The sequence below is a fragment of the Labeo rohita genome, chromosome 3 (genome assembly GCF_022985175.1).
Source record: "Labeo rohita strain BAU-BD-2019 chromosome 3, IGBB_LRoh.1.0, whole genome shotgun sequence".
Lineage (NCBI taxonomy): Eukaryota > Metazoa > Chordata > Actinopteri > Cypriniformes > Cyprinidae > Labeo > Labeo rohita.
In genome coordinates, this window is record NC_066871.1 from 8,375,615 (window position 1) to 8,447,703 (window position 72,089).

Sequence of the window (72,089 nt, forward strand, 5' to 3'; positions counted from 1 at the left end):
ATTGCCCGCCAATTGCTATTCTTCCTATGTCAAAGTGACGCAGTCAGAGCTTTTTTCAATACGACGGTCTGATCAAGAGCTGCCAGCTGTGCTCTCCGAGACGCTCGTGCAGAGTTTTGTCTCTCTAAACAAACTTTAGTCAAATCCCAGAGGAACGACTGAACTATTTACAGCAGTCTTTAAAGATACAAACAGAAAAGAGCCACGATTCCCTTGACAGCCAATTGTGAATAAAGAAGCTTTCTGCGGCTCGGACTAACATCAAACGCAAATGAGCTAGATTTCTCAGGTGGCAGATGGTGCTTTCAAAACACTGTTAAAATTCCAGATTAACACCAGCTCCAAAAATAAATGATCTATGACAAACTTTGTGTAAGCTTATGCATGATCAAGGTCCGCCATTGTGATAGAGATAACAGCGGAGTTAAAAAATAAAATAAAAATAAAAATAAACAATAGCTGTGGATGCAAATGACTAAGCTGTTTGGAGTTTTGGAGAATGGCATACAGTGGGGTCCAAAGGTCTGAGACTTCTCTTTACATTTTTTCCTGTAATACAACATTTGTCATTAGAAATTGCATTGTCAATATGATCCATACGCAACCCAGGCTCATGAAAATACGTGCCTCTATATACATTTCTGCAACACCGTAATTAAGTACCTTACTGCATGTATTGCAGCACTTTCAAACTGAAATGTCCGGAGAGTGGCGCTAAAACAGGCATTTAATAAGTGACTGTGGCATGTGTTAATTATGATGCTACAGGCACGTATTGCTGCGTTTTTATTATGCTGCTTGAGGTAAGTATTGCGACCGTGCAAAATGTAAAGATCCAGGGAGTGTCGCTAAATGTTAATGCTCTACTACACAGACCCAACCCTAAACCTACCCAATAGTGTTAGCAAATGCAAAAGTAATATAAAAACAAATATGTTGATGCTGTGTTATTTTAATTTCCTTGTGCAGATTTGAGCTGTTTTGTCGAACCGTAGTTTCACGGGGTTCGTACCGGAGCTCTTTGCCTTTCAAATGCAATTGCCACATTGCGCGAAATACCGAGCAAACTTACTGAACTAGAAAACTCATGCGCATGAAGCTGTATATGTGACAACAACGTTCAAAAGTATCAGTTTTCAAATTATGCAGGATGTTTAAATTGTTTAGAAGTCATAACATAATAAAAAAATAACTGCAATTAATTGTGTGAAAATTTATTAATCTCTGTACCTGTAATTCATACCTTGTGTGAAAAGGAATAAAAGCTGTCTGAGTTTTACTGCCTCTAGTGTTCATTTAAACTGGAAACTGCAGTAATTTGTACTGTAGGTCGTTTTTTTTTTTTTTTTCAGTTTTGCAGAAATGTATATAGAGGCACGTATTTCCAATGAGCCTACAGCATCTTCTGCTTCATCTTTACAAAAGCTCACAAATATGTAATAGCTTAAAGGAATAATTGAACCCTCAAGCCATCCAAGACGTAGATGAGTTTTTTCAGTCAAAACAGATTCCTAGAAATTTTGTATCACTTTCTCACCAGTGGATCCTCTGCAGTGAATGGGTGCCGTCAGAATGAGAGTCCAAACAGCTGATAAAAACATCACAGTAATCGACTAGTATTTAACAAATCCATCATTAAGATGTTTTTAACTTCAGACCATTCCTTCTGGCCACAATATTGCTTTCTCCAGTGAAAAAGTTGACTTGTCTGAACAAGCAGAGGAATATGCACAGATCAAGCATGGTTTACAAGCGAAAACAGTTCTAAACAAATATGTCAGTAGATTCTGTTGTGAGAGGACAACATGGTATGGACTTTTTCACTAAAGTAAGTGTTGTAGACTGGTATTTTGTCCAAAAGCGATGGTTTGTGGATTGTTTTGATGTTTAAACTCTCATTTTGATGGCACCCATTCATTGCAGAGGACGCACTGGTGAGCAAGTGATGTAATGCTAAATTTATCCAGATCTGTTGAATCCAATGAAGAAACCAATTCATCTACATCTTGGATAGTGTGAGGATGATTAAATTACTAATCAAGAAATAGTGCAGAACATTAAATGTTTATCTCGAGGTTTAAATTTAGATTCCAAATTCCAGATATTCAAAGCATTCTAAGAATTTCAAGATAAAAAAAGGCTATTATTTAGTCATGAAAATAAAAAAAGGAGCTGAAAGAAATGAAAATCTATTTTAGTTTCTGAGAGACATATATACTCTCCACAAAGAAAGAAACCTCCTAGGATGCACAACATAAAAAATGGGATAATTCACTATGTACTGACCTTTAAACAATGGGGTGCATCTCTTGCAAAACCGTCATTCAGCTTCAGCTGTCCTTTATACAACTTTAAGCATCATGCTGTTGAAGGAGAAAAAAAAAAAGAAAGACAGCACTTTTCCCTGGCTTTCTGTATGTTTTGAAAATCACTCTACTAAGTCAATAGGACCTGGAAAATGAAATTAGGCCATTATGCACCTGGTTACCATGGCAATAACAAGACCAAGTGATCCCTTAGTGTCTCTCAAGTACTTTACGGATGGCCTCATTGACTGCATTCTGATAACCCTCATTCCTGCAACACTTCTGCTGTTCATGAGGTTTTATGAATTTGCTCAGAACATGAATATTTCAAACGCCTTATTTTATTTTATTTTGTTGCATTGCTGCTTCTTTTTCCTGTCACGGGTTACAATTTCTGCCACCTTAGGCAGGTCTATTTGTCCTCTCAAAGACAAACAATGCAGATTGCTCGTTCATCTGCATCAGTATATAATTAGCTTATTCTAAGCGGAGGTCTTGTTTGCCATGCCAAATGCCCATAAGGACTGGTATAATTTTGTAAATACAGAACATGCAAAACAAGGGATTAGTCCAGAATATAACACAATAAAACTGATTTATATTATCTCTCTCAAGATACATAAGCCTATCTGGGGTTTGAATTTTAATTGTGTAAGCAACTGTGTAACTGGAAACTAAATTGACTTTTGATTAAATCTGATTTAGTTAGGTAGCAGAGCTTCTGTAAAGGTATACCAAACTACACATATACATGTGCACACGATTTCCAGAATTACTCGCTAAATGCCTACAGACAACATTGTATAACAAATAGACAAACAGAAGGGTGCAGAAAAAAAAACACCCTTAATAAACTTATTTCACTTATTTTTTACCAGTTTGGGATAAACATGAGGCTAAGGTGGGAGAAGTTAATTAGCAAGTGTCTGCATATCATTTCATATTAAATATGCTATCATCTCTAAATACATAATTTTAAACACCTAGTGTAATGTGGCAAAAGTGTCAACTTTGACACCTGTATGTATAACCTACCGTATGCTACTAGGCTGTGCTGATGCAATTATATATTTATCACAATTTCGTTGTCCAAGTATGTAAAAGGTTTCAGTTTTTACATCCACGTTATTAAACCATGCAACCACCATCAAAACTCAAAACTCAAAGCATCCACATGATGATGAGATGATTAGGTGAAAGTAAATTCACTAGACACATGCTTTCAGCTTATGAATAAGGCATTTTATATACCAGCTTCCAAAATCTTGGAAATCTTGGACATCAGTATTTGACGTCAACCTGACTTTGACTTAACATTGGATTTTGTTTACACAACCTAAAAACAACAAAATATCAACAGCAGCTGATGTAAGCTGATTAAATTAGTTGATATTAGTTATTGAATTGACATTGAATTTTGTTGTCTCTGTGCCAGAAGCATCAGCAAAAACACTGACCGCATACAGAGTGTTTTCATGATGTCTCTGATAGCACACGTACATCTTGGAGACGTCTATTTGACATCTGCATTTACATTCGCAAGACGTAATTTGCTCATCTGCAATACGTCTATAGGACTTTTCCTATCAGATGTCAAATAGACATCTATTAGATGTCTTTCAAGATGTTTATGATTTAGAATGTATGTAAAACTGACATCTTACAGATGTCTGCCAGATGTTTGTACACAGTAGATGCTTTCCAGATCAAGAGACCTTTAACAGACATCTTGCAGACGTACGTGTGCTATCTGGGGTGTCATCAATCGGCTATATTGGCAGCACGTAAACAATGCCACTGAACAGAACAAAACTCGCAAATTTTGCTGATTATTGCTGCTCAATATGATTTAGCAACTTCTACACGTTTTCTCCATTGTTTGGACAACATAAACTTATTCAGTATACATTAACCGTGCAATCCATGCTATTTACATCCGAATATCTCCAATATGGCGGAGTCTCAATAAAAGTAATCTATTAATTTTTATACAAATACAAGCTTATGTAAGTTTCAGACATTTCAGCATAGATAAAAAGTTAGATTAAGTTTGCTTTGTAACAAAATGACCCTAATAACAGCTTTGCTTTAACGTTTAAGAGTGTTTTAGTTAATGTATTAATTTATTGATTTTAATAGCCAATCCCCTTTAAAGACAATATGTTTCGCATGCTGCTGAATTAGTCGCGTTATATGAGTTGCACATTCATTTTACATGCAACATGTTCTTTATGTGAGAATTGCAGGATTTGATATTGATGGACACGCATTCCGCTCTCTCCCTCCTTCTCCTAATCCTTTTGTTACTTCCATGTGCCCATACTTGGGTCTCTCCCCTCCTCCTCTCTCATCATTACGCATTCAGTCTCACTCAGCGCTCTGTTCAAGCGCAGCTCATTGCGCTCCAGACGCTCAACGCACCCGAGTGCGCAACACCGCTGGTGTTTAGGATAGTAGACAAAACACAGTATAGTGTTTATTGCAATGCCACACTTGGAACGATAGAAATCTACATCTATATTCAAACATTTGCATACTTCAAAGCCTGTATAAACCAACCGTGGCGCTCAAGTATCCTTAAACATGAGCATCATCTCGGATGGCGGTGATGTTCTTGATGGAGATATGCGTGCTGACACTTCATGACAAAAGATACCCAACTCTGTTTTTCAGCGTCCGATTAGCCGCGGCAAAGAAGAGGAGAGAAGAGCGCAGGATGAAAAGCACTGGCTTACTACTGGGTTACTTTTTGATGAAAGTTCTTGTGTGCGACGCGGAGGGAGAACCTGGGAAAAACCTGGATGGTTTGGTCACGGCGTCCGGGTCCAACGACTCCAGAGACGGGGAAAACGGGCTCTCTGAGACCCCTCACACGGAGGACAGGTGTCGGGGCTATTATGATGTGATGGGTCAGTGGGATCCTCCGTTCGTGTGCCGGACGGGCAGCTACCTGTACTGTTGCGGGACCTGTGGCTTCAGGTTCTGCTGCGAGTTTAAGAACTCCAGATTGGATCAGACCACCTGCAAAAACTACGACACTCCGCCGTGGTCCATGACGGGCAGACCACCGCCGAAGATGATGGACCAACACGATCCGACTAAGGATAAAACGAATTTGATTGTGTATATCATATGCGGAGTAGTTGCTATCATGGCGTTGGTTGGGATATTCACCAAACTTGGTTTGGAGAAGGCGCATCGACCTCACAGAGAGAACATGTCCAGGTAAGTGACTTGTGTTTACAAGTTCAGTTATCTAGTATCTAGTAATCTTTATATGTATATGTATTTGTGTCTATTTTTATTTATCCTTTCAGGAAGTTGTTGTAAATTGTTGTAGAGCTGAGCAGTTTATTCCATGTGGAATAAAATGATACAAATAGGATTTCCTTAATATGTCAATATTTAGACAACAATGCGATTCAACACAGAGCAAATGGAGATGTTTACTTTGGTTGCTTGCTTGTTTTAGTTTCAGAAAAGATCTTACAGTGTTACAAACAGTTCTGCAATTTGCAAGATATCAAAAATCTGCAATCAAATGTTTCATTATGCACTCAAATATTTGTCATGACAGCTTTTCTGAAACATCAGAGATATGCTGTTTGCACTGATTTTATAGCTCGACAATTTCACGACGTCAACAATGACCTCATTTTTATCTGTTTTTATTCTGTACGAAGTATGCATATGCTATCAATGAGCAACCTCTAAACATGACAGCTTTCCTCTGGGATGTCATTCAGTGTTGCTCGAGGCTTTCAAGGATTACACTGACACAACTCTATCCATCACCATGACCTTGTGCTAGTGGCTTGATTTTCCTGTCTATCTGTTTATCACTCAGGCAGTCTACGACACTGACAAGTACAGAAGCACAAAAAAAAAAAAAAAGCTTCTTTAGTTTTACAGACAGGTATTTATTTAAAACTCAAGGTTTAGTAGGCCTATTTAAGTGGTGGAATGTACAAAGTAACTTTCTTTCAAATCAAGAAAAAGGATTTTCATTCTTTCAATAAAAACGTGTTTTAAAAACATGTTTTCCCCTGAAGACTCGAGATAAAGTGCGGATAATCAGAGAGAGCTGAAAGCAGACGTACTACAAAAGATACTGACTAGCATTCAGGTCTAAATCATCTGTTGATCAGCAGCGTTTTAAACATTCATCAACATCTCCGTAAGTCTCTAATTATCTCCATGGTGAGGCACCGATTTTGTCTATAAAAGCTTCTGCTCTAAACAAATGCACTCTCACGTATGCTCACTCATCTAAACATCAGCAGAGAGGTGTCCATGACATTAGTAGGATAATGGACACTGATCTGTGTCTAATGACGCTAATATATCAAGGACATTCTGTTTGTGCACCGACCTTTCACTGTATTTGGACTAACCCATACACACAATCAAAACTCATATGTACTGTCCCACCCACCACCCACAACCAGCTATTTACACTGTTTTAATCGAGTGCCTTTTGAATATTGTACCATGCTGACTTGTACCATTTTAATCATTTTCATGATAGCTCAGTGTATCTCTGCAAAAAAGGTGTTACCTAACATTTCAAAAGCTTTAGTGTAAATAAATCTATCTGTTTTATGTTTATGTACTCCCCAAATGGAAGTTGTGTAGCTTTTAGACAATGTCTCATAGGTATATATATGATAGTATACTCTTAAAGGGACAGTTTACCCAAAAATTAAAATTCTGTCATTAATTACTCACCCTCATGTTGTTCCAAACCCGTAAGACCTTTGTTCATCATTGGAACACAAATTAAGTTTTTTTTTTCAATGAATTCTGAATGAACCATAATTTTATGAAGCTACGAGAATACTTTTTGTGCGCAAAGAAAACAAAAATAATGACTTTATTCAACTATTCTTCTCCTCCACGTCACCATCTGGCACTATTATTGAGAGTACTACTACGCATGTTTTTTTGGAACATTTCGGTTGCATTTCATGTCTATGGAGGGTCAGAAAACTGTCAGATTTCATCAAAAATATCTTAATTTGTGTTCTGAAGATAAATGAAGGTCTTACGGGTTTGGAATGACATGAGGGTGTATAATTATAACATAATTTTCATTTTTGGGTGAACTAACCCTTTAAGTACTGACAAACACTGTTTTCTGTTTTCAGCAGATATACACAGTTTAACCCTCATGTTTCAATCTTTTTGACCTAAAGAGGATTTTCTTTTTCCTGAAAATGCTAGTTAATGTTATCAACTAAAACTCAATGACTTTGCTAAAACAGGGTTTAACAACTTCACAAAAAAATTATAATTTCTGTACTTTTTTTTAGGATTTTTTTCCCCACCTTGTGGTGAATTATCAACCTACAAAACATTTCTTAGCATTTTTTTTAATGATGCTATATTATTGCTAAATCTTGGTTTCAATCTGTTTATCAACTTGTTTTTTTTTAATTAGCACAGGTTTTGCATTTCTTTTTGGAACTGATTAACGACTTCATTGATCTGAGCTTATGCTTCTCAGATTTTGAGAGAACATTGCCAAAATGAATAATTGCACAAATGAAGCATAATTTGTGGATAAATTTGGCAGACTTCACTAAAAAACTTAAAAGCATAAGCTCAGCTCAATGTGGCCTAACAGTTCCAATCAAAAGGACTAATTCCAAGATTTGATAATATTTAGAATAATGATTACATTTACACAATTTTTTTTTTTTAGAAATCCTTTTTTTTTTTTTTTTTTTTTTTTAATAGGAACACCAAATTATGTAAAGTATATTTAAAGTTTATTTTAAAAGAAAACAGCAAAAAATATTCATGACTTATCTTCATCTTGCATTAAGGGGTGTTTTTTTTTTCATTTATTATTAATATTATTATTATTATTATAAGAGATATTTTACAGGCTTTTTAATGCATTTTATAGATAGGACAGTTAAAGGTCCACTGAAGTGCCTTGAAACACGCAGTGTTATTCTACGTGGTGATGTAATTTAATCTAAAACAGGAAGACAGGGCGGGACATATTGAGTAGCCCCGCCCTCTTTTAAAATAGCCAATAGTGTTTCATATCTATCTGCTCGTGCCAGAGCTGTTAAAGGAGAAGTCCACTTCCAAAACATAGATTCACATATAATGTACTCACCCCCTTGTCATCCAAGATGTTCATTGCTCTCTTTCGTCAGTCGTAAAGAAATTATTTTTTGAGGAAAACATTTCTGCATTTTTCTCCATATAATGAACTGATATGGTGCCCCGATTCTGAACTTCCAGAATGCGACTTCAAATGATCCCAAATGCAGTTGTAAACGATCCCAGCCGAGGAAGAAGAGTCTTATCTAGAGAAACGGTTGTTTATTTACATTAAAAAAATACAATTTAAATACTTTTTAATCTCAAACGCTCATCTTACCTTTCTCCCCCTGAACTCTGTGTATTCTGGTTCAAGACAGCTAGGGTATGTCGAAAAACTTGATCGTATTTTCTCCCTCAACTTCAAAGATCATTTCAAAATCATCCTACATCGCTGCAGAAGTACCGACCCAGTCTTTGCAAAGTGAACATGCAAAGATCAAACACTCTTAACAAAAAAAAAAAAAAGAAAAAAAAACACATGAAATGAACTGTCATGAACTGGAACAAAAACGGTCCAGCCAGAGTAACACAAGATGAGCTTATGGCATTAAAAAGTATAGAAATTGTGTTATTTCTTTATGACCGAAGAAAGGAAGTCATGAACATCTTGGATGGCAAGGGGGTGAGTACATTATTTGTAAATTGTTTTTTTGGAAGTGGACTTCTCCTTTAAGCTTGGTAAAGCCATAAAGCCACATTTGACAGCTTATGACAGCCATAGTCTAATAGATCACCCCCTAGATTCAATATTAAACTCTTACTAAAACAAATAGTGATCATAATCATGCTGAGGCTGTGTATGTTTAAAAGTGTTTAATATATGCCGACTCATGCATATGATCGGCTCCGTGTTATCTCGTCTCTTGACCAAGCCCGGAGTCGACTGTGCCTGCTGTCGTTGTTCACGTGACACAACGCAAAACCAAACCTTGTTTGCCCCAATAGAAAGCACTGTCTGAATTGTTCCCTATCGCCTACATTGTGTACTACATGCCATTCACCATACAGAAAATACTAACACTGTGAACAAGTGACCGATCCCAGCCACAGCTTCAGCGTCTATTTATAGTGAAGGGGGCGGGATGCTTTGGATTTTAGAGAGCATTTAATTGGACAGAAAGTTTGATGAGAAACCAAAGCACAGTGTGATGCCATTAAAATTACTGATTCATATTGGAGGAAGTGAGAGACTGTAAGCTTTGAATGCTTATATCTTGTAAACGCGAATCATTGTTCTGGAGCACTCTAGCTTATAGATAACTTTAAGGCTAACATAGTCATACTAAAAGCCAAAAAACTTATTTTGATTTCATGGGGACTTTAAGAGATGACAGGAAAGCACTGGGAAGAGAGAGCAGGATCGGCAAAGGACCTCAAGAAGGGAATTGAACTCGTGTCACCGTGAGTGCAGTTGCACTGTATGTCGATGCACTAACCATGAGGCTACTGGTGCTGACCATGTCTAACTTTTTATCAAATTAAATGCTCTGTAGAATGAGAATGTCCCTCCCACTTATACAACCCATCATCAAGGAGCAAATTAGGTTCATGGTGGCGACGTAAACTAAAGCTTACTTCACAAAAAAAAAAAAAAAAAAAAAAAAAAAACATAAAAATGAAAATAAATAAATATATGTTTTCTTGTTTCAATAGGAAATGCATCAACACAGGAAAGAAAACTACTCAGCAAGATATTTTATACGAATTTCATTTTGTTCTAATAAAACGCATTGTTGCAATGCCTCTTTCAAAATTTATCTATAATCTGCTGAACAAACTTTAAGGCCATTTTGATGAGGAAATGTCTGTCACGAACAGTATAAATATGTATTGAATTGCTCTACATTAATTAACAGTTTTTTGTCAGATGAGTAAATAAAGCCTTTCTCCATAGAGCGCTGGCCCAGGTGATGCGCCAGACAGCTCCGGGAGAGCATGTGGAGAGAGAGGAGAGCTTGGCGGTGCATGGACAGCACTACGAGAACATGCAGGCCAGAGCAACAGGAAACAACCTGCGTAAGTAAATCTGTTCCTTACCATCAGAGCTCACGCACAACAGGTCGAATCCATGTCACTCAGAGCTCAGTTTAGCTCGTTCTGGAAAACACTCTCCGCTGTGACAATCCAATAGTAGCAGATGCATCTTCTTCACCCCAGAGAAGCAGCTGTGAGGTCCTATGGCTATTCATCAGTAAATATATTCGCCTGCTTGATTCGACTCCTACTGAGAACAGGGGAAGTAGTTAGAGAAGCCCATTTTTGGCGTGTCCGGTGGGCTGCAGTAGCACTTGCGTCTATAGTGATCATTTAACATGCTGAGATAGTAATTACCACAGGCTAAGTGGCTGACTAACACACACAGCAAGCACACACACACTCTCACACACAACTCTATCCCATCTCACTCTCTCTCTTTTCACCTCACTCATGCTGTTATTTCATGCAAATAATACAAATGTGCAGGAAAATATGAGAACTAGCGAATTATCACTAAAAATATCCTGTTTACTTTGGCAAGTGTTCTAAAATGGATTGTTCTGATACTGGATGCTGATTGGTCAATACATTATATTATAAAACATATAGTTGTCGTAAAATTGTGACTGAAGAATATAATAAAATAGATAATTCTGGTCAGGGATGCTAGTTACTATAGTATATCATAAAACAGACATTTTCAGTCCTAAATGGTCAATGATTGGTCAATACAGAATATTATATATAACTGATAGTTCTGGTCCTGGATGTTGATTGGTCAGTTCAGTAGATTATAAAATGTATAATTCTTATCCTGGATGCTGATTGGTCAATCCAATATATTATAGAAGTTCTATATTCTATAGTTCTAGTCTTGGATGCTTATTGGTCAATACAGTATATTATAAAATGGCTAGTTCTGGTCCTGGATGCTGATTGTTCAGTGCAACTGTAAAACATATAAAGTTAATCACTGAGGAATATAATAAAATAGACAGTTCTGATCCTGGATGCTGATTGGTCAATACAATATATTGTAAAATGGGTAGTTCTGGTTTTGGATAGTGTTTGGACATTACAAAATATTATAAAACAGAAAGTTTTGGTCCTCTATGCAGATTGGTGAATACAATATATTATAAAAATGGGTAGTTCTGGTTTTGGATGCAGATTGAACATTACAAAATACTATAAAACAGATAGTTTTGGTCCTGGATGCTAATTAGTCAATACAATATATTATAACATGCCTATTTCTGGTCCTGGCTTCCAAATGGTCCATACAAAGAAAAATTCATGATATAGTAACAGCTATAACACGAAACTGCTGTTCACTGTGTTGCTTCTTTAGCAGAATGATATTTTTGTTGCAGAATTAAATACTGTTTTAATGAAAAATATGCTCTTGATATTGTTAATATGTGGAAACCATTGTATTAAAGTGATTATGCACTCAAGGCCATAGTATCGTATTGCTTAAATATAACTTCCTTTAATTTAGCTGAGGCAAAAATGATTAAGCTTTGTTTCACAAGTCAATGTGAATATGCCATTTGCCAAAAGATATCTGCCATAAAAACACAATCACAGAAAGGCTTCCTCCATAAATAATGATTAAAATGAAATATTACAAGCCAGGAAGTCTAATTCAATAAAGTTCAGCCCACAGACAGCACTGATTTACTAACATTGTCTTGTGGCATGTCACAGTGTTGCCATGGTGCTGACGGTTTCCCGATCTGTTTCCCAGTTGTTTAGATCAATATGCCTCGCATCGAGTCTAACAGTTACACTTTATTTGACGGCCTCCTAATGAAAGTCAGAAAAGCAGTTGTAGCAGATGTCGTATGCTCTTTTTATAGCCTGCGTGTTTCATGCAAACCAAAGTGCCTGGTAACGCATGTTTATGTAACTAAATTGCTGCACAAAGTCTGGTGGCTTTTATTGTAATTCAGTGGTCTGACAGCTGTTGCTTTAAAAGAATAGTTCACCCAAAAATGAAAACTGGCTGAAAGCGTGCTCACCCTCAGGGCATCTATGATGTAGATTAGTTTATTTTGGACTCTCAATCTGACGGCACCCATTCACTATAGAGTATCCATTGCTGAGCAATTTCCCCAATTTTCCCCCTATTTCTTTAACTGTGGAAAAAGTCAAAAAGCAATTTCTGAATTTGGTGAAAGTGGAAGTGAAAAGCTTTTTGTTGATGGAAGATGGAAGAAAGGGATTTCATGGAAGGAAAACAAATCGAGCACTTAAAGATAGCTGTCTGCTTTGAGCCAGAGAGTGAAATCTGTAGTGCACACCCGTGTTTTTCTGCAACAACACTTGAGAGGCAATGGGAAATGTATGTTAACAGGCTGGCTGAGTGATTGCGCTTGCTGCTGAAAGTGCAACAGAGCAGAGCGGAGCGACATGCAGGTGTTGCTCCTCTAAAGAGCTGTCTGTACCAACGCAGGGGAGAAATAACATTATGAGAGAAGGGCCGTCTGCAGGGAACTCAAGACATCTCGCTGTACAAAACAGGGAAAACTGTCCAAACCCCTGGTATGCTCACATTCAAGGCTCTGTGGCCACAAAGCCATTAAAGTGTTTACTCGTGAAGTGCTGACTGGTACCATACTGGGACCAGGGGTTGGCTTGGCCTTGTTGTGTTAAACAAGGTTACACGCATGAAGCAAAGCAGAGCAAAGTCGAGAGCCATGCCATTCATGAAAGGTGAGAACAGTGAAGTAGAAAATTAGTGACGGAGCTGTTGCGGCAAACCATGCGTTGTGCTGTGGTGCTGATGTGGGTGACAAGTTTAGCTCTGGTCCTTACTATACACTAACATTGAAAAGTTTGGGGTCAGAATTATTTGTTTTTTTTTTGTTTCTTATACTCACCAAGACAGCATTTATCTGATCAAGCATACCATAAAAACCTTTCAGCATCATTACTCCCGTCTTTAGTGTCACATGATGCTTCAGAAAACATTTTGATGTGCAGATTTGCTGCTCAAGAAACATTTCTTATTATTATCAGTGTTGAAACAGTTGAAAGCTGCTGCTTAACGTGGAAACAGTGATTTTTGACTTTTCATGATTTTGATATATATGTTGATATGTCACTTTTGGTAAATTAAATTCATCCTTGCTGAATATATACTGATACTGACCCCAAACTTTTGATCGGTAGGTCTTTTTCCTCTCATTTTCCCTAAAAACTCATTATTGGAGTAGGTTAGTTTAGTGTAATGCACTCAGGTTTTTATATTTTAGTAATTCTCCAACATTCGTTGACGTCAGGCTAATAAACTGTATTCTTCAGATTTATGATGTTAGTGTCCATTAAATGCCTTTTATACTACAGGGGCCGTTGAATGCTTGAATCTGATTGGCTGACGAACGCTCTAAGATGTGCAGATATTTTCAGGAAAACACACTGCGAACGTAGTTCCAGGCAGCGCTTGACCACATTACATGTCCATATCACTTCGCCACATGATTTCAGGTCCTAAAATAGGTCCTTAATGCCTAAAACAGCAAAATAACCAAAACCCACAATGCTGGCCAAACAAATAAATACAGTAAACAACAGGATAAAAGCGACAGATTATTTCCATGTTTTTGCCACAAAATTACGTTTATTATGTACAGAAAGCACATACCCTATTTCTCCCACTCTCTCTCCCTTACAGATGCACACACATACAGTTTGCACACACATTAGCATACACGCGAATGTTGTTAGCGCTGCTCTGATGATTAACAGCTTAAAAACTACAAGACATTTCTCACAAGTGAGGTAACAACTGCGCTGTTCTTGAAGAAAATGAACTTATTAGTAGAGACACTGCTGCCGATCACTTTTGAGAGACGCACAGACTCAGAGAGGTAACGTTAATTCAAAAGCTTAATTTCTCTCTCTCTCTCTCTCTCTCTCTCCATCTTCTGTCTGCCTGCCTGTCTATCTAAACTTCATTATTAACTGCATTAGTTTGCTGCTCAACGGCTCATGCGTTGTTACTAGGTCTAAAATGACGTTTTGGAATTAGCAACAGAGATGTTAAATGAGCTGTGTAAGAAATTAATCCTACTCACAACAGCATTTTAAGGACAAAAACGATGACGGACGAATGCCTCGAAATATATTATCTGATTGATGTCTTGAGATGTGGTAACTGTAATATAAGCGGAATAATTGACTTCAGTCCATTGAATTCTTCGAAAAAAATGCACACCCGAGGCCGCATCACCAACTCGGGTGTGCATTATAATTTTCGAAGAATTCAAGAGACAAAAGTCAGTTATTCCTTACATGCTGTATTGTTCTTAAAGGATTAGAATAAAAAATTCCTGATAATTTACTCACTCCTATGTCATCCAAGATGTTCATGTCTTTCTTTCTTCAGTAGAGAAGAAATTAAGGTTTTTAAGGAAAACATTCCAGGATATTTCTCCATGTAGTGGACTTCAATAGGAGCCAACGGGTTGAATGTCTAAATTGCAGTTTTAATGCAGCTTCAAAGGGCTCTACACGATCCCAGCCGAGGAATAAGGGACTTATCTAGCATCTGTCATTTTCTAAAAATTATATACATTTTATCCACAAATACTCATCTTGCACTAGCTCTGCGATGCATATACGCATCTTCACGCATTGCGTAACCACGTGTGGTTAGTTTTTCGTCTGTGCGCTTCGGTAGGGTAGGTTGGAAAAACATCTCATTTTCTTAAAAATAGTTCAAAAACGTATATACTTTTTAACCACAAATTCTCGGCTTGTACTAGCTCTGTGATGCATGTATATGACTTCACACATTACGTAATCATATTGGAAAGTCGCACGCAGTTAGTTCTTCGTCTGTGTACTTAAGTTGAAAAAAGCTAAGTTGTTTTACCTCTTTTTTGATTTTCTTTACATCAGCATCTTACCTCAGACCGCCTTAAATCAGCTGACCTCCATTTTTTCGATGCTGGAGCAGGGATGTAAGTTAGACAAGAATATCTCCGATTGAGCGAATGAGGTGTTGTGTTGCTGGATGTAATAATGAACATAGTGGTCGTCATTTACTCCCGATATCTGAGCCGCTGAAGATGCAGTGGATTACATTTGTTTGTGAAGGGAATGCACCTCCCGATCTACATATATCTGTCTATGTTCGCGTAAATCATTCGTGATCCAGCTTCACTTACAGCAGAAGTGAGTATAAGGGTTTTTTTATGAATCTTTGCGATCGCCTTTCCTAATAATGTGCTAGTTAGCAGGTTTAGTGGCTAAACACGGCTAAAGTAAACAGGCTCGTCACTCCACAGAGAGAAGAGAGGGGCGGGGCGAGCAGAGCTCATTAACATTTAAAGGAACCTCGACCAGAACAGGATGATTTTTGCAGAGCTAATTTTGGCAAGGTAAAAAGATGTTATTTACACTACCATTGAGAAATTTTAACCAAAGCATTTATAAAAAAGTTACAGAGATTTCATTAAGACTCTAAAGAATCATATCAACTTGTGGAAAATGGGCATCCAATGACCCCTTTAATGCGTGAAGTTGAGCTAGTGCAAGATGAGCATTTGTGGTTTTAAAATTTTTTTTTTTTTTTTTAGAAAATGACTGATTGTTTTGCTACATAAGACCCTTATTTCTCATCTGGGATCATGTAGAGCAATTTGCAGTTCAACCAGTTGATTCCCGTTGAAGCCCACCATATGGAGAAAAATCGTGAAATGTTTTCCTTAAAAACCATAATTTCTTTTTGACTGAAGAAAGAAAAACATGAACATCTTGGATGACATGGGATGAGTAAATTATCAGGAAATTTTTATTCTGGAAGTGAACTAATCTTTTAATCATGAAAACATCTTCATTGATTTCACTTTTGATTTGAATATCACAACAGTGCTACATTTTTGCAATCAATGAAGAAAGATTTTTTTTTTTACTCACAACGGTGTAGTTAAACCTTTAAACCATGGAATCTAGCCAAATCTTGGCTCCCTGGACGATACTGTTAGTGATGAGGCAACTATTAATTTAATTGAAAGGCAGGACCTATCTTTCTATGAATGGTCCATCTCCTCCTCCTCAGACTGTCTCACAGCCAAAAACTTCCTGTCACTCTCGACTGTATCTAATAACGAGACAAAAACCCAAAAATACCTCTACAACGCACGGACTTGAAATTACATCCATATTCTCAAAACTGAGTCATAGTGGCTGGACAAACAGAGAATTAGCATGAGCAAATCAGCGGCTGGAATGCAATTCACAGTCCCGGTCCAGCAATCCGGGTTAACCAAGCACAAGAAACTTGGTTTGGCTTGAGTGCTTCATGCCCAACCACTATGGTTTTTCATTACCATACAGATATAACTTGCACAATAAGTCTGGGATGCCCACAGTTCTGCTGTAAAGCTCTGGTCCAAACATTTACCAGCACAAGCTGAGAGGCTGTTTTTATTTAAACAGGTGACAGAAATGATATATAATTAATTCACCCCCAGAGCCAGTGTTTGTACAGCACAGTTTTACTCATGAGAATCTGCTTAAACTCAGAATCTGCTGGGCAAAGAAACTAACGGTGACTCATTACTATGGCAGTTAACCTAATCAACTCTCAGTCTTCTGTTTACACATCAAAACAGCTTAGAGCAGTTTTCAGAGAGCTTAAAGGATTGTTTGAGGTGAAAGCGACATGAAGATGAATCGAAATGCAATACCTAATGGAGTAAGACTACAGCTAAGTCATTGCTGATGAATCCAGATTATAATAATGCTGCGCATTCTCTGTGCATACAGTAGAGAAACACAACAGAAGAAATTTTACTAGGAGTGAATATTCCTGTCAAAAGTCCTTGAGTTCAGCTGTGGTTACACAGACAGCTTTACCTGGTTTGCTGCACTGCTTGTTTCCATGGAGATGGTGTACGATTTTGCTGACCATTGTTTTTCTTCCCTGTGAAAAATACAGCTGAACTGGAAAAAAAGGCAAAATAAACCATCATAATAGGATCAGATGGGTGTTGTGCCAGTGATTGCACATTTAGCATGATGGGAAATAATGACCTGCTCATAAATGCATCCACATATCAGTCTCAGTATGTCAGGTACTTGTCATGTAGTTTCAGCATATTACAAACTTTTCCTAAATATTTGCCAAAATTGTGTCACTGGGAGGACAGTAAGGAAAGTGATTTTTGAATACTAAAAGTCTGAGACCAGGGATGGACAATATATCTATACCATATTGCTCATCTGGCATTTTTATTTACTTAACTTTTTAAAAGTTGTGTTTATTTTAATTATTATTATTATTATTATTTATTTATTGACTGATATTGGATACGTAATTGTGCTAATTTTCCCAGTTTTTACATTTAAGTCACCTTAAGTGTTTTTCATTTTTATTTGTTTTTTTGGGGGTTTGGTTAAAAAAAACAGGTTTTGGGATTTTGATAAATTTATTTATTCATTCATTCATTTTTTTATTATTTATTTATTATTTTAACTGATATTGGATATTTAATTGTGCTCATTTCCCCAATTTTTACATTTAAGTCACCATTATTTTTTTATTAATTTTTTTTTTTATTATTATTTTTATTTTGACTGATATTGAATATTTAATTGTGCTAACGTACCCAGTTTTTACATTTGAGTCACCTTCTGGTTTTGGGATTTTCATAAATTTCATATTTTTATTTTTCACAGAAGCTGTTATGCTGACATATATTTATATATAGTTTTTCTTTTTTGAGATCACATTGAAAATCTGGGATTGGAAATTTTATTTATACCTGGGAATAAACAGGTTTTGGGAGAGTAGGAACTATATATAGCTCCATTTATCAAAGAAAAAAAAAACATTACTTTTGGACTTTTGGACTCCACTGTATATTAAAATACCATGCTCTCACAACTGACGCCTTTACTATACTATAGTAATAATGCAGTGAATTGAACATGGCTGAGAAACGAGTGGCCACTCTTCTACTTAGCAGTTTGTTCATTGTAGTGTCTCGTAATGGTGCTAAACGCTGACTAAAATATGTTCGGGGAGGGTCTGAAATTACTGTTATTGATTTTAATGAATTTAGGCAGGGACAGGTAGAGCGCGGGCAGTCAGATCAATTATCGCATCTTAAACAGAGTTCCCTCTTCCCTCTAATGCCCCACTCCCCCCGCTCGAATAATTATCAGTTAATTTCCTGCCAGTCGACGTGCTGACAGGTAGGTGGCTATGTAAATCAACTGCATCCGAGGAAGGCTGCGATGACTGGCAAGCAATGGTGTGGACTTCTCAGATCGCATAGGATCCAAGTTAACACATTATAATTAGAAAAAAAAATTGCACACCATCAAAAAACAAGCAAAACATATAAATAATCCCCGATTGGAGCGGTGACATAAATCGCGCGTCTGGCTCGTCAGAGGGTGCATGGAGCTCACACTGCTAAAGCAACTGTTGAGAAGATGAGAGCTGAGAAAGGCTGCTTTTTTATCGGGCCCAAATTGGCTCTTTGAGAGCTGTGTCACAATAGGGGGTGGATTGCTTCAGACCTTCATACATCCCACCATCAGTCAAACACTCCCACGGATTGAGCTGAAAACGGCCATACGTGATTGTAGAGGAGCAGTTGCCCACGTTAAAAGGGTCATGTTATGAGGAATCCAGTTTGATCTTTTGTCATTTTTTGACTGTGTTAAAGCATAAGAATACCATATGTTTGCAGATATTCAGGAAGCTAAGTTCACATATTTTATTCTCCAAAAACAGACAGTTATTCTATTTTGAAATGTGCATTCCATGTCGGAATGTCTGTTTTTGTTTAGATCTGTGTGATTCCCCCAACTGCCAATTTATCCAATAATATTTCAAAACTTTGGGTTGCCAGTTGGCGGAAAACACAACATATTGCTGCCATGGAAGCCAGCAAACGAACTGGGATCGCAGATTCTGCCCAACTTACAAAGCCTCGGTGTTCTTATGCTATATGACCATAAATATATTATGTGGACAAATTGCGCTCATTCCTGTTGTGTGTCCTCAATTTGGCAACCAAAGTGAGCATCAAGTCTGAGGAGGAGGAGATGGGAGAAACAATTCTCTGGACTCCAGTACTCATTTCAACCACTAGCTGTCAAAATTACATACTGCACATTTAAGATGCAGAAAAATGACTTGTTCTAAAATCCTTCAGATTGCAGAGATATTAATAGCCCATATTTACAGGTCAACATCACCTATTTTGTGTTCAGAAGCTTGGCTTGTGTAGTTACAGTGATATAATATAGCAGGATGGAGAATGTGTAGCACCTATAGCTCTGCATAGCCTTTTGATGAAGCCAAAGAGTGGCTGGTTAGAAAAGAGGATCTTGTTTGATTACTAAAGATTATTTGATTACTTGTTTGAATATTTAAGATCCCTGGTTATTTCAGTCTTATACTATCGGTTTGTTTGGTACAGAGACCTACACATGTGGAAAATATATATCATGGCCACATATAAGATTTTATTTTTTATTTATTTATTTTTTTTTTACCATGACTAATTACTTTATGACCACATTTGTGACCCTGGACCACAAAACCAGTCTTAAGTAGAACTGGTATATTTGTAGAAACAAATTTTTAGACAACTTTTCAGCCGATTTTCTCTATTTTCTTTTTTTTTTTTCTTTTTTTCGCACCCTCAGATTCCAGATTTTCAAATCAGCCAAATATTGTCTTATTCTAACAAACCATAGAATGGAAAACCTATGTCTTCAGCTTTCCGATGAAGTATAAATCTCAATTTCAAAAAATTAATCCTTAGGACTGGTTTTGTGGTCCATGGTCACATTTTATTAATTTATCATAGTTTTACTTAAATTGTTGCCACTATAGTAGTATAGTAGTATGGACTAATACTAGATATTAATTATATTGTCATAAAGAAAAAAAAAAGCTGTCAAATTTGCTGTCACTCCCTCAGACCTTGTATTAGATGCACTCACGCTACATCGTCAACCATTTCTATGTAATAAAAAAGGCTAGATATACGATGTTATTAACGGTGGAAAATGTGTTGTTGTTTGTGAAAATGGTCTCTAGCATAAATATTAGTGCAGATTATTTTGTGATCCTGTCATGGGTTTCAGGCTTTGGTAAGAAGCTAGTAGAGTTGCACGATTAAATGTTAAAAAATCTATTAAATGTTTGACAAAATCATATTGAGACATTCAAATCCAGTGCTACCCCATGACCAATTCATACATAATTTATGAGGTGGCTTATATGTACAAATCCGTAAAACCTCACTCGTACAATTTTGTACGATTTGTCTAGGCCCCAGTGATGGTTAGGTTAGGGGCGGGGTTAGGGGTATGTCATTCGTACGAATTTATACGAATCAGGGAACTTGTAAAATATGTATGATTTAGCACAAAACGTGAGGTTTTACGAATTTATACGAATTAGCCACAATGTAAAATATATATTAATTGCCATGAGATTGGGTTGTCAAATATGAAACATCTTAACAAACAGTCTTTTCAACCACACAGTATTATTTATTTCTTGCAATCATTCATATTATCACAGAAGAATCTGGAGTTTGGATATAAACAGTGATGTCTATGGTAGCCGATCAAAATGGAGCAAATTAAAATATTAAAATATTTATTTGTCACTGAATCATTCATTTAAGAGATTTGTTCAAAAATGCTGATTTATTGAGTAATGGAACAAGTGCAGTATTTATGAGCGCATTATTGAATCATTCACTCAACCCATTCCAAAAAAAAATCATTCAAATTAATTTATTTTTAAATAGAATGGGGGAATTAATATTTTGTTATAGCCTCTATGAAATTACATGTTATCTTGCTTAGTTGAAAAAAAATTGAGATTCTTAATTTATGCAGAATCATGCAGCTCTAGATGGTAGTGTTAAAATATAGGAAAGTTAAAAACTATATTTGACCCATTATCAAAGCTGCGTCCCAGACAAGAGAGCAGCAAACCATAACTTATGATTCGATATGTAAAAGGGAGCATTTCTTAAAGGCACAGCAAAAACAAAACAAAACAAAAAACAACCTGTTTGATTAAAAAGACGAAAAAAGTCATTTTTAAGTCATATCAATTTTAGTAAAACCTTTAAAATTCTGAAATATTTTTCTTATAGTGGTTTGTATGCTGTGTGTCAGTATGCATCTGCAGTGAAGACAAGAAGTTGAGTGTAGGGCAGTTGAATTTTGTAAGTCCTAAAAAATTCATAGACGAGAGAGAGGGAGAGCGAGAGAGTCATATAGAAGTCTAATAATCTATATTCATATATTGAACAGCCCAGTTAGTTGTATGCATCATTTTTTGCACTGTTTTTCAAATCTGGATTCTGTTTGTACATACTCTATAGCTTCCAGTACTTGTCCAAATGTATTCTGGTAGCATAATGGCACCCTACGAGAGCTGTTATTGTTATGCAAGTGCAGAGCCGTCATAAACAGCATGAAAATCATTCTTCACTTTGTGTTTGAACAGCACAGTTAGAATGACAGAAGGACATTCAAAGTCGAAATCAATGCAGACTTTGTCTGTAAACAAGACAGCATCATCAGAAAAAAAAACAGCATCTTAAGAAATGGCATTTCAAAGAATGTCACTTGAAAGAGCCCAATTTCACAACGATTACACTGACTCCAAACAATTAAAGTAATGTGATGTTAAATAAAGCAATACAAATAAGAGCTCCTTGTCCGTTACGGTCTGGCTCGGCTTTTATTCAAGCATTTCTCCAGGTGCAATCATGTCAACATGCCGTCCCCCTGGCGTGCCGGACGACTGACAGGTGACTGTGTGGCACATGAGTGCTACTTCCTATTCCTATCATTTGTCCATGGCACAAGCCTCCCACTGCAACTGGAGCACTTACAGAAGCATGGCCTCTTTTTACCGCAGGTGGTCAAGCAGGGGAGAAGTATTTCCTCTCAACTTAAAAACCATGTCATTGAGTGGCTGTCAGACCACTTCCTCTCAGTCAAAATGTAAGCCCAGTGGTGATGTACACTCCTGAAGTGGGTCAGTCCAATCTGGATTTTATGGCACCGCTGTAAGAAATGGGTCCACTTCACTCTTTTTTTTTATTGGTCTACATTCTTCAGTGGCAGAATTTAGTCTGGAGGGCATTTCATCTTCCAGAGTTTCTGGACCGGGTGTTGGAAGCATTTACTGAGAGAAAAAAAAATCAGGTTATTACTATGTTTAGCATTTAGGGAGTGAGGCAAGTTCAGACCACAAACTGAGGAGTTTATTAATGTATGCTGATTTTGAGCTATTCTCAATGTATATTTTTCAGGTTAAATGTGATTTGCTTACTGAACTGAACCATTTTACTCCATTATGAAACAAACATAAAAACACAATTATTCACTTTACTAAATGTTTAGATAGTTATGCTTTGCTCCTCAGTTGACACATGGCTTGACATGGCGAATCTGCATGATCACCTTGAGTGAAATCTATATGGGAAAATCTTTTGCCCTCAAGCGAATTTCTGAATTCGAAATGACTGGATTTCCATGAAAATACCCAGAGCAATGGTAAATGTGAATAAATCTTAAAGGTACAAAAATATACAAAAATTGCTTAAAATTACTTAGGCCATCTAAGATGTAGATGAGTTTGATCCTTCATCAAAACAGATTTGGGAAAAATTTTTGCATTACATCACATGCTCACCAATGGATCCTCTGCAGTGAATGGGTGCCATCAGAATGAGAGTCCAAACAGTTGATAAAAACATCATAATAATCCAGAAGTAATCCACACAACCCCAGTCCATCAATCAGTGCCTTGTGAAGTGAAAAGCTGCATGTTTGCAAGAAACAAATCCATTATTAATTAGACATTTGTGACCTTGGACCACAAAACCAGTCTTAAGTAGCACAGCAATAGCCAAAAATACATTGTTTGGGTCAAAATTATAGACTGTTCTTTTATGCCAAAAATCATTAGGATCAAATCATAATTAAAGATCATGTTCCATGAAGATATTTAGGTAATTTCCTACTGCAAATATATCAAAACTTAATTTTTGTTTAGTAATATGCATTGCTAAGAACTTGATTTAAACATCTTCGTAAGCAATTTTCTCAGTATTTTGATTTTTTGCACCCCGAGCTTCCAGATTTTCAAATAGCTGTATTTCGGCCAAATATTGTCCTATCCTAACAAGCTTATGTATTCAGCTTTTGCATGATGTATAATCCTCAATTTCAAAGAATTGACCCTTATGACTGGTTTTGTGGTTCAGGGTCACATTTTTAACTTTAAACCATTACTTCCAGCTAATATATGATTCCTCTATCAATACTATCAACTCTATCAACACCATTTACAAGCAACAACAATTAAAAAAAAAAAGTTCAAAACAGTTCTAAACAAATATGCCAGTAGATTGTGATGTGAAAGGACAATAGGAGATAGACTGTTCCAATGGTGGAAGTGTTATTATGGATTATTTGAATCAAAAATGCAGCTTTTTGCTTCACAAGGCGATTATTGATGGGCTAGAGTCGTGTGGATTGCTTGTGGATTATTGTGATGTTTTTATCCGCTGTTTGGGCTCTCATTCTGACGGCACCCATTCACTGCAGAGGATCCAATGATGAGCAAGTGATGTAATGAAACTTCTCCAAATCTGTTCTGATGAAGAAACAAACTCATTCGCATCTCGGATGGCCTGAGGGTGAGTAAATTTTCCGCAAATTTTCATTTTTAGGTCAACTATTCCTGTAAGCCAGATGGAGATTTATAAACCCCATCGCAGGGTTTTGCACTGAAATAGCGCACCCAGAAAATGCCTTTTAAAGACCTTCTCTCCAAATACGACACTAGATTTACATGTATATTTGAATGCTCAATCCACACTTGAATAAATGTAAAATATCAAAACAAGCAGCATCTGTAAACAAATAAACTCTTGTCTAAATCTACAAGGCAGTTGTTTTAGTATTTTTAGTGATTTTGATTGCTCCATTACTTTCATGTTGCATACATTTTGTATTCCCATGTTATGCCCTCTGGTCACTGCGGCGTGGCTCATTGAAAATCAAATAACATGTTTCTGCTGTTACCCATTTTTCCAATCCTGGTCTGACTGTCTCTCAAGGCTGCATGGGTACAATGTGAAGCCATTTGCTGCGGAGGAGCAAACAGTAGTACTAATAACTATGGGAATATGTGAAGGTGGGTAATGGATAATGCTGTGCCGATCTCTGTCTATTAATATTTATTGAATTTGAGGCTGAGGAAGGGTATTGAATATTTATGGATAATAACCACATGAGGCTGTACCATACTAATGATGCAGTACAGGCGGATTTCCAACAGAAATTGGATTTAAAATCACATTTGCTTGTAAAATAATTTAGCAAATACAGTGATTGTAGCCTGAGACTTTAACATGTCAACACATCTTCCAGGCTACAGTGGAAAGTTAGGTATATTTCAGTGAGTCTTCTGCAATGGATGGACACACTGTTCTTCTGGAATGCACCAAGATGGCAAGAGACAGGCTCAAAGTTCAAGGAGTGCCAGAAGATGAAATATGTATGTCTACTAGGCCACCACAAGGCAAGATTACCAAAGTATTTCAGAAGATAAGCTTGCAGTCTTACTGATATTTGCCAAATACTCTATTATTTACCCTGTTTACTGGCATTTCTTTCTCTGAACAGAGCACAGTACTGGCGATGGAAACTAGGAAAATAAAAACAACTTGAGGCTTGTAAGGCTAGAGTTTGAGGTCTCGTCAGCCTGTCAGGCACAAAGCAGGGAAGCTTTCTTCACTCTCACAGTCTGCGAGAGAGTAGACTAAAGCTTTAGGTAATATTGTCATCTAATGTTTTTTTTAGATATCTGAAAAACAAAATAAGACATGTGGTCTTTGTTCATTATAGGAAATGTCTGATGATGGGCACTATTAAATATAAAAGGTTCCAGAAGGGTTGCAACAATGCTGTAGATGGAACATTTTGGTTCCCCAAAGAAGCTTTTAGTGAACAGTTCTTAAAAGAGCACTTTAAAAATCTAAAGAACATTTTTATCACTGTAAAGAACCACTTGTGGAATGGAAAGATTCCATGGATGTTAAAAGTTCTTCATGGAACCATTGATACCAAAAAAGAACCGTTATTTATGTCATGAAAACTCTCGGATGGATTGGCGTGGTAATGTAAATAACAATGTTAATGTATTTGGTCTTGGCGGAATAGATCTGCTATGCCTCTGCTGCTATGGCACTGGCAATATATCCACAACATGCTGCTGTAAGCATATAAGAAATACTGCTGCTGAAACATGTAACACATATGAATAACCCCCATACAGCATACATGAATCACCTCGTCTATACAGGTGGAGCTGGGGAAGGTGGAGGGTTTCTGCTGCAAACTGCTACAGCAAACAAAAGCCAGGTATTTGAATACTGAGCAGTAAGCTCCTTGGCTTCAGCTGCCATGTGACAACGATGTCGCCAGGTCAGATTGAGTTAGACATATTGGACTGCGCCATCTAGAGTTACATGCCAGAACTCTGTATTTGTGAGAGTGTGTTAGGGATGTGAAATCCACACATCCATGTGCTGTGGCATATTAGGGGCCATTTCCATATGTGGCGTACTTATCCTAAACCAATGGGCCACTGACAGCACAACATCCAAATTTCCTGGGGAGAGATGAATATGCAGACGTGGGTTTCCAAATTTAAGATGGCTGCCCACGTGTGGAGTTGTGTGGAGTGTGTAATGAGTCATGTAATGGCAGATCAGGAAGAAATCAAAATAAGTCAGAGCTGGTTCTGTTTTCTACTGCCATTTTGCTGTTGAATCATATGCTAAGCCTTAAAAAAATACCAAACAAAGAATGGAAAGGGTATTTATGCATGAAAGAAATGACTACAGGGGCATTTAAGAAAGCCCCAACATCACAGAACAGGTGCATAATGAAAGTCTTCATTATGATGTAGTGGTGGTGAATACTGAATCATATTTCCACTTTTCAGCACCAAGAAAATAACAAACCTGTATGGCTTTCTTTCTAAAGTGGAACATAAGAAATGTCTCAGAGTTATATTTGCCCATACAATGGAAGTCAATGATTACCAAAACTGAGAAGAGATATGAATATTTTAGATGTTTTTGCTTAAAGAATTGGTTCACTCCAGAATTAAAATTTTCTGATCATTTACTCACCCAACATCCATCCAAGATGCTCATGAAGGTTTCTGAGGAAATCATTCCAGGATTTTTAACTTCAATGGAGATCAACAGGATGAAGGTCCAAACTGCAGTTTCAATGCAGCTTCAAAAGGCTCTACTCAATCCCAGTCAAGGAATAAGGATCTTGTCTAGTAAATATACTATAAATATAACCACAAATGCTCATCTTGGACTAGCTATACAATTCGGGTCTACGACTTCACGCATTAAGTAATCACGTTGGAAAGTCACGCGCGGTTAGTTCTTCGTCTGTGTACTTCGGTTCAAATAGATAGGGTAGGGCGAAAAATCCATCTCATTTTCTCCTCTAACTTCAAAATCTTCCGACATTGTGGTTTTACCTTTTTTTGTAAAGGGCATTTGACTTTCTTTGCACGTTCGCTTTGTAAACACTGGGGTCAGTACATCTGCCTATGCCATGCATGACCTTTCTAACTTGATTTTGCAATGTGTGAAGTCAAGCTAGTGCAAGATGAGCATTTGTGCTTAAAAAGTATATCAATATTTTTTATTTGATTTTTTTTTTTTTTTTTAGAAAAAGACAGATTGTTTTGCTAGATAAGACCCTTATACTTCGGCTAGGATCATATAAAGCCCTTTGAAACTGCATTGAAATTGCAATTTGGAACCCACTAATCCGCACTGAAGTCAACTATATGAAGAAAAATCCTGTAATGTTTTTCCTAAGCCTTCATTTCTGTTTGACAAAAGAAAGAAATAGATGAACATCTTGAATGGCATGGGGGTAAGTAAATGTTCAGGAAATTTTAATTCTGGAGGGAACTAATCCTTTAAATAAAATAAACATATTTGTTACACATTTGCACTGAAAAACAAGTAAAATATACTGATTAAACTGATGCAGCCAGTAATACTTGTTACAGGGTTTCTGTGCAAGAAACAAACAAACAAAAAAAAGTGGATTTATTTTAAGGCTGACATTTGACAGTTAGCCTGTCATCTGTAACAGGAGAGGCTGAAGGTCATAACAGACCTGAAATTAGATGAACCACAGACAGACACCAGCCAGCCTTTTACATTTCCCATACATACACATATACACATGCTGTGCCATAACGGGATATCCACACGCTTTCATGAAAGGCTTATGGAATGAAGTGGAATGTTCCAAAGATGATAAATCCTTTATTTCCACTTTTTTAGGCCAGTTCCAAAGTTATCTTTGTGTGACAATGTCTGTGCCCTTCCCATGCCACTATTGTGATCCCAAAATACCCTACTGCATTTTTAATGAGGGCTTGCAGACTATCCGTGTCTGTTTTTGACTCACTTCGACTCATTTGAGCAGGTCTCTCTTTTTTTCAGAACACTTTTGTGTCCTTCTGCTTTAAAGGAATAGTTCAATCAAAAAATTAAAATGCAGTCATCATTTACTCACCCTCATGTCTTTACAAACCATATGAAGGAGATTTAGCTGTTTCATGCCGTTATGAATAGACAATGGAAATGTCAAAGAGAACACAAAAGCTCCTTTATCATTGATAATATTTTGCTCCATTAAAAAGATCTGAGCTGAGAATCTCAATTACTGGTGTCCTGTAGCTACACTGAGGACATTTCTGACATGTCAAAGTGTCCTCTTCATACCCTGTACTATTTAGTTAAGACTGTTTTTATCAGACACAACATGTAATTTCATGGCCCTCTCTAAAGTAATTAGCTTGGCACTGATATCTGTTTTTGACCAGTGGGAAATAAGGCTGTAATTAGCCCAATTTCTGTATTCATTATCTCCTTTTATCACTGAGATACAGCATTAAGTGGGCTCCTTCAAACTAAAACTTAATACCACAAATACTAAAGTTGGATGTTTTAAAAAAAGTTCTTTTGATGTTGTTGAACTTTTACTTTTGGTCTCTCAGCACACAAACCCTCCTGTGTGTGTACTTCAGTGTACTTCAAGTACATTCCAGATGCAAAATTAAAGAAGGAATTAAAATATGCCATCAATTCAAAGTATGCTGATTATAAACAAACAACTCATGACTTAAAGAATCTGAATTTGTGCGCAGTTGCTGATTAATTTAAGTACCGTCCAGAAACGTGATCTAAAGATGTTTTTGTTGATTTCAAATGTATTATTTATTGGAAAAATGCAGGTGTATTGATTATTGCTTTTTTTACATGAAATATTCAGCACTGGTCTAACTAACATATCTCCTGGGAGCAATATATCTCTTATTGCTATGTGCACCGAAGCATGTTTTTCTATTAGGTATTGACGAAAATGTCTCATGCTTTTTTTTTTTCCTCCCGAAGCTGACCTCAGTCATTTATTAACGGCGTTAGATAAGGATTCTGAATCACAGTCCAGGAGGGAATCGAACTGTGCATGTAACATAACTAAAACTGGCACATTCATTAAGTTTGCTCTCTTCAAAAATGGGCTAAATTCCAATCAGACATTCTGGCAGAGCGAAATGATGAGAACCCAAAGCTGGGTGACATCTCACGCATAGCTGACATCTCCTCCCAGATAAACGGCCACTCGCTTTCTCTCTCTCTCTCTGAACCACTCACAAATTACAGCAATTTCTGTCACTCCAGCATTTATAGTTTTGTCACATGAAATCTATTTTTATCCAAATACAAGCAGCTTTGTCTGCTATTTAGCCCCTGACCAGCCAAGGATGTCTATATTACCTGGAGTGAGCGATCCGTTAGCATTCCCATTCATCTCCATACCAACTGACATCGTTGGTCAAGAGTGTTTTGAAACATATTCTTGAGCCAATCACCTGACACATAACTGACTTTCTTTCTTCTGTGGGACATAAAAGCAGATATTTTGAAAAATGTCTGTGTTTTGTTTTGTGAAGTCAATGCTCAGCAAAATTGTTTGGTTATCAACATTCTTCAAACTATCTTCTTTTATGTTCCACAGAAAAAGTGGTACAGGTTTAGAAAGACACAGAGTGAGTAAACAATGACAGAGTTTACATTTTTAGGTGAACTATGCCTTTAAGCAGCATTTTTGCTGTTTCTGAGTAGAAATGTTGACACATGCCTAAAATAAATGCAACAAATTTTGGGTTGGGTGGAAAAATATCTTCCGCAGTTTGATTCTTCAAGAAATTTATCTTCTTTAAGAACATTCACATATTTTTCCTGAAACCCAGATGACAAATATACAGCTCGAGAAAATGATTTGTGCTCTGTGAGTTTCACCATCTTTGCACGGAATGATTGTTCTCCGCAAAAGATTTAACAGTATCCACCCAAATGAGGGACCAGGCAATTGTGAAAAATGAACCACTACGGCATCCTAAATCAAGCCTACTCATTACTGGATTGGAGGTTGCATGGCAACGCTATAAAGAACGGCCAAAGAAGCTAAAGTTTCATCTCTACAGATGAGGAATCAGAGGCTAGTTATTCCCAAACCCATGTCCCTTCTGTTGCGTCTTCTCGTGGGGTGTGATTTTACCGTATGAACAGTGAGCCAATCCAATTATCTGAAAGATGGGATGGGTTGTAGGCTACAAATAATAGGGATCATCTCCTTTCCACCATCCGGTGCTTTTCGTTAAATATGTGTTTAAGACACTGGAGGGAATTATTCATTTAGTAAATATGTGATGTTAAAAACTGTCTCTAGGCATCTTACATGCTGCATATTGGATTAACACACTGCTAATCAGTGCTTGGAAAAACCGAATACCACTGTGAAGAAACACAGAGTTGTCTGTCCAGTAAAAGTCAGGAGGCCTATTATGGATGGGTGATAAATTAGTATTGATTATTGATATTTATTGGAGAAAAAAATACAGGGTCCCACTTTATATTAGGTGGCCTTAACTACGATGGACTTACATTTAAAGTAATCATTTGATACAATGCACTTATTGTGTATATACATGTTTTTACATTGTAATTATATTTTTAAAATACCTATATTTAATTGCATCTGTAATTAGTTTCTGTAATTATAGTTACACTGTTGACCCATCCCTTAACCTACCCATACCACCAAACCTGTTCTTAACCTTACCCATATCCCACATCAATAGCAAAGAGTTTTGCAATATAAAATGAACACATTAAGTACACTGTACTTATTTAATATAATCTAGAATACATTCTATACATCTAGACAATCAGGTGTGTTGTGTTGCTAAAAAGTCTGCATGTTCTTCATGTTTCTATGTGAATGGCTTTTGTGGTATTTTCAGTTTTCACTATATAAGAACATGAATGCATGGACTTCATCTCCAGATCTGCTTTACCAGCATTTCACCATTTCATTTAATAAAATCACCAGATAAAATCATTCGATCCACAGAATATTAAAGGTCTTCACTAAAAACTGACAAAAAATTAAAGTTTGGTTTAACAAAGAAATTATGACAGATATTACTACTGTATATTTAAATGCCAATAAATAAATAAAACACTTGATCTAAAAAAGACATTAAGACAGAAATATATTACTGTTATGTTGTAATATTTTAATGTTGTTACTACTACTAATTTAATTGGTAACACTTTACAAAAAGGTTCATTAGTTAATATTAGTTAACTACTTTAGTTAAAGAGTTACTCCACCCCAAAATGAAAATTTTTGTCATTAATCACTTACCCCCATGTTGTTCCAAACCCGTCAAAGCTTCGTTCGTCTTTGGAACACAATTTACGATATTTTGGATGAAAACCGGGATGTCTGTGACTGTCTCATTGACTGCGAGGTAAATACCACTGTCTCCTGCGCTGACGCTGAGGAGAAGAATTGTTAAATAAAATCGTTTTTTTTTTCTTTGCATACAAAAAGTATTCCTGTCACTTCATAAGATTCAGATTGAACCACTGATGGCAGATTTTGATGATGTCTTTCATACTTTTATGGGTCTTGAAAGTGGCATTTACCTGGCAGTCAGTGGGACAGTTACAAGCCTCCCGGTTTTCATCCAAAATGTCTTAAATTGTGTTCTGAAGCTTTTACGAGTTTGGAACAACATGGGGGTAAGTGATTAATGACAAAATTTTCATTTTGGGGTGGAGTAACCCTTTAATATGAACTAAGAATGAACAATACCTCAACAGCCTTTATTAATCTTAGTTAATGTTATTTTTAACATTTACTAATCGATTAAAATCACAGGCTATGCTTGTTACTATAACATTAGTTAATGCACTGTGGATTAACATTAACAAACAATGAATGACTTTATTTTCATTAACATTAACAAAGATTAATAAATACTGTAATGAATGTATTGTTCATTGTTCATTAATTTAGCTAATGCATTGACTAACATTAACTATTTGAACCTTATTGTGAAGTTTTACCATTTCATTACATTTTAAACAAAACTTGTGAAAGTTTTTTAATAAATTAATTGTATTAGACACCACTTTGCTAATATATATATATATATATATATATATATATATATATATATATCCATATATACATTTGTTCCATGTTATGTCTTGTTTTGGACTTTCATGTTGAAGTTTTGTACCTTAGTTTCCTATTTGCTTTCCTAGTTGTAGTTTCTCTGTTAATCAATTCATTGATTGTATTCTAGCATTCCTTGTTTCCTTATTTTCCCCTATATAAATAGACATTGTGTTTCTTTGTGCTTTGTTAAGTCTTGGTTGTTGTCTCTAGTATTTAAACGGTGGTCTCAGTACTCAGTACAAATTTGCACTCTGTTTTTGTTTAGTTTTCTTGTGTGATTTTGGATTTTTCTTCATTAAAATTAAAAATTGGGTCTAGTTCCCCCTTGGCTATGAGTTCACATTTGTTACATTAATCATACAACACTGAATTCAGAAAGAATAAAACATAAAATTCTGTGATATATATATATAACACACAGTTCATTAAGAGTAATAGTTTGCTTGTAAACAAACAAGTTTACATTTACATTTTTAAGGTCTAACAAATATGTGGAATGTATTTCCTTCCCCATTAAATGGATATTATAATAAATGTTACGGAGAAGAATAACAGTATTTCTGGCCATATCACTCAGCCCTAGGCCAAATATGAAGCATGCATCTCAGGGTTAATGGTAATAATGTGAATCAATTGTAAATCAGTGTTGTGTCTTGTATAATGCCACAAGTGTCTCTTTGCATCAATACTAATAACCAGGAGGTAGTATCATACTCCGTTTGACTAATGACCATGTCAAAAAGAAAATTTGTCACTGTCAGTGGATATGAAAAACCATTACCTGCCACCCTGCCTACAGCTGCACTATCAGACCCAACGGATGCCACAATCGAGTTAGAAACTCACAACAGAGTCCACAGAAACAGCATTTCAGAAGTTAGGTGTGAAGATAAGGTTGAGCTCCACATTTGAAGGATTGATTCTGGAGACACTCAATAATCACTCAGGAACCCCAGGACAGGCATTTCATTTTCCGCGACAGGACATTTCACCGTGCCTTTATTACAGTTCCACTCCATAATGACTTATTTTCATCACCTCTTTTGATTATAAAACTGGAATTAATCTTACTGCCTAAGAGATTATGGATCACAGCGTAATTAATTTCTTCACATTTAATTAGATATTCTGCACACCTGGTTTATAAGCATATTAACTGCTGCATTTATGGGATCTTCATGTTTGGGAGCCTGGTGTTTCAACTGTCAAATTGTCTAGTCTAATTGTCTGAAATTATTTCCTTTATGCTTACAGTCATTTCCGTTACAAGCAAAATTTCCAAATGATGTAGATGATTGATTACATGAACCAAAAGATGATTTGATTTGCACAGTTTCTAATTATTACTTATAGGGTGGAAACACATTTATGCCACAAGAATAAATAAATATATATAAAGGCAATTGCTCATTTTATCTTACAATAAAGACTTTTTTCTCTCACAATTCTGAGTTTATATTTTACAGTTCAGACTTTTCCCACTACACCAAAAATCAGAGTTGTGAGATGAAAAATCACAATTACCTTTTGTATTTTTATTCCACGGCAGGAAAAAAACAACTGCAAGATGTAGAAAGATGCTAATTTGGAATTGCTAGAAGTTCTAAGAATTCTAAAAATCTGAATTAAAATGTTATGTCTTGCAATTCTGAATTGCAAGAAAAAAGTCTGAATTGTGAGATAAAAGTCTATTTTATTTTTTACTCCATGGCAGAAAAAAAAAAAAAAAAAAACAGAACTGCAAGATGCAGAATTCTGAGATACAAATTTGAAATTGCTGGAAATTCTAAGAATTCTAAAAATCAGAATTCAAATGTTATGTCCTGCAATTCAGAACTGCAAGACAAAAGTCTGAATTGTGAGATAAAAAAAATTTATTTTATTTTATATTTTATTTTAGTTTAGTTTAGTGACAGAAACAGGCTTCCACCCTATAGAAAATACACTTCCCAAAAAACAAAAAAAAAAGAAAAGAAAAGGTTGAAATGTCCATGAAAGACATTTTAAATAAATTAAGGCCTTTATTCATCAACGACAAAACATATTGAACTTATTGCTGTTTTACTGTATTTTTTTTTACCAAATAAATAGAGCAATAGAGACTTTATTCAAAAACATTTTACCAAACCTAAACTTTTGAATGGTAGTGTATGTAAATCTAAATTTAAATAGCTGTTCCTCTGTTGACTTTCCTGTTAAATCACCAAAATAAAACAATGAATGCCAGCAGTGTCAACTGTACTATAGCCTGAGTGATTTTTAAAAAGAAAACTGAAATAGAACAAAAACAATTGTTTCTGTTTGGTGTATTTGGCTTCAGCCCACTAGTGTCTGAAGTGTGTGTTAAGTAAAGAGCCCTTCAGTCCTGTGATATAGACGGTAGAATCTTGTAGCAAACAGCCATCCAGCTAGAAGAAATAAAAGAGGTTTCCAAGACAACAATAGGTCAAGGAGAGTTCAACAACTAAAACACATCTGAAGAACAGAAAAAGATCAGGCAGTACTATTGCACTATAGCAAAAGTTTCCAGTTCAAACACATACAACACTCATCTTCACACTAGTAGAAGTAGATAAACGGTGTCTGTTACAACTAGTATGCTGGTTTTCTGTTTCCCAGTTGCTCTCCGGTGTCTGGCTATACTTTCACTGTCTCATGCGACTCATCAGAGTGCTTAGAAAGACTACCCACAACATCTGGTTGGCCCCTCGTGCCAGCCGGCAGAAGGCCAGTCAATTTGCCATGCTCCTGTGCCCCCCCTTTGGCTGGCCAGATGTCAGCTAATGCAATCTCTAGAATAGCATTTATGATTTACGCCATCTGCGACCCTCAATTCTGAAGTCTTTGCTGTAATCAAGTGTGAAAACTTGTGAAAAAAACAATTAATTTTCCATTGTGGCCATCGCTCGCCAGCGCTTTTAGCATTAACATGTTTTGACATTAGCAGTTCAAACGGATTCGATTAGTAGCACAGGAGAGCCTGGCTGGAGCTCCAGAAATCCATGACTAATGATCTGCTTCCTGGGGGGATAGAGTGAATCACCAAAGAGAAAACTCACAAGTTGTGTTGATGGGTCGATGAAACAGGCCTCAAGCAGTTTAAGATATTGTTAAATGTTAATTTAGCAGACTCTGATGGGAGGTATCCCAACTGCTAGGAGCTTAAACAAAAGACAAAGACTTCTGAGGGTGTTCATGTGTAGAAGAACAACAGATTTTGATCGTGTTTAGCCTTCCTGAATAATGCGCGTAATGCTCACCCACAAAAAAATAAGTAGTACCCAGGAGCGTCATAGTCATTCAGATGCATGTGCCCCCTCAAGTGGATTTCTAATGCAACGTATATATAAAAAAGCATCTTTGATAATGAAGTTGTATGGTTATGGAAAGCAAATGAAAAGAAATCACCAATGACCATATGGGTCTAAGCAGCTGTCAACTGTCAACAGCCCAATTGAGTTTCTTCAAACTGGCATGGCTTTTTGTTAAAAATTGGCGGTTTGTTTGTTTGGTCTGGATTTTCCCTTCATAAATGAATGAATGAATGTGTGCATGACGTCAATGGAAGCATTACTTTTATTTTTGAATGAAACCATGTATATATACACTACCAGTCAAAAGTTTTTGAACAGTTTTAATGTTTTTTTAAAGAAGTCTCTTTTGCTCACCAAGCCTCCATTTATTTGACCCAAAGTACCGCAAAAACAGTAAAATGTTGAAATATTTTACTATTTAAAATGTAACTATTAACTATTTTACTATTTAAAACTGTTTTCTACTTGTGATTTCAAAGCTGAATTTTTAGCACCTTTTCTCCAGTCACATGATCCTTCAGAAATCATTCTAATATTCTGATTTGCTGCTCAAAAAAAACATTTATTATTATTACTATGTTGAAAACAGCTTAGTAGAATTTTTTCAGGTTTCTTTAATGATTAGAAAGTTCAGAATAACAGCATTTATCTGAAATAGAAACCTTTTTTAACATTATAAATGTCTTTTTCATCACTCTTAATCAATTTAAAGCATCCTTGCTAAATAAAAGGATTAATTTCTATAATTTGAAGCTTTTGAATGGTATAGTGTATAATGTTACAAAAGCTTTTTTTATTTCAGATAAATGCTGATCTTCGGATCTTTCTATTCCTCAAAGAATCCTGAGAAAAAAAAAATGTACTCAACTGTTTTAAATATTGATAATAATAGTAATAATAAATGTTTCTTGAACAGCAAATCAGCATATTTGAGTGATTTCTTAAGGATCATGTGACTTTGTTTATATATATATATATATATATATTGTAGTTATTTTTTTTATATCAAAATAAGTTTTGCAGTTTGATTTAGATTAACTGGAATGCACAATGAAAAAACATGATTTGTGAAAATTATATATACATCAGTGATTCAGCCATAGGCACAAAGCAACAGGCCAATATTGCATTTACACAACAGTTTGACGGCAGTCTGTAAATACGTAAGAAGCAACAATGGAGTGTCTTTAAAAACCCTCTTTTGTACTAACTACTTCCTTCTACCACAGATTCAGATATTAGTTTGACAGTTTAACAGCTGAACCCAAACCTCTGTTATTAATTCGAAACGTCACTTTAGAACTTGTAACAAAGGAACCTTGAGCTGATTCATTGAAAGCTTATTGTATTACTGTATTAAAAGTTCACTGTATTATGTAGAATTGAGTATTATGAGAAATAGATGGACTGAAAAACAAAAATTACAGTGGGAAATACCACAAGTGGAGTGATACAAATGGTAAAACGGTTGGAGTTCTGATATCACTAGAATATTGCACTCCTTTCAGCCTATCAGATTCAAGGTAGATAGACAGACAGACAGATATAGCACAACGGATGGATGGATGGACAGATAGATCAGTTTTATTTTCGAATGAAAACATTTATGAAAAACTTTACATCTCATATCTGTTGTTTGTTTCTATTTCTGTCTCTTTGTTTTAGAGAGTGCCCAAATAAACAGTGTGGGACCTGGGTCGTCTATGATGCAAGCTATGACACAATACCCTGCCCTTGCACAGGTACCTGTAGCCCACCCCTATGAGCCATCTCAACCTGGAAAGGAGCTCAACAAGTACGCGTCGCTCAAGGCTGTGGGTAAGACGGCAACGCTAAAATGTGCATGTATGTGGATTTTAATTTATTTATGTTAATCAAGCTCATTATTATGAAAATAATGTTTGAAACTCATAAGTGTGTTTAGTTCCTGCAAGGGTTCTTAATCATGTGATCTTGACCTGAGATGTTTTTGCTGTTCTGGCAGGCAGTGTTCTGGATCTTAGAGGGCCTTTTATTGGTCTGGATCTTAGGGGTCTGCATGGTCTTGACATAAACGGTTTAGGGGCATTTACTCTGCACATTTACAGCATGTTCTCCCAATGCATGGCCACGAATTTTTTAGTCCTTAAAAAATATATATTCAGATTTTGATGTTATATTCTCTTTGCATTTTGATATCAACATGGCACATATATTCCTATTCAAAAGTATAATGAAAAACAAGTTAGGCCAAAAGTAATCACACAGACAGAGGCCACTCCCACGATAGTTGATTGACATGAGCATTTTACCTCAGACCCGCCTTAAGTCAGCTGTAACAGTCCGACCTCCATTGTTTCGATGCCGGAGCAGGGATGTAAGTTAGATAAGAATGTCTACGATTGAGCGATTGAGGTGTTGTGTTGCTGGATGTAATAATGAACGTAGTGGTCGTCATTTACTCCCAACATCTGAACTGCTGAAGATGCAGTGGATTACGTTTGTTTGTGAATGGAATGCGCCTCCCAATCTACATAAATGTGTCTATGTTCGTGCAAATCATTCGTGATCCAGCTTCACCTACAGCAGAAGTGAGTATAAGGGATTTATTATGAATCTCTGCAATCACCTTTCCTAATAATGTAAAGTTTTCACGGCTAAACGCGCTAATTGCGGCTAAAGTAAACAATCTCTCGGAGCAGCTCGTCACTTCACAGAGAGAAGAGAGGGGCGGGGCGAGCAGAGCTCATTTGCATTTAAAGGAACAATCCCTCAGAATGGGATGATTTATGAAAAGCTCATTTTGACAAGGTAAAAAGGGTGTTGTTTTACACAACCATTGAGAATTTTTAACCAAAGTATATTATAGACTTTTCATTAAGACCCTAAAGTCATATCAACTTGTGGAAAATGGGCATCCGATGACCCCTTTAAACAATTATTTAAGTTGTGTTTTACAGTGGTAACACTGGGTGGTCACAGAGTCATTTGTTACTTTTCACATCAGTTAGTCTGGCATCAGAGTGAAGCCTATCAAAAGACTTCAGTGAGATGACAGCTAGCAAACAGCAAACAAACAACCAGCTGAAGCAGAAACGTGCGATGGCAGTCATTCTCTGAGACTATCAGCCACGGATGAAACTGCTCAGTTGTTAATCCACTGAAGTGCTGTCTGTGCAGACCGATCACTGGGAAAACAAAAAAAGGACAGTTTGTAGGCCCAGGAGGCCCAGGAGACAGACCACATGGGTCGTGGAGCTAAAGCGTCTGAGTTCAGTGTGCTACCTTCCTCTGATGTGTGTTAATCTCAGCGTATTGATGTCAATGAAAGAGTCACGTCAAAGATCAGCTCTTCTCTCCTCCGGCTGGCTTATTTTGTGGGTTGGCCTCCTGGTATGATGTTTTAGATCTGCGGTTTGCTATGACTCGTTGGGGTGTCAAGGCTGTTAAAAAGGTCATCTGAAGGATATTTAATTAAAAGTCTAAAATGTCATGCTGAAGTGAGGAGGACTTCAAGCAGAGTGTAGTCAGTCCCAATTAAGGCCTGGCTGAGTTGGAAGGCGAAACACCGTTAGCAACATTGCATGGATGTTATGAAAAACATTGTAGCAAAAAAACAGAAATGATTAGTGACGTTGTCTGAAAACACATTAGAATCGATTATACTCGCTTGTCTGATCCGGTCTTAGCAAGTTGTGTTTCACACTGTCAGCGTTCGACTAACGCTGGTTGAAAATGTTTGCGGCAAAAAATATTTGCAGGGAAGCTGTTGGCTGCTGTTTGAATGTCAATGTTGATGCAGCTGAATTTGTTGCCTGTAAACATATATTGTCAAAAATAGCATTTACAACAATAACAGTGCAAAGTGACTGTGAGATTTTATTTTAAGTGCACAATAACTACAGATTGAAAACAGTGGTTTCACCAGACAGATAAAATCCCAAACCATCTTCTGGGAGAGCAAAAAGCTGCATATTTCCACTTGATGATGGAAGCAATCCAGACTAATTTGCATCTCAAAAAACACATTTTCTCGAAACAAATAGAAACCTCAGGCAAAAAGAAGCATTAGCAAGTTGACAGCACCAAACAGTCTAACTACTTTGGTCGGCATTCACAATGAGAACTTAAAAGCTCATCTTATAAATATGTGAGCACTCTTAGATATTGGGATTCACTTCAAGTCATTTTTATAAAGAAACCATAAGGTTTTTTAACAGTGCACTATAGCTGGGTCTCCATCCAAAGCTGCGAGTTTAACAAAATCGGAGTATCACATAAAACATTTGCGAATAAGCAACATTTCCATTCAACGAGTCAAAGAGAACAAAATTGTTACTTGCCACTAAAAATCACTAAGAAAAGTAGGAGCTACTGAAAAAAAGCTAGTGAATATAACAGTTTTCATATATAATAAATTTCTTGCGCCAAAGAGTGAGCAGACAAAACACAAATGTGGTCATTGCTTTCGGAGGTGGATGTTTGGGAACGCAGTTTTGCCATTATATAGAAATACTTTGATGACAGACTTTGTTTGGGCATTTAAGAATGACCATAACAACATTACAAATGCTGTGCAACAAGCTCAGGCTACTAGTCAGGTTATGCAGTCCCATAGTGCAAAGTCTTTTTTTGACTGAGCATGGAGGAATTTATTTGGCAAATGCATTTCCATCTCCCATAATTTGCATTAACCCATTATTTGCAAAAACCACATCAAGTGAGTGTAATTTAGTTTAGTTACAGTTATTTAGTTATCACTTGTTTCTGATGTGATACTTCAAAATGCGTATAAAACAGGGTGATGGAAACATAGCTCTTGTATCTTTACCTAAATATATTGATTATGCTCAAATAAATAAATAGTCGGCACCAACAGCCAGGGGTGCCGACATACAGCGCCGCTGCGCTATGGCGTCCCAAGTTCAAATCCCAACTCGAGAACCTTTCCCGATCCCATCCCCCTCATTTTCCCACTTTGCTTCCTGTCAACTCTGATCTGTCCTATCATAATACAGGTGAAAATGCCAAAAATATAAATAAATAAATAAATAAATATTTACTCGCCTTTCATGTAATTCCAAAAATATCAAACTCATGCTCTATATTCTTTGGTATGCTGATGTCATAAAAGCTGCATTTATTTGATCACAAATACAGTAATATTGTGAAATATTACAATAAACTGTTTATATTTGAATATATCGTTTAAATATGCTGATTTGCTGCTCAACAAACATTTATTAGTATTGCTAATGTTGTAAACAGTTGTACTGCTTACTATTTTTGCGGAAACCATGATTTATTATTTTCAGGAATATTTGATGATTAGAACAACCTGATCTCATGATGAAAACATACCTGTGGAACAGTGTTGCCAAGTCCACAGTTTTCCCATAGAATTGGGCTACTTTAACACTACTTCCCAATAACATGATACTAATCCCCTGGAATGCTAATTTAGCATTCCCCACAAAACCCCTGAAACCCAATTTGGCTATTTTTGGGTTAGTTTTAAGTAACAATTGGACAGGTTTTGTTGTGAAAACCTGGCAACCCTGCTGTGGGAACTTTTTCGCAAGACACAAAATAAGTACCGCCATGTACGTTTCGTGACATATTCGATGTGAAATGGCCACTGAGTGGCGCTAAAAGAGTGTTTGTGTTTTTTCCCGGAACAAACGAACATACATACAGTATGGTACATTTTATGTGACTTTGGTTTTGTACGTGTAACCACAGTTCTGACTTGAAATGTCCATTGAGTGGCACTTTAACTGTAATGCTCCGTGATGTTTTAAAATAACGTACCATCTGCACTACACCTAAACCTACCCGATAGTATGAACAAAAGCGAACGTGACGTAAACATGCCATTTCAGCTTGTTTTTCGATCTCTCATTTATTTAGTCCAATCTTAAATCCTATCGAGCAAGCTTGTTACATCTGGAAAGCAAACGATATGGAGCTGTAATCATAACTGTGTATGAAAACGATTACAAGTGCTCACTGTTTTACCGCCTTTAGTGTTGATTTCTGTTGGAAACGGCAGTGATATGTACTTATTGGCACGTATTTTGTGTATTGCAAAAAAGTTCCCACAGGCATGTTTTAGTCATGAGATCAGGTAGGATTAGAAAGTTCAAAAGGACAGCATTTATAGAAGTCTTTTGTAACATTATGAATATTGACTTTCACTGTCACTTTTGATTTAATAATCATTCCTTAAAATAATTGATTTATTAATTTCTGAAAGTAAGCGTGTATTCTTTTGTTATTTGAAAACGTCACTGTATGTGTGAAGATCTTTCAAAAATGGGAAAAAGAACTGATTTAGAATATGGTGGTCAGTAAATACTGGCAAAATGTGAAGCGTTTCTCTACAAAAACATCCAGTTTTTTAGGTGTTTGTAGGAGGAAATGGTTGTGTCAAGTGTTTTCTGAGAAGGAAAAAACAGCTCTTTTGGGAGAAACAAGTGATAACCCTTGATCTATTAAATGTGTAATTATCTGGTACTTATGAGTGGAGAAAAAAAACGCAAATCAGCAATCAGGTTTTTTTTGCATCTGATTAATGAAGTGTTATTGAATTTTCCTCGCTTTTGCTCTATCTCTCTTTTCCAGCTGAAAAAGCGAACGAAAACTTCTACACTAACAGACGGCACCTAGCCGACCTGGCGGCGAAAGGCACTCTTCCCATGCACTCGGTGAGTCTGGAGCAGGAGCCCACCAACCCGTACAGCCCCGAGCTGCCCTGCCAAAAGCAGAACGGCCACAAGTCCAAAAGCACCAAGGTCCACAGCTCCCACCCACTAGCTTTTGGCTCAAACACCATCGCAAACCCCGGCATGCTGAAGGGCTGGGAGGCAACAGAAACTCTGGGCCGCCGGCACACGTACGCCCCCAAGAAGCACAGTGCCACTGTGGAGCAAGTGAATGAGCTGACGTCCGCCCACAGCCAGCACTACCTGCCGCCACATCCGTACTTTGTCACCAACAGCAAGACTGAGGTGACCGTGTGAACGGGGCCGCAACAACGGGTTTATCGAGCCCAGGCCTGAGTGGATGCGTGGATCGGAGAACGAGGAAAATAAGGGAAGCCTGATGGAGGAAGAAGTGTGGATTAGGACCGCGTCCTGCTGGAAGGATTGACCGAGCGGTCTGGCTCGAGATCTGCATGGCTGTATGTGTGCTGTTTGTCTTTGAGCGGCCGTGCATTGGCCTCATTTGAATGGGAAAACGTAAGCTTGTTCAAAGGAACTCCATTCCATCACAAATGAACAATCTGACCTGTAGTGATGAGTTTTGTCACAAGGCTATCCGTCAAAGTGATGCAATCAAACGTACTAGATGGAACCACCGTCATGTTTGAACAACCTGAACGTTTGTGAGAAAGTCGCTCAAGGTACACTACCATGTTTTTCTTGTACATAACAGAATGTTACCAAGGACGTAAAACGTCAAAAGCTTCCTCGGATAATCAGTCTGGAAGATAAAACATGATGTGAGGACAATCGTGTCTCAAGTTCTTCTCATCTCAACACTCGAGACTTTCCAGAGCGTGTGCACCAAAACCTCCTGTAGCAATGTAACACGCTCTATCCTGATAAACACTGGGCTTGTGCCTTTCCAACAGAAGAACTCATTATCTAAGAGATCTTGTGCTTTTCAGCGAGCACATGGTGTTTCTTCAATAACAAAGATGCATAAAATATAAACAAATCTATTGTTTACGGCTGTCATACTTCAGTAGAAAATGTTGATTGTCGGTGTTCTTAAATACACATTTTCCCTTCTGTTTTGCCATTTTTCTCTGATGTGTTCACATATTGTGTGGCCCTATCTTTTAGTGCAACTGTAGACTGTAGACAAAGGAATTACCGTAGGGTTAATGATAGACATTCATTATTTTACAATGTTAGAAATGAATGGTTAATTCTCATACCGAACAAGATTGTTACAACACTGCCATTGTTGCATTCCACATATTTTTGGTATTGAAAACTGATTCAGTAGTTTTCTTTGTCTTTAGCATCATAATGTGAACCGTTTCATTTAGCATAAGGGCAAAAGGTTGCATTCAGTCTCGAAAATGAGCGTTTTGTCATCCACACTGAATTTATCCCAAGTATCTGGTTGTGAATAATGTGGATCACATAAACTTTAATTGCTGTGAAACAAGTGGCTTTATCGGAGTACATTTAAAATGTTTTTGACCTAAATCCTTTACTCACGTAAATCGAGATTAGCAGGCTAACTCATAGTGAAAATAAATATCTCGTAGTACAGCTTTCTGCAGTGTCACACGCTCTTATTTTACAAGTAGGAAACTCAGTATTTACAATGTGTGACCCTGAAGCACAAAACCAGTCACAAGGTTAAATATTTTGAGATTTGCACATAATCTGAAAGCTGAATAAATAGTATTTCCGTGAATGTATGGTTTGTTAGGACAAGACAATATTTGGCTGAGATACAACTATTTGAAAATCTGGAATCTGAGGGTGCAAAAAACTCAAAATATTGAGAAAATCGCCTTTAAAGTTGTCCTAATGAAGTTCTAAGCAATGCATATTACTGATGATTTTTACTTAATATCCTAATGTTTTGTGGCATAAAAGAAAAATCTATAATTTTGACCCATACAGTGTATTGTTGGCTATTGCTACAAATATATCCGTGCTACTTATGACTGTTTTTGTGGTCCAGGTCACATATGTAGGTGGTCACACTAGATTTTGAGTTTTTTTAAGCTTGGTGAACTCTGGTCTGCAAATCTGTATGGTGATGTTTGGCCATTAGAGGATCTAAATGTCACAGACTGACCTGCTGCTGGTGGCACAGAAACTGCACACTTAAACTTTAAGGCTAACAGAATAGGTCAACCAAAAATAAAAATTTGCTGAAAATCTATTCACCCTCAGGCCAAGATGTACAGTAGCACATGAGTTTGTTTTTGTTTCTTCAACACAACAGATTTGGAGAAATTCACCATTACATTACTTGCTCACCAATGGATCCTCTGCAGTGAATGGGTGCCGTCAGAATAAGAGTCCAAACAGCTGATAAAAACATTACAGTAATCCACAAGTAATCCACACAACTGCAGTCCATCAGTTAACATAGTGTGAAATGAAAAGCTAAGCATCTGTAAGAAACAAATATTGCTTTCTCCAGTATTGAGGAGAGAAATATGCTCAAGCACTATTTATAAGTGTTTATAAGATTTTGAAATGACAGGACAACACAGGACTTTTTCACTAAAGAAAGCATTATTATAGAACCATCTCTTTCGCTTTTAGCCAGAAGTGAAGGTTTACCGTTAAAATGGTTTAATGATGGATTAGTTTTGCTTTTCACTTCACAAGATGTTAATTGATTAACTAGAGTCTTATAGCTTACTTGTGGATTATTGTGATGTTTTGATCAGCTTTTTGGTCTCTCCATCTGACGGCACCCATTCACTGCAAAGGATCCATTGGTGAGCAACTGATGAAGAAAAACTTATCTACTCATCCTAAATTTATGGATATTACTTTCTACCCTAATGCAATGTGTATTTCAAAATACAGGTAAAACACCTGTGAAAAAAAAATCAATATAGACCACATCGAGCTGTATTTCAACAGATTTTTCTTCGAGAGATGGCAACCTTTCACAATCTTAAAACTAAAGGTGCTTCACGATGCCATAGAAGAACCTTGTTTGTCTAAATGGTTCCATAAAGAACCTTAAATAAGTACTGAAAGAAGGTTCTTCAAATTATAAAAAAGTAAGAGATGGTTCTTTAAAGAACCTTTGACTAAATGGTTCTTTGAGGAACCAAAAAAGGTTCTTCTGTGCCATCGCTGTTAAGAACCTTATAAAGCACCCTTATTTTTAAAAGTGCAGGACAGCTATTTAAATGATATCTGTCAGCTAGTGACATTTTATGTGCGGTATGTCTTTTACTGCACATTTAAATGTTTTAAAGCACAACGGAAATTAATGATCTGCCCCTGGTGAAGTCATCGGTACAAAAATTGGAGCACTGCAGCAGTAAGTTAAATAATACTATTTAAATTAACAATTTAAAATGTTAAAAAATCCATAAAGTGCAGGAAAATTCTGATAATATTTTTTCAAATTTATTCCAAACAGAAGCCCTAAGGCATTTCATCATATCCTTTTGCCCATATTCATTGCAGGCCTGCAATAATTCCTCAAATCTAGTGTGACCACCCTAGCCACAGATTAATAAAACATTTTAAGATCTGCACATAATAGAGTTTGAATCCAAATCATGTTGTATGTAAATCTGGGGTTGATTATTTATGATGAGAAATAAAAATCTCTGTCAAAATCTAGTGATATAGCAATATCCATATTGTGTCAAAATTTGGCCCTGCTCTAAAAGAAAAACACTGCTGCAAAATAATAGAAGCCCTGCCTTCAGTTTAACTGCTTGTCTTCTTCATACCACTGAATACTGTCTTTGTGCGTCACTGCCAAACAGCCTGCGACAAACCAGTACTTAAGACTGACATAATGGCCGCTGGTCTGTCAGTCACTGAGTCCACTCAACATCTATTAAACCTGAGTGTCTCACTGCAGGTCAGCTCATGACTCAGAGCGCACTACAGGATCACTCACCGGGGGGCACGCTTCTTGGAATTAAATCACATAGTGAATACCTTTTCCTTTGAAATCTCTGAACACCGCAGAAATGGATTAGCACAGATAATGTCAAGATTCGACGTGTAGCTAAAAAGACCTGCACAGCTGGATTCCAGGGCTTTAGTCTGTCTGCATAATCTAATGTATGAAATATCCATGTGGGAAATAATCTAGGTTAACTATTGGGAGAGAATTCACTATAAATTAATTGCGCTCACTGATTAGTTTATTAGCACTGTTTTAGCACCAAAGGTAAAGACAATATAAAATACAGCAGACTCATTTGATGAATTACTGCTCCCATGATTAATATAAAATGTACAGTGTTAAATGCAAATATTGCAGGATTTGTGATTATGAAGCAAGTATGATAAACCTGGATAAACTACATGATTGGATATCAGATTTTGATTTGCGCGAGAGAAATTATTTTTGGTGAACTCTGACCTTTAAATTTGCTTACCAAAAAAAATTCTGATCAATCCACCTTATTCTTATGCTCCATGATCCTTTGCATGAATTATGGGTATAACTTCCCTTAAGCTGTACACAATAAGTAAAAGGCTTGCTCTATGAATGCAATAATACGTTTATTTTTATAACGGATACAATGAGATGACTTTATTCTATTCACTCTTAAACCACCGAAGATTAAAATGACATTTAAAAGTGTAAAAGCATAAACAAGGTACTTTTAACAGACTATATGAATAACCCCCAAAGCACAATTGTTTCCATAGCAATAACGGACAGGTGGAATATAACTGTGGTAATATATATCTGTATTATGTAGTAACATATATTGTCTTAATTAAAAATGTTCATTAATTTAAGCATTGCGTGATAATATTTCAAAGTGATTTCCATCATTCTGACAGATAATAAATAGTATTTACCTGTGAGAGAGATGTGAGGATTTGAGGAGAAATATGAGAGATTTGTTGTGCATTCCAGGGAATTATTAATGAAATATTTCATAAATTAATTCGGGAGATTGTCCTTTTTCATACTATTACAGTGAAATGCAAAGAGAAAAAAGATGTAGAAATCATGTGGAAGAGAATGCAGCGACTGAAAAAAAAGCTCTTGCCATAGATTTTCATGTTATAACGTCACGTTAAAATACCAAGCATTACGTTATATCATGATGTCTAAAAAATAAAACATGAAAGAAAATGTAAGGTACAGATATGTAAGCTTTATTTGTAGGGCAATCTTATGATTTGAAATTATTCCTTTCAGTCTTTTTGAATGGAAGTTCCCCAAAACGGAAGTGTCACCCATTATTCAAAATGCAGTTGGCTCATCAGGAAAAAGGTGGATAGAAAATATATAGTGCATCATATCATGTTGCTGATATGAATTACGGTGTCCTGTAGCATTCACATAATCAAATCTAGTGTAAATACGTCTTAATATACATAGTAAAACAGGCTTGCTTGCACGGAAAATATAATAATTTAAAGCTAATATCTATTTACACTAAGTGAAAATAGTCAATCGTGTTGGCTAAAGCTAATTTCACTAAAGGCATTGTCACATTTACTGTTGTTCGGTGAATTTCTCCATTTTAAATCAAGCTTGGCCTTCTGAAGCAAACTGATGTGTTTTTGTAAGAAAAATATCCAGATTTAAAACTTTTTATTACTTTTAATAGAATATGCTAGTCTTGCTAGAATCAAGTTTTGTTTACAGCAAAGGAAGACCAGTCTTGACTTGGCTTATATTGTATTTCTTTGATATTTTTCTTTAAAAATCCTTTTAATCTATGGCCGGTGTTTTGTTTCGCTCTCTAATCTGCAGTTCTGTGTTTGCCACTTCTCACCAGAGCTTATGCTACGCCTACATCCTACACCATCCGCTGAAATGCTACTCTCTCATGAACCCACGTACAACAGTTAACAGAAGCTAGAGATTACGGTTAATAAAATTTTAAATATGGATAGTTTTTCTTACACACCTGCATTAATTTGCTTCAGAAAGCTTTTATTAACCCCCCGGAGCCATGTGGAGCATTTTTTATAATGGATGTATGCACTTTATTGGGTTTCAAAATCTCAGCACCCATTTACTTCCATTATAAAGCTTGGAAGAGCCAGGACATTTTTTAATATAACTCCGATTGTATTCGTCTGAAAGAAGAAAGTCATATACACCTAGAATGGCTTGAGGGAGACTAAATCATGGGGTAATTTTCATTTTTGGGTGAACTATACCTTTAAATATTTGCTCAGACATTTACAAATAGCAATGTCTATTTGCACTTACCGTAAAAAAGATGATTTTTGTTGCTATTTACACTGACGATATGTACTACACTGTCAAAAACTATTTGTTGAGTAAACTTAAAATAATTTGTTACCTGGCTGCCTTAAAATTTAAGTTAAGTCAACTCAAAAAAGTTTAGTCAATTTGAAATGTTAAGTTGTACTAAGTGACAACTTAGATATCTGAGTTGATTCAACTTACAATTTTAAGTCAGCTGAGTAACAAGCTCAGCTTTTCAGTTTAACAAACCAAATTTTTTGTTTAGTCAACTCAAATATCACTTAGTACAACTTAACATTATAAGTTGACTAAACTTATTTGAGTTGACTGAACCTAAAATTTTAAGGCAGCAGGGTAACAAATTATTTTAAGTTGACTCTTTGTTTTTTTTTACAGTGTAGTTACCAAATTTAACCTAACACACATACAGCACTATAACAACGTAAGCAGTACCTGGTTTAACTAGATTATGATTGATTAGTGGATAAAACTTTTTGTGCTAAAATACCTCAAGAAAAATGTGACGCAACTGTTTAGTGAATTCGTCTCTCAATGTGTTAAATGTATGAAACCCCATGTTATGTTGAGCCTACATAGGGGGTAGTCACATTACTGATTGCTGTTTCCACCTCTCATTGTGCCTTGCTGATCATTAACAGACTCATTTTTATGTTTTTATTCATTTGTTTCCATTTATCAGTTTTATAGCGGATTGGAGTTGGAATGAATGCACAGAAAGAACATACAGAGGTTTTTATCATTTGACATCAGCACAAAGTCTTATTAGTTAGAGACGTGATGAACTAGTACATAACGGATGCCGTCTTGAACAGTCAGCTGTACATTATATCACAAAAGGGCTGAATATTAGCAGAACAACTTTAATGCTGTGATCATGAAGGTTAGATGTTGAGCGAATGCATTCTGACTCTCAGTGAAAACACACTGACGTGTATAGGCAAAAGCTGTGCTAAAATAATATTGCCCTTTATTTCGTGTCTTGAATAACTCCATGACCCCACTGCAATTGATATTGATGTTAGTTTGTGTATTTGCGTCTGTAACTGGTTCATTTTAAACACTCAAATGCGATTTTATACCTCAAATACTTTTGACAAGTAGAAACCCACTGTTGAATTAATTGAATTATTTGTTTATTCTGGTAATAGCTAATGTATGCCAATGGTATACTATAGTATCATACTCTTTTATGATATTATATTGTCATATTCTTCACATAAAGCCAGAATAGTTACACAATAACTTGATATTTGTAAGTAGTAGCATAGTAGTTGCTGAAGAGACCGAGTTGTCCAGCTCAATGGTCTATATTGTAAATCACATAGACGAAGCATTGAGGACTACAATGGTACCCGCCAAACTAATTCCTGCACAAGCTCCAATTATACCGTGAAACCTGAGTGTCTTTTATTGAAGGGTTATTTTGTGATCCAGGTTTATTTGAAAATGTGTCAATATAGTATTCAGTTAGTCATAATACTGTGTGTACTTCAGTGTGCTCTGTAATGGCGACGCAAAATGAGACATCTGGGAATCAGAGAGCATATCTTACTGCCCGTGGATCACATTTAATACACTAAGGTACATTTTTTAAACAATGTATTCTATGTAACATTTCTATGTGGAAGTTGAAAGTTTAAGCACTGTTGTACCGTTCACATCACAAAACTTATTTACAATAAATGTCTCTTCTCTATACAAGCTGTGGATTTTTTTAAACGATAGCTGTGTTAGTGTTTAACATGTAGGATGTCAAATGATTTAAGGTAAACAAGGATGATTTTGTTGTCAGGGAAGATGTGTCTTATACTACAGTGAAGATGAGCCATTATGTTCTGATATAGGCTATTAGGCACAAAATGTGTTGTTTCACTGACCGGATATTTAAATATGGGATTATTGTATTTTATTCTGGCCAAGGGGTAAGGATTTAGCTGGTGAGCATGGCTTTGTTAGCTCTGATCACTTCACGCGCATCACTTCTCCACATTCTATGAACTGAACTACAATATTGACTGATGGCAACAATCAGACATTCAGGGTAACATTATCACACTATGAAGAGTAAAGAAAGAGAAATTAACTTACATTCACGCACGCACATTTACCACTCATTGAAGATAGCGGCAGAAATTGAAACTGAAAGTAAACTGTAACCGCTCTGGCGCACGTACATTGATAAGACTGCCCTTACAAACTAATAAGGAATTTAGTGCAATATATTGATAAGCAGTTACATGTGTTGGTTTACACACAGTGTAAGCTTTTAATGAGTCCAAGAATAAAATGAGGACCATTTCATAGGCATTTTTTTTCATAGTTAGACAGATATCGTGACGTGTCATAATAGGATTGTCTAGCAATATATTCATAATCGTAACCATCGCTGTATCATGATATTATCGTTATCGTGAGCCATGTATCGTGATATTATTGTATTGTGAGGTACCCTGCAATTCCCACCCCCCCTAATATATATATCCTTTTTGGAGGGCTCATAAAAGTGTGAAATGGACCATGTCTGCCGCTTTGGATGTCACAGAGAGCAGGACAGTCACTATGGCATCAGCCTGATTGTGATGAATGAGAGTGCTAACAAATAGCTTTTTCCAGGTATTATAGACCTAGCTGATTCTGGCCAAGATCACCCACTTAGACCTAAAAATGAAGACTCTGTCATCATTTTCTCACCCTCATGCTGTTCCAGCCTGTGTGACTTTCTTTTTTCTATAGAACACAGCTAAAGCTATTTTGAAGAGTAGAACTGGTCGCTCCTTTCCATGCTATTACAGGAAATAAGACAATAAAGAAAATTAATATTCAGTAATATCATCAGTTTAACCGCACTGATTATATTTCATGAGAAAATAATTTGAAGACAATAATAACATCAAAACTGTTACTGAACTGAACTTGCACTGAACTGACTTGAGATGAATTTTGGGAGTGTCAATTTACGGTTATTCACTGTAAATTTTATGCTCTTTTTCACTTCCAAAAATGGTATACTACCGTAAACTTACATGCAATGTCCAATACAGTTTTTCACTGTACAGTATATAGTAGGGGAACATACCATTAACCATTTAGCAGGTTTTTACCGTAGCATTTTCACAGCCATTCACCATTAAATTCATGGTCATTTTTTACAGTGTAGGGCTGTCATGATTCCTCGATTCAATTTGAGTACTCAACTTCAAAAAATCCTTCATTGCAGTTTTCCCATGTCGAGTAACCATGAAACGCATTATTGACCATTTTTCCAAGGATGCATGATATATTAAACCCAATTTAAAAAATCATAAAAATCATAAAACTGCTATAGTGAATTGACAAATGCTACAAGAGTAGCAAAAAAAACAAGAGTATTAGAGTTTTGTATGCTTCAGTGAGATTGTTTATGGGCAGTGCCACCAGTATGGCCAATTGATGACGCTTAATGAACACTGTTATTTTCCCATTGAGCTGCTTGATTTCACTTGAACGTTTCTTTAAATAAGGACATTTAAAGTATTCCTCAACATGTATATCTGGTAGGCATGAGGACATCTGATTTTTGGAGGTATCCAGAAAACACTGCCAGAACAGTTTTGTAGCAAAAGCGATCATAATGTTGAGGAGATGGTGTGAGGGTTTAGATCTGTAGCATTGATGTGGAGAACAGAGACTCAGCACTAATCTGGATTTGGTTGAAGGCTTTGCAGTAGCCAACTGTGATCCAGTTTACAAAAGCACAGTTTCAATCATGCGTTCTCCCAAATGAGAGTTAATCAGCTCTTCTTCAATAATAACCATTAACAAGACCATCAGCTACTTCACTGTGGAGTATGTGCCCTTTTTCCAAAGAAGTGAAGGCCTTTAATTATTGTCTAATGTGCTCCTGGCCATTTTATGAAGAAAGAACTCACTGACCCTTAATAGGAAATTATTCATGTCTCCTTTAACCTCTTCTATCACCATTAAATGAAAAAAAAAAAAAAAAAAAAAGGCATGTCTTTGGTCATTAGGCCCTGCCAACCTGATCTCGATAGAAAATGTTATAAGTTGCCAATTTCATGTTAATTAGTATTATGTGATTTTTATTAAAACATAAGATTTTTGGAAAAAGTAAGCATGAACATTCACCCTTAAAAAAGAACTTCCAGAACAAAAATGTACAGGTAATTTACTCATGCCTTGTCATCCAAGACGTTCATGTCTTACTTTCTTCAGTCGATAAGAAATTATGTTTCTTGAGGAAAACATTCCCAAATTTTTCTCCATATAGTGGACATCAATGGTGCTCCCAAGTTTGAACTTCCAAAATGTAGTTTAAATGCAGCTTCAAATGGCTCTAAATGAAAGGAAGAAGGATCTTATCTAGCAAAACCATCTGTAATTTTTTAAACAAATTTACAATTTATTTACTTTTTAACCTCAAACGCTCGTCTTGTCTCGTCTCTGCGATGCGCATGGGTAGTCTGTGCAATCCGGGTCAATAGGGTATGTCGAAAAACTCACGTCTCATTTTCTTCTTCAACGTCAAAATCATCGCTGTTTTAACTTTTAACTTTTTTAACTTTTATTGTTCACTTTGTAAACACTGGGTTGGTACTTCTGCAGCAATGTAGGACAATTTTGAAGTTGGGAAAGAAAACAAGATGGGAGTTTTTCAACATACCCTAACTGTACTTACTATATTGAACTGGAAAAAAAACAGAGCGTTTGAGGTTAAAAAGCATATAAATTATCAATTTGTTTCAAAAATGACCAATCGTTTTGCTAGATAAAACCCTTCTTCCTCAGCTGGGATTGTTTAGAGCCATTTGAAGCTGCATTTAAACTGCATTTTGTAAGTTCAAACCACTAAAGTCCACTACATGGAGAAAAATTTGTGAATGTTTTCCTCGAAACATAATTTCGTATTGCCTGAAGTAAGAAAGACATGAGTAAATTATCTGTAAATTTCTGTTCTGGAAATGGACTTCTCCTTTAAACCTAACTAAGACTGGGGTGCAAGCAGACGATATGAAAATGCACAGAGACTGCACAAATTAACATGAAAAGTCCACCGACGTTAATCTACTCTCCTGTCTGGTTTGTTTGTCGAACAAATATGGCAGATTCTGTGTTATGACTGGTCAGATCACCTGTCAATCAAACTGCAAAGGAGCAATTGAGGTACGTCAAAGTGCATTTTAAGTCATTATGTTTAATAATCTTAGAGCATGCTTATACTTATTTTTGTGTTTACTAACATACTGAAGCACATATAGAGTACTTTAGATTATAATTTTAACTGTAGCGTTATTCATTATTACATTTACAGTTAATATGTTTTAAATGTACTTCATTCATTACAAATGTATAATTACAATATTTACATGACAGGTTTCAATAGAAATCACACTGATGTACATTTTAGTTCAGTACATTCAGCATTATGCTTTAACACAATTTCAAAGACAATAAATGTAATTATAAAATTACATATAAAGAAAGATGTACTGTAAGTCCTACTTACGTGGGTCAAAATACTTGAAAGGTTAGCTAATTGCATTTCATATAAATTCAAACTATAATACATTTTCATTAAATTGCAGTTAACCTGTAATTAAGTCCCTGAAAATATTCAGTTCATACAGTAATAAGTACTCTTTTAAAAAGTGCGCTGGAGTGCATCTAAAAAAAAACAAACAAAAAAGTCTAGATGCATTATAAATAGATATGAATCTGAATTATTTAAATCAATAAATATTAGGCCATATTTCCTGAAGGATGATCCTAGCAATCATTTCTTACCGCAAAAAGAGAGTAGTGGCTCTTTTGTTTAACTTTGTAACAAAAGCAAGAAAGACAGAGAGAGAAGCTATGCAGGGATTAAAATATTGACATGCCGAGTGTGGCCTCAGTGCAGACAGACTCCTGCCGCTAACACAAACCTTACAGAAACCGTCCTTTTCTGAGGAGGTGGTCAATAAAGGCTTATCTCACGCCTGAAACTTTGAGGCGAAAAACCTTTCAGGAAGGAATTAGCAGGTGCGACTCAATTCGCTGCCAACAAATGACATGAGAAATGGAGCGTCTGCACATATATTCTAATTTTTAATGCATAAAAAAGGATTGTCCTAAAGCAATGCTATTTTTGCTTCTGACGCTTGAGTATTAACCTAGAAACCAAGGTAAAATTGTGTATCAACAGTGGCTGAGTGGCTGTTGTAATTTTTAAAGTTCCTTTCGACAGTGACAAGGACATAACAGCGTTCTGTTTCTCCCATGACACACGCTGTTTCAGGTGTAAAAGTGTCTCTCACCTGCCTAAAGCGTGGCCTCATTATTATGGCTGATTAAACCCTTCAGTAATTAAGGCCAGGGTAGCGCTGTTTAGAAATTATGCTAATTTCCAGCCCTCTAGTAGACAGGGTCTCCCTGTGCAGCAGTGATTCCAGTATGGCTGTACTCTTCAGAATAGAATTAGGGAGCATAATAGGGCACATCTGAATGCCTCAGCTTGAATGTCTGACTTTTGGAAGACAAAAATATCCTGTGCTTTAATAGTCCGTCAAAACAGGCCACTGGAAATTTCATTCACAGTTGATTCCTCTGGAAAAATGAAGCGGAAACAAATCGGGTTTTGCAGAATCCACAGTTCAAAGGTGGACGGAAAGGAGGGGGTCTTACATTTTCCAGCTCTGCCAGCAGAAGGTTTAATTGATCTCGTGGTCCACAGGTACACGAAGCCACAGCTGCATTTTCATGTCGGGGAAGAAAGCGCCTTCTGTTGTTTGGCATCTGTCTCAGCTGTCTAGTGCATTTATGGGAGAAGAAAGAGACGTGGGCTACTGAAGCTGGATGAAAGGCAAATAGAAACGCAACTGTGATAAAAATCAAAATGACAAATGTGTCTTTTTGTGGCTTAACAAAACCCTTTGGTGCTTGCATTTGCAATGTATTTGCACTTGTGTGACAAAAATCAGTATAAGGCCGTGTAGTTTTATTGGACTGCTTTATAAAAAGTGTTTTAATTCAATAAACAAGTTTGAAAGTTCACATAGCACAATTCACTATTTTTATAGTTATTTTTTTAAATTTCCGTTTGCATAGTTCCGGTCCTTGATTCTGATTGGTTGAGCCGAACATACACCTTTGTTTATGTCTGTGTGTTGCTCTGCAACCACTTTGTTGCAACAAGAGTTTTTGAGGCCCTGTTTACTCTAATGCGTTTTTGTTTTAAAATGGCGTTTTAAAATGAAAACGATCCTCGTCTACACTAGCGTTTTCACTAAATTTTTAGAAACAATCTCCGTCTACACTACATTACCGAAAACGCATGTCACATGACAATTCATGAAGGTACAACCATAGATATGTATAGGTAGATGCCCTGTTATTTAGATGGAGGACGTGTCTATGTGCTTGGAGCAGTCGAATGATGCATCTACTTATACATATCTATGGGTACAACAATGAGCATGATGTTATTGTTAACACGGTCGTCATGGTTACGCAGAGAGAATGTGGGCAGCCACGCCATCGTTTTCAAAAGTCTCTGTTTCCATTTAAACTGAAATGCAACCTCGGAATTTTTTTAAACTAAAATGGGGTCTGCAGCGTTTGTAAATGTCTCCGTTTTCAAGGGTCGAAAACGCCGGAGTAGTGTAAACGACAGGCGTAACCGTGGAAAAAGTTATGCGTTTTAAAACAAAAGTGCACTAGTGTAAACTCAGCCTGAGGAACTACATTGTTTGGCGGAAGAAAAATGTTTTTTTTAAACGGATAATTCCAGTCCTTGATTCTGATTGGTTAAGCCACAGTCAAAGCTGTTGTAATTTACTCTACAAACATACACCTTTGTTTACACCTGTGTATTGCACAGTTTCTGAGGAACTACTTTGTTTAGCGGGGAAAAAAAGGTTTTATTAATATCATTACACTTTATTTGCTCTGGTTTATCTTGTGAAACCTTACTACGTATATGGAATAGCCATTTTATAAAAGCAATAAGCCCTGTGAAGCCGTGGTTTACAGTGAATTTATAACAGCTAAAGGACGTTGTTAGGCACGACGCGAAGCGGAGTAAACCACAGCTTCATTGGGCTTATTGCTTTAATCTAAGCACAACCTAGATAAAAAAAATGTGTATCCCACTCTACCAGATACAATCCCATATTACCTGAAAAAGCCTGAAAAAAAATTGGCACTTAACATTTTTTAATCTCTGTATATTTAAAACAACAACCAATATTCCTTCAAAAAAAAACATAGTGGGAGAAGAGACTTTGAGAATTAGTTTAAAGCATAAATAGTGTTGGCAGAATAGATTTATTTGTATTTTAATACAGAGTTTACCAAAAAGTGTCATAATTTTGCTGACTTCACCCTATATATAGTGTACGGTGGCCGAGAGAGCTCAAGGCGCTGCAAATAAAAAAACACCTGCAAATAAAAAAAACATCTTTATCAGTTTGACAGCACATGTGCTGCTAATACTCACAACACAACCAAATACAAAATGTGCTGCAAATACTCACAACACAAACAAATTCAAATGTGCTGCAAATACACACAGACCACATCGGAAATGTTTAAGGGAACCGCAACAACTTAAGTGGCGAACCTGGCTGGGACATGCTTATCATCCTCTGAAAGGTGCGATTTCTGTTTATTTTAACATCCTGCAAAGTCACAGAAAAGGAGCAGCGCCAAATGTCCAAAATCCGAAACACAAGTTGGTATGGTGCGTAGATCCAAGGAAACATTGAGCAATCAAACAATCAAGATCCGCACACGACTGTACATCAAGCTTACACTTCTTCAAAAATTCTTTATTAAATGCTGCATCAGAGGTCATAAAAATATGTGCAAAAAAGTGCAATAAATGTGCAAAGGTGCAAAACGGTTTGCAACTTTGCACATTTATTTTAACATCCTGATCGCTGTAACTGTAAAACGTTATGTAAGCTGGCTACTTTTACATCTTCCCTTACAAAAATTAACCATGGTTTTACTATTAAAATAAACAAATAGCCTATTATATATATTTTATTATAGAAAATAAATACAAATTAAAATGGTTACTATAGTTAAACCATGGTAAATTAAAAACACCAACTATACTTTAACCCTGGTATGTACACAAATAGTAATCAATACCCCCCCAAAAAAAAAAACGACAACAAGACAGTTACTACAGTTTTACTATAATAAAACCATGGTTAATTTTCGTAAGAACTGTTGGGTTTCCCACTGTTGTGGTCTGTACTCGCAGCGTGTTTTGTATTTGGTTGTGTAGTGAGTATTTGCAGCGTGTTTCTGTTTTTGCAGTGTGTTTCTGTATTTGGTTGTGTTGCATTTGCAGCACATGTGCTGTCAAACTGATGTTTGAGATGTTTTCTTAACTTGCTGGTGCTTTTTTATTTGCATGTGTTTTCTTAAATTGCAGCATGTTGAGCTTTCTCAGCCACCATAATATACTGCTAGTCAGAGGGCCTTTATCATAAAATAATCCCGAAGGATAATCAGAATAATCTGTTTTTAATTCTTTCATTTAGCAAGAATTAATTGAATTGATCAAAAGTGACAGTAAAGCCATTTATAATGCAACAGAAGATTTCTGTTTCAAATAAATGCTTTTACATTAAAACATATTAATTAAATAATCCTTAAAAAAAGTAGCATGGTTGCCATAAAAATATTAAGCAGCGCAACTGTTTTCAGCATTGATAATAATCAGCAGATAATCAGCATATCAGAAGGATCATGTGACGCTGAAGACTGGAGTAATGATGCTGAAAATTCAGCTTTACTGTACATCACAGGAATAAATTACATTTTAAAATATATTGTGATAATATTTCACAATATTACAGTTCCAATTTATCATGTCTTTGAAAAAAAAAAAACTGATAAAAAAAACTTTTAAACTGATTTGTACCAGTAGATCAATAAACGGATATTACACCTTTATGAAACTGCACTTCTAGTGCAAACTAGATGCTATATACATGCTATATACACTAAGTGACAGTTATCTTAGCAATATCCTATATACACCAAGTAAAAATAGCAATATATTTTACTTACACTGTAAAAATAGCCGGTTTTTTTTTTTTTTTTTTGTTTTTTGCAATAATATTAGTTAGATGCTATTTATGCTACTTAGTGCAAGTGGCAGATATATGCTCCTCAGTTTTGTAAAACATTATAAAACAGTATGCAATAATATATTAAGTGTAAATTATTTTTTTTTTACATTCAAACAATTAAATGCCGCCTTGGGACAATAAAGCCCTCCCTACACATACTTCTAACTCTAACCGATAAACACCTGTGAGAGACTTTATTTTACACTTTTCAATTCTTTCCTGCATTTTATTGAAAATACATGCCTTTCCTATCTAAAATGTGATGTAAAAGGGAAAGGAATGGGTGGATTCGAACTCGGGTCACTTGTGTCAAAAAGTCACCACTACGTGCTTTACCATCTACGCCAGTGGAGCTGTTGTTTAGCAGGCATCTTTTGTATTGTTGCCCAGTCCAACCACACGTTGGTTTGTGGAGTTAGTGTAAACAGCCTCTGCCAACAAGGCGGCCCATTTGCACTTAGTGTATAGCTATTTATGGCTATTCATTATGCTGTCCACTGTCTGTTGTTTGTAAAAAGTATGTAAAGATGCATTAACTCGTATACTGCAAACCAACTCTACATATAGTGTACAAATAAAGTGGCCTGAACCTAAACGTGAATCAAGTATTCCAGTAATAATAAACTAGAAATATCGATTACAGTTGGAGATGTCAACTGGTGGCTTGCGTTATGCCTGATCCTTTTCCCATTTAAATAATCAATCCCAGCAATACAGTAGTAAACCAGACAGAAAATCTGATCTAGATTTTTCAGCCACTTTGACGTACAGAAAAAAAAATGGGCTAAATGACAATGGAAACATACAGATGGAATTTTACTCTTCTTCTGTGTCAGTAGAAATGGGTCATAAAACTATTTTAGATAAAGTAAGGCCAATACTTCTGAATACGTTCAAGTTTGGGGCGCGTTTAAATGGGCCAGTGCCACTAATTTGAACACTTTCCTTTTCAAACAAGTGGGAAAAGGGCATTTATCGCGCTGTCTCCTACAGTTAACCTACTTTTGCTTGTTTGCAATCGACTCGTGCAAAAGATCTTCCCCTAATGCCGCGTCCTGCGGTGCTCTCTCACAGTGAGGGGGAAATGCACATTCAATTAGCTGCTTTGATCCCAAACTTTGTGCTAGAGTGAACAATACTGAAACATACAAGTTAATTTTAATAACAGGCTTTGTAACGGCTTGTTATTGTCTGTTTGTGAATTACAGCCTTGACAAGCAGGATTTATTCAAACATAACAAAGCCTAAAATTAGAAACAACCCGTGGAGTTTGATTCATGGTACGATCTATGTTTCTGATCATGGGAGGCGTTACAGAAACAGTTCGACTGACTTAAATAGGGCATTTTTCCTTTGAGGCATTTTAGTTCTCTTTGTGATTTTCATCTGCTTTCAACTACTACACTTATTGGTTATGCGATTTCAACTAAATCAGAACTAATAAAATAAAACAGACACCAAACTTCTGGACTAATAATGCATGTTGTGATTTAGGACAGGCCGGATTTGCTCTTGGTCTGTCTGCGCAGTTCTCATCATTCTTTCGCAGCAGGTTATTCCCTAAGACATGAGAACATCTCCTGCTCCCTGGGCCTTGGATGATGAAAGTGGACGTTCTGGTGTCAGACTCTCAACACGAGGGTGCAATAATGCAATATGATTTTTATCTCTCCTGATACTCTGTTTTCACATAAAGGGGAAGGGCATGTTTTTAAAATAAAAGATGCCAGAATCTGTGTTACCAATCCATTGATGATTAAAATCTGAGTTTCAAAACCATACCAGCTGAGGGAGGAAATTTTCAGGAAACTTACTTGTTTTTTGTTTATATTAACTTACAGAAGTTCAACCTATGATATCGGTCATTGATGTAAAATCTGGCATTATAATATACTAATGCTACCATTTAAATTAATTTTTTAATGCTTTTAAAAGATGTTTTTTTGCTTCTCATGCATGTAATCACATATAGAGTAAAAACAGTAATATTGTGAAATATTATTATAAAGTAACTGTTTTCTGTTTTAATTTATTTTAAAATGTAATTTATTCCTTTGATGGCAAAATCTGCATCATTACTCCAGTTTTCAGTGTCACACGATCCTTCAGAAATCATTCTAATATTCTGATTTGCTGCTCATGAAACATTTCTTATTATCAATGTTGAAAGCAGTTGTGCTGCTTAATATTTTTGTGGAAACATTAACAATGTAATTAATATTCTATTTATTAAAGGCGAGTATGTACCTAATGAATTTAGGGTTTTTAACCATTTTACATTTATTCCAAAATAATAACTCAAGGTAGTAACAATTTAAACAATACATTTTAATTGTGAACTTATGTTCAGCTATTCTTTTTAATAGTTAACGTTTAACTATTTTTGAGTTTTTGTATCATCAAACATTGGTTAATATTGGTGACAGACATTAACTTTCAAAGCTGATTACTCACTAAAAACTTCCACAGATCATGTTTTCATGCCATTTAAGTCTCAGGCTGCCCTCGACTAAAGATTTTTCTGGTTGACTAGTAGTCTTTTATTTTAAGCATTATTCGATTATTAGTCGCACGTTTATTAATAAACCATATAAATCATAATAATGAACCTTTAATTGCCTAAATAGGTTAATAAGCGTTCAATCGCACACAAAAAAAGCTTGCCACGGCGCACCGGCAGATATAATAATTATAAATGTGTCAGGAAAAAATAGCAGGAGACTGCATTAACTTAATAATTAAATGATAAACTAGCTTTCTTTGTTTTCAGCTTAAGAGATGAAGTCGGCGACACTGACTCGTCATCTCAGTGGTAGTGGATGTGATTGTATGCATGTTTCATACGGATTACATAATCGGAGAATATTTTTTTCCATTAAAATTGGTTCATTTAAAAGTAGACATTTCACTCTCTATAGACATATTTGTATGTCTCTAAGCCAAGCATGCACAGATTTTAAAAGTTATATGCTCAAGTTCAGGGAGATCGAGAACGGCAGAAAGCGCATCCTGTTTGCTTTCATTATTTTACAAAAGCGCAACATTTTGTTGTTGTTCTGAGTGTACACAACAAACACAGTCTTTATAGATTCAACAGATGTGTTACTGTATGAGAAAAATGACGTATTTTAAGAACAAGTGACTGCACCGGTGCCTCCATCTGCCATGCAGTGAGTACACTACTATTCAGCTTCCACACTTCACACAGACCCTTCAGTAGCACATATTTTTCTAGGTTAACATTAGATTGAGTGGCAGGATGTAAAGTTGCTGCTACGTATATTTTAGATAAAAACCCATATTTGAGGTCGATGAATGATAGGTGAGCTACAGTATACAGTATATACTACAGAAGTCAACTTTTGAAGTAGATCAAAACAATACCTGTTCTTGTCTTAGGACAACTTTGGTTAACTTTCTTGATCCACTTCAAATGTTGACTACTGTGTATTACCACATAAAAAAGCTGTTAATGATCTGTCAGTCACAGACTGCGTGACTTCGCCACTTTCTGTGCAATTTTTTTTTTTCTGCGACTAAGTGACTAATAAAATTTTGGTAAAAGCCTCTTCTCGTCAACTAATGGCTAGTCGACTATTCGCAGCAGCCCTAGTTATATCTAAGTGCGTGAGTTGTTTACTTACTTTTTTAAATTAGTCTTCCCATTAACGCTATTATATTGGTCATTCAGACTGAACGAACACGGAATGTACACAAATACAAGAGGTGGGATTTATCGCATGAACCAATCATAGACAATCATAGCGCGTCATATCTAATCATATCGCGATGGAGGCTTTGCCTCCTCTCAGGTGACTTTCTCAATTACCCCCCACCAAACTCATTACACCCTTTTTAAACTCAATATGCTCAGGGGAGGCCAGAAAGACACAGACTCTCGCTGTAACTTTACCTGCTGGTGCTGCTGTTGGACTTAGAAAAACAAGTGATTTATACACTTTTAATGTCATATTTTGTACTAATTGCATTGCTTTATTTTGTACTATAAATTTTTTTCTTATCCAATATTTTGAAGAGACACTGCCTCCTTTGTCTCCTTCATATTTTTTCTAAGTAGAAAAAATAGAGACATAAAAGTTGCCAATTGCTCTCCATTTAGTCTCAGTGCTGCCAAAGGGCATCAGATGAGATATTACAAGATTTCATTAGTAATTTTTCTCCCTATGAGTTCAGCTCTTGAAAAGGCAAATCTTATTGCTCTTATTGAACAGGAGCAGTTTGATTTAATTGAAATCGTTTGTTTTAAATTCTATCCATTTTTCTCTGTTACGTTTATTCTTGCTTTAAATGACTAGAGACCTCATAAATGCAGAATATTTCCTGTCTTCTCTCTAGACTGTAATAGCACATCTGTCATCATTTTCTCATGTCTCTCACTATTCAAACAGCCTCCAGTCATACCTTCAACAAGACGTCGGAAAAGTTTCTACTTTTGTCACCATTTAACCCGTGGTTAAACACATCAATCTAAGCCCTGCGCAGAAGAGTTGTTCTGTGGTCAGATAGCGTCCGACCCGGTCCCTCTTAAAACCCTGCGGACAAGGCACAGGTCCAGCTAGCAGATGGGTGGGTAGAAGCACAAGCTGCTACTCCTGTATTAAATGAATTATGAATGCTTTTGGAGGCCACTGGTCATGTTTTGATAGGTTTACATGTACTCTGGAGACTTTCTGACAAGGCTTTTTCTCACTCCTTCTGCGGCACTCTCAGGATTTCCTTAAATGTTTCACACAAACATACTATTTATAAAGTGTATCATGAAACTAATTCATTGTGGCAATAGTCCACTTGAAGTTGGCATGACTGCGTTTACACTGAGAGTTTGCCACTTTGCCACCAACAGACTGCTAAAAATGTTTTGTAATTTCAAATAGCTGCCTTTGAAGGGAACATATTTTAAGGGAAAAATGTTTTACTTGATAAAACACATAATTGTAGACATGCATATAACTACCTGGAGCCAAGAGGAGACAGGTTTTCCTTTGCTGTAAACAAATGGATACAATGGTGGATAAAATCAAGGCATAAGAATAAAATGGATGGTGAATGGGCATTTACGTTGACTTTACGAATATATACTGAGCGCTGAGGCTTGTCTAACATAGCTGAATGAATATCATTATGTAGTACATTATCATTAACATCAGATAATTGCCCTCAGTTTTCCTGTGAGAGTGCCGGAAGGTGAACAGAGACTACAGCTTTAACAGCCTTTGTGAGACAGTAATGTATTCTGGACAATAATAAATGTACATGTGAAAAGGCCTTTCTTTTGCCCTCTTATTTTTCTTCTCCCTCTCTTTCTCTCCTCAGTCTCATTTAGTAGTAGTTTGTCCTAACCATCACACAGACCTAGGTTTTCTCTCAGGAATGCTGATAATGGTCATCATCACATGAATGATGTTCACATGTCAGGCCCAACGACTTTTAATCATGCAGAAATATGGTTCATGTGCTGCATACGGAAAAAGAAATAGAAAACTACAAATAAGACTATGACACTAGGTGACCAAAGGTCATTTAATATCCATTTACAATGTGTCCGCGTGCACGGGTGAACGCACGTAGCAATTATTCATAATTACACATGACTGCCACAAGGTTGTTTCTGGCATTTAAGGTTATTTCATGCTCTGTGAACATCTGGAGTCATGGATGGTGCTTTGCTTGAGTCTCATTGTAGTAACCTTACACATTTAAGCTCCTGGGATAGAAAGCAAAATTAGTCATTTCTGATTTTTATTCAGAAATTACTAATAAATTTCACAAATGAAGAGGAACGGCAGGTAACAATTAGTTCTGTTGGTCTAGTCTGTTTGGCCACAAACATTTTGTTGCAAAAAGCAACATCATATTTGCTCTTGTGATATTGCTTAGACTACAGCATTCAGAATAACACTGTTCATCTGCGACCTGTGTGTAATCAACAGTTAATGGAGTTGTGTAGAGACCTGAGTGGATGAAGAGTTACTGTAGGGCTATTTTATAAATTGACACACCACAATTACAGTGACCTGGAATCAAACTGTCACGTGACGCACAGATTCAAAGCAAACTCATAAGTTATTCAGTTGAAGTCTTTCAATACATATTCAATTCAATTTGACTTTTACTTTTAGTTAGACCTCATACAAAACCACTGTATTCCAACAGAGAGGACTGTGCCTGCAACACATTGTCATTTGGATTACTTTTGGTACTGCTTTTGACATTTTTTCAATAAATAAATTCTTATCTGTCATGTTTTTCTTTATACTGTACAGATATAGTTATTGTTAAGTTTAGAGGCAGGAGTGTGATTACTGACTATAAAACATATCTTTTTAATGCTATATTGTTACTAAAATGGTCATTTTCCTGTATATTTTGGTCAAATACGTTTTATTAGTAATTGTAATTGTTAGAATGGCCAAGGATCAGTAATTTCCACATAAAACTGAATGTGCAGACCAAACCGTAAGTTGTAGAGACTTGAAATTTGGAGGGACAGTAGTACTCACACTATCTACAACGTCACCAAGACTTGCCTCAGTCGGCCTGACGGGGGCGCTACATTGACCAAAAGTACGAAATCACTCATAACGCCTAAACTGTTCGTTGCAGGCTCAAGTGTCTTATGTCGTTGGAATCCTTGGCTCATGCCGGACAAAACACATGCCTCTAAATTGTATGTCAGTCTGCAAGGGCTACCTTTACTAAAACAGCTATAACTTCTTTTCCAAACTCACAACACATATGAAAGCGCTGAATCTGAGGTCACTTGAAAAAAGTCACTATAAGAGGGAAAAAAACACGAAAACAGCCATTACTACACACCTGTTTGTTCTATCGACATACAAAATGGGTACGCACGGTCATGGTCCATAGTGTGGGAAGTGGCTACAAGGACTCAAAAAACAAACCGCCATAGGCAGATGAACTTAGGCCAGATTAATGGAGGTTGGTCAGAAAAAAACTTGGTGTGCCTGTTTGACCCATGACCCTAAAGGTCTGTGAGAAATTTGAAAGAAATCGGCCAATAAGGGGCGAAATTACATTTTTGAGTGTATATTGCATGGATTTTCACACATACGCATAACATTCATATCATACAGTAGACATCCTAGAGGCAAACAACCTTTACTCTAAAAAAACTGCTTTCTGCTTTTTTACTTACTACTAAATATATTATAGAAACTTTAAAACTTACTAAATTGAATTAAATTGAATTTAAATCAAACCATTTGTTAAATAATTGAGAAAATGTAAAAAACCTACTTTTACAAACTAGTCCTACGTTTTTCGCTCAGTCTGAAAAAAAAAACACTGCAGTGCAATTCTCTGGACTCTCTAGGTCAATAATTATCAAAAAAAATGTTGAAATTTACTCTTTGGCAAGCTATAACGGGGTAGTTTGGAAAGGGGCCTGTCCAAATTTACCCCAAAGCTTATAAAGCCTAACTTCACAAAACCTGGTGAGCACATGCGACAGCTGATTCTAAACAAGCATGCAAAGTTTTAGGGAGATCAGACCACAGCTGGCGCTATAAGAGTAATAAACGTTAAAAAACATCATATTTCTATGGTAAATTACCTGGATTTGCCAAAACTGCTTTTTTCAATCACTGATTTAGGTGGTCACAGGTTTGCTAAATAATATGTAATGTCTTTTCTTTAATATATGTGCTTAGGTTTAGGTTTGGGGGTAGGTTCAGTGGTCTAAATATCTAAATCATTATTGACAGAAAGATAAAAAAGCACTGATACAAATATCTTTTTCTAAATTCTATAAAAGATTTGTAAATATTAAACTTTTTTTAGCTAAAAATATGCAGCATTTTTCATTATTTAAATGTTGAAATATGTCCAAATTGAACGTTTCAGCATCAATAAAATCATACAAAAATGTATGTTTTCTGCTTGTAAACGTTACATACTAATGTCCAGGCTGTCCATTCACAATTTCGATAAAAGCTTTATTTTTCATGCTGCTAAATACACAATGCAAGTTTTTGGAGTGACAAACAAAATTGTGATTATTGACATCGTAGGGAGAAAAAAAACAAACAAACAAACAAAAAACCCTGATATATCGAAATAGAATTATGCATTAAGTATTGGAGTGTAAATCCACAAATTTACTTATAATAATTTTATTAGCATAGCATTATTAATGAACTGTCAGAACAAAATAAATAGTTCCGATCATTTTTGCTATTTGGTAGCAAAACTGATGCAGAGAACCATGAAATTTTCTTGTATTGGTACCAACTACTGATATTTTGCTATTGTGACAACACTACAGTATATTCCATCACTTTCGTCTTTCCGTCTTTCATCATGTGCAAATCTGGTAATCTACTGAAATACAGATAAATATAGATCAACTGTAAATAATGTTTGAATTCAACATTACACACTAAATTGCCTTTATGTTGTGTAAATATTAGCATTAATATATAATATTAAGTCAGTATGTTAATAGTAAAAAAAGTAATTATAAATCCCATACTATGTAAAAATGCATATTCTGAAAAGATTTATGGCATAAATTTTGACTGATTCATTGTCTGTTATATAACCCAGATCTAAAATGTTCTGTTTTTGGCACTTACGTCAGTAAAGCTAAGTAGCTATCTCAGCAAAGTGCCATTGAAACCCTTCTGTGCCCATCACGATCCTGAATTTGGCAGTATTTGACACTGGGATCTCAGTGGGAAATCACTCCACCCCTCCCACACCCCATCAGACAACACGGCAAATGTATCTGTGTCAACAGGTTTTATGTGTGTGTGTGATTTTTTTTTGTTGTGCTCGTTTGATTTTCCTCTTGAAACATCATGATTAAATCACAAGCTGTATGCTGAAAGCTTCACCCGTGCATATTCAATTGGTGTGCATATTTGGGAGCAGATGCACCGTACAGATGCATTTACCATCTTGCGTTTGTTTTAGATTATTTAAATATTTTAAAAAGATATTTGATTTTTTTAAAGCATGTTCTGTAGGTACACAGTGAGATGAATAAACAATACAGAACATGTAAGAGCATTGTGATATCTTATTTTTCCACATTATGTCAAAACACTTAAAAAGAAAAGCAAAAATGAATTTCCATTCCATTAAATGGCATTCATATAAGAACAAAAACATCAATTCTATGCAATCACTCATATTTGAAAGGCTCCAACAAACCAAAACAACCAGAAGAGGGGTCAGTGTTTTGTTGATTAGTGTTTTGTTTTTGTGGCTGCAAAAATCATCTCTCCACTGACAGCCATTCAGAAACTTCATTATTTATTATTTTGAATTTTGACAAAATAATTGTTGCAGGCAACATGTAAACGTTTCATTATATTTCAGTAGATGTCTTGCCAGTAAGCAAGGGCTCTTGAAAGCATGAAATGGACTTCACAACACCATTATCCAGCACAAAATTAACGCTGCAAAGCCTGACATGAAATATTAGAATTAAATATTAATAATAAGTTGTTTGTGTTTTTTGTGGGGTATCATTTTTCATACATTTTATGGCTCATATAGTAAGATATAGTGATATAAGTACCTAATGTCATATTAACGGTACAAAAAATGCCTCAATCTTAATCAGAGGCACAAACTGAGCAACAATTTGCAATTTAGAAAACCTTGTTTTGCTAAGCCTTTTTCTGCAAGTATGAAAACAATCAGCTCAGATTTGACGTAGGAAGGAGATCTTATTATAATATCACCGCCCCAAAAGTTAAACTAATATGGTTTAAAATGCATGATTTCAGCACGACAGACATGATAATCAAAACCAAACAGATGTTTTTTAGCAGTGTATCTGAGATACGAGCTGTAAAGGCACAGCTCTATTCTGGAAAAGGGGACGGGGAGCAGCAGCTCATTTGCATTTAAAGAGACATGCATTTAAAAAAATGGCGTGTTTCTGCTTCCACTTAAAAAGGAGTTTTTAAAAAACAATATAATAAATGATCTGTGGGGTATTTTGAGCTGCAACTTCACAGACACATTCTGGGGACACCTGAGACTTACAGTACATCTTGTAAACAGTGGCATAATAGGTCTCCTTTAAACTATCAGTTAGAGTGCAAAAGGTATGCAGATTGCATACAACAAGTTTTGATTATGTTCATAATGTAGAGAAATTTGCATATCAAATATGATACAGTAGGGTTAATTAGTCACGTTTACCGCTGCTAATCACATACTTCTGAAAGGCGCTGCAGCAGCCGATCAACTGACATTGAGATTCATGGGAATGTGACATTGACAAATGCAACACTCCCTCTCACAGACATGCACACATACACATCTAATAGATTAGCTTTCTAATCTCAGTGACGTGTGGCATAAAGTTGACTAGAACACAGCTGGGAGCTCCAGACCAAATGTTGAGATGAACAGATGTCTATGAGAAAATTCATTAGCATATCCACCTTGGTTGAATATGAAATTCAAGCTTGATTTTCACCTTCAAAATATTTACAATGCATTCTGACTGGAGCGTTTTGATGGGATTTACCTTTAATGTCAGTGTACATGCATGATCACACACACATACATACACACACACAAACGTAGAGCGTATCATCTGGGGAGTGGGATCTTTTGAATGAGTCCCAAGTGACTCCCTCCCCAGCCTCCACATGGCTGATCACCTCTGCCGCCTGCTGAGCAGTCATGCGGCCCGGTGTGTGATTCAGACAGAGATGAACGTTCTGCTCCATTTAACGCATATGCTGAAGTTCCCAGCGCATGTACTTGGCATTCCTGAGTGACATCTATCATTCCATCTGAGCTCACTCACTTCCTGCAGCGATCATCAGGGACAAACTCTTCAAACTTAACTTTCATCCAAAGAACCTTTTCCCCCTATAAAGAACGATTCCATGGATGTTACATTTTCTTCACTTTAGAATTTGTTCACTTCCAGAATTAAAATTTCCTAATAATTTACTCACCCCCATGTCACCCAAGATGTTCATGTCGAGAAGAAATGAAGGTTTTTGAGGAAAACATTGCAGGATTTTTCCCCTTATGGTGGACTTCAATGGTGCCCAACGGGTTAAAGGTCCAAACTGCAGTTTCAATGCAGCTTCAAAGGGCTCTACACAATCCCAGTCGAGGAATAAGTGTCTTATCTAGCGAAACAATTGGCCATTAAAAAAAAAAAATACAAGTTTATACACTTTTTAACCACAAATGCTTGTCTTGCACTAGCACGACCTCACACATTACGTAATCACGCATGCGTGACGTAACCAAAAGTAGCAACCCAGTGCAAGACGAGCATTTGTGGTTAAAAAAAAATACTATTTTTTTGTTTGTTTTAAGAAAATGACCATTCGTTTTGCTAAATAAGACCGTTATTCATCAGTTGGCATTGTGTAGACCCCTGTAGAAGCTACATTGAAACTGCAATTTGGACCTTCAACCAGTTGATCCCCACTGAAGTCCTCTATATGGAGAAAAATCCTGGAATGTTTTCTCAAAAACCTTACTTTTTTTTTCGAAAAGAAAGACATGAACATCTTGGATGAACTTGCGGGTGAGTAAATTATCAGGAAATGTTCATTCTGGAAGTGAACTTCTCCTTTAAGAGTGCATTATACTGTATGTATATAATATTTGATTGATGAACAATTTGTAAATGCTCAAGTCAGAACAACCAGGGATCATTTCTACAATTCAGTTTACAACATTAAAGTTTCCAACCACCTGGCGAGTTTTAGTTACTCACCGAAGCCCATTTTTACTCACAGTTGCACTTGACAAGTGTTAATTTGGGACCCTGTTACATGTTACAAGTGATGAGCACAGACATATTTAAATTCCAATGGCACCATGTACACTCTACCATTAAACATCTGCTTCATTAGGTAATTAATAGAAATAAACTTGAAAAAGAAGAAGCGCAGGCAGGCCTTGAGAGATGTGCTGAAATGAGCACAGCTTTAAAGAGGAGTACACTAGATCACCTTGTAGGGGCCTCAGGTACCTGTAACACTAATTGCGGTTGTTAAGAGCTCAGAAACATTTAATAGGTGTAATTATTCTGACATTCCACAAGGATCTTCACACGCACCGCAGGTCCTTTGGAAAACTGAGCAGCAATGCATACAAACCAAGAGCACGTCTGACATCCTATATTTTCCGTGTACCATGTGCTTAATGAGTCTTTTACTTACTTTCACATTTTTTTTTGACAGGATGTATATAGAGAAAGGATAGGAAATGATCAAGAGTGGGGAACATCATCAGCAAATGATGCAAGTCATATTCACAACTTGAAATTGTGAGCATTTAAAATTGAAGGTCATTCACTCCCCCCCACCTTCAATCTCTGCGTGACCTAGGAGTCGAACCCGCAACCTTTCGGTTACAAGTCCAACTCCCTAACCATTAGGCCACGTAGGACTTAAAAGTATATCATTACATTATTATTGTGTTAGAAATATGATTAAAATATAATGCCAAATGTACTGACAAGCATTCTAAAATACACTTTAATGTTTGTCATTTATTTAAAATATATAGATCAACTGTTTACATACACCTTGCAGAATCTGCAATATGTGCCCCTCAGAAGCTAAAGAAGATACTTCCCAAAAGACAAAATAATTTTAAATTTACCCTGATTTTCAAATTCATAAAGTTTCACCCCTCGGCTAGGTAACAACACAGTATTAAGTGCATGTAAACTTTTGAACGGGGTCATTTTTATTAATTCAACTATTATTTTCTCTTGTGGACTATATTTAAACGTCTTTTATGTGAAATGTCTTATAATAATGTAAAATAATTCAGGTCAGTACTAAATAAAAATTAACATGCATTTTGTATTATTTTGGTAAAATAATTAACATTTCGCAGATTCTGCAAGGTGTATGTAAACTTTTGACTTCAACTGTACTTGTTATTATACATTTGTAATGACAAAATTGTAATTTAGTACACGAAATATATTAACTTTAGTACTGAATAACAACACAGCTGAACTTCTTTTTCACAAGGGATACTGTTTAGAATTGATACAAAAAGTGGTGTATCAAAGTGTTTTTGGACACTTTCTGGCTGTCAAATGATTTCCTATCTCTCAAGGTCATTCCAAAACTAAAGAAGATAAAAAAAGAAGATATTTTGAAGAATGTTGGACAACACTAGACCCAACTGACTCATATAGACAAAACCAAAGAAAGGTTTTATTGCATTTTAATGCCACTGTATGGTTAATAATCTATATAGAAAAGTCTTCGGAAACAGAGAATAGGAGTCAGTACAAAATCTTCCATCGGTTTTCCCGTAGCAAGAGAGCTTTTGTAGCAAATGGGCCTCTGCCAATTATCTACAGTCTGCCGCTCAGGACTGTTTTATCCCTCCATTGAAACACAGCAACACTGATGGATTACCGGTGTGAGATGTGAAGAGGAGGGCAAACTAAATCATACAGGCCAAGTTCAGATGTGTAGGAGGGCGGGTCCAGACCATGAAGACACAGCAGACAAAGTTAGATGGAAGTCCCATCACCTCCTCAAGACACCTTTTGAAGGATTAAGCCTTTAAGCGTCTGAAAGTTTGCCTTTAATAGAAACAGAGAGGGAGGATTAGACAGATAAAAATCACCTCTAGGGGCGACGCTCCCTGCCTCCACA

At 36.2% G+C, this 72,089-nt stretch overlaps 1 protein-coding gene across 2 annotated transcripts; it reads left to right on the forward strand.

The window, feature by feature from the left end:
• Positions 1–4,682: 4,682 nt before the first annotated feature.
• shisa9b (shisa family member 9b) lies at positions 4,683–49,151 on the forward strand. 2 transcript variants are annotated; one of them, XM_051105673.1, is made up of 4 exons: positions 4,683–5,531; positions 10,321–10,442; positions 37,049–37,228; positions 41,987–49,151. In XM_051105673.1, the coding sequence occupies exons 1-4, from the start codon at positions 4,906–4,908 to the stop codon at positions 42,382–42,384; spliced, it is 1,326 nt and encodes a 441-aa protein (XP_050961630.1). In that variant the 5' UTR covers positions 4,683–4,905; the 3' UTR covers positions 42,385–49,151. The 2 variants fall into 2 exon arrangements, with proteins under 2 accessions (XP_050961630.1, XP_050961631.1); XM_051105674.1 differs by having other exon boundaries at positions 37,049–37,201.
• Positions 49,152–72,089: the final 22,938 nt, after the last annotated feature.

Excerpts from the sequence above, each read along its gene's own strand:
- shisa9b (XM_051105673.1), top strand. The coding sequence starts at position 4,906 with ATGGCGGTGATGTTCTTGATGGAGATATGCGTGCTGACACTTCATGAC. Across the intron at positions 5,532-10,320 it reads CACAGAGAGAACATGTCCAG|AGCGCTGGCCCAGGTGATGC; the intron begins GTAAGTGACTTG and ends CTTTCTCCATAG. Across the intron at positions 10,443-37,048 it reads AGCAACAGGAAACAACCTGC|AGAGTGCCCAAATAAACAGT; the intron begins GTAAGTAAATCT and ends TCTTTGTTTTAG.